Source organism: Dermacentor variabilis, chromosome 6 (assembly GCF_050947875.1).
Source record: "Dermacentor variabilis isolate Ectoservices chromosome 6, ASM5094787v1, whole genome shotgun sequence".
NCBI classification, from domain to species: Eukaryota; Metazoa; Arthropoda; class Arachnida; order Ixodida; family Ixodidae; genus Dermacentor; species Dermacentor variabilis.
In genome coordinates, this window is record NC_134573.1 from 109734587 (window position 1) to 109806675 (window position 72089).

At 45.9% G+C, this 72089-nt stretch overlaps 1 protein-coding gene across 7 annotated transcripts; it reads left to right on the forward strand.

Moving 5' to 3' along the window:
• Positions 1-15776: 15776 nt before the first annotated feature.
• On the forward strand, positions 15777-47333 carry LOC142584315 (uncharacterized). 7 transcript variants are annotated; one of them, XM_075694461.1, is made up of 5 exons: positions 15777-15871; positions 17020-17081; positions 18999-19103; positions 27170-27196; positions 47074-47333. In XM_075694461.1, exons 1-5 carry the CDS (start codon positions 15793-15795, stop codon positions 47236-47238), a joined length of 438 nt encoding a protein of 145 aa, XP_075550576.1. In that variant the 5' UTR covers positions 15777-15792; the 3' UTR covers positions 47239-47333. The 7 variants fall into 7 exon arrangements, with proteins under 7 accessions (XP_075550576.1, XP_075550581.1, XP_075550578.1 ...); XM_075694466.1 differs by lacking the exon at positions 47074-47333 and adding an exon at positions 37767-37975; XM_075694463.1 differs by lacking the exon at positions 47074-47333 and adding an exon at positions 31636-31875.
• The last annotated feature ends 24756 nt before the right edge of the window (positions 47334-72089 follow it).

The following is a 72089-nucleotide window of genomic DNA, read 5'->3' on the forward strand; positions in this document are numbered from 1 at the left end:
GAATTTACAGAAAGCAACAAGTGATGTCTACGTTTCTGAAGGTTTCATCCTTCCCAACAGTGTGTGCAAAGTTCTTGGCCTCGGTCCAAAATTTGCCCAAGCTGCCAGCTGGACTAAACCGGAACTTCCCTGTCCATCATAAGTAAAGTGTCCAGAAGAGCCCCGCAAGAAGATGGTGTGAGGATGAACTCGGAAGGTTTAGATGCCCTGTTACGATGTAAGCCCCAACCTTCTAAGTTACCTGTAAAATGTGTAGTGTTACCTGAAGAATAATTCATTGTGTGTTATACCAGCTGACAAAGAGGGTGGTTTTGCAGTTTTTTCCTTTAAATGTTTCTTGGAAAAAGCCAGTCAAGCAATTTCTGCAGTGTTGAATGAGCGCAAGCATGTATCACTTATGAAAGCAGCAGCGAAACCAAGTGAAATTTACAGAAAGTTTAATCTCGATAAACTAAGGAAAAGTTCAGAGATGTAATTTTTAGTAAGTGCACAAGGAGGATGTTCCTTTTCAGGTCATAATTTTCGAAAGGAGTACCTGGCAGAAGCAAGCTGCCCTGTACCTGGTTTCAAAGCTGAACGTTAGATTGATGACCAGTTTCTTGTAAAAGGTTCTGACAAATCCTTGATTTTGTTAGGTTTCACGGCAACAAGGGCTTCAAGGCCTTCTCAGCTAAGGTCAGAGAATTATATTATTCTATCCTGCTCAATGACCTTATTCAATGTGTCGAGGATTGTATTGACAAATATGGTGCCGTAAGGCTTTCACAGGAAGCAGGTTGTTTCAGTAGAAGGGTATTTAGAATTATGGTGTTTTTACATGTCGTCAACATTTGCACAGTGGAACAATAGGCTGCATCTGCAGAAGAAAGGCATTTGCATAGGGTTGTGTCTGGCTCCCGTCTTTAGCAACCTATATTTAGCACAATTAGATAGGCACATATATGACCACCTCACGGGACTAACAGTTTTTCAGCGAGCTTTTAGATTTGTCAACAATTTTTTAGTGTATCTGGATTTCCCTAGTAATAGTTTTCTAGAAAAATGTCCTGATGTCTAAGATTTTTTGCGAGTGTTTGAGACCTCTTGAAGTGCAATACGTTTCAGTTTCTTGACTTTCAGTTCATCTCTACTGATAGTAGGACTTGCTGGGCTTACAGTCCATGAGCTAAGAAACCCCTTCTCCAATTTCGTTCAGCCCATTTGAATTTGGTGAATAGGGGCATAACTAACTAATAGGGATGGCTTTCTGCCCACTGCTGCGCATGTGGATGTAGGCCGAAATTCAAAACATGTTTTATCGTTGCAAAACACAGAGACCGTGTTACACGTGAGATAATCAAAGCGGGAGAAATTCTACGTTTAAAGAATGGTTGAATCAGCACCCCTCTATTGCTCTCACTGACGAGGAGATCAGACACCTCGGGCTATCACCACGTTGAATTTTGTGTGGCTTTGTCGTGGCGTTCTAAGTATGGTTGGTGGGCTATTGTGTGACTATAAATAGCGATGCTTTCTGAAAAGAAAATAAACAGTTGGAAGTTCAGCACTCCGTTCTCTCTTCTATCCCTTCTGGTGGCTTTGCGCTGTTAACCTGAGTTTGAAGCATAATTTATCAACAAGCCCAATCTTAAACCCTTCGTAACTAACATGTGTTTCAAAAACATCCTGATGAAAACCAGTTTCCAGCAACAGGCTGCAAGTCTTAAGGAGGCTGGTTACCCTAACCATGTGTTGGTGTCAATGGCAGAAAGGCTGCTCAAACAGGAACGTTCGAGACGATGCCTCCGTGCAAATGCAAGAGCTAGCAGCCGTGACCAGGTGAAAACCGCTGTGATTCCGTATATACACCAGATATCACATAGCCTGAAAAAGATAGGAAGCCAAGGTAACGTGCGGGTGTTTTTTCAGCTCCAAATAAGCTAAGCACCTTGTGTAAAACCACTAACCCAATAAGGACAAAAAAGCCGGTTTGCGGTAGAATCGCAAAGATGAGTTCGTCGGATGCGCTGTAGGAGTGGTCTATCATATTCCACTGTCATGCGGTAGATGCTACATAGGCCAAACCGGAAGATGCATTAATGAGCACTTAAGAGAGCACAGAAATATAGTGTATCAGGTGATGATTTTCTTGCTTTGCATTGCAATACATGTCCATGTCGCCCTCTTCTAAATGACACCGCTGTTATATACAGGGATAAGCACAAGTGTGTAAAATTAATAGTAGAAACTGGGCAAATCCTCTCGGCCGCTGACCAATGTATCAGCGAACTATCACTATCATTGTCCGTGAGAAAGTTAGATTATTTGCGCATGCCATGAAAGTTGACTGCATTTGCAATGGATCATTTAGGTTTCTTGGTGTTTTCTTGTTGTACCGGTTTTAGACAGTGGTGGCTCTACTCATGAGCCATATATACAGTCGACTTCCATTAATTTGATCACCTCTCTGGGGTTTTACTTGCCAAAACCAGTTCTGATTATGAGGCATGCCCGTTAATTGATCCTGACGGGACCATTGAGACTGGTTGAATTGAACAAAAGGCATAAAAGAACATTGAAACATGCCATTGCTTCACTTTACAGTATTTGCCTTTAAAATTAACTTTGGCCGCGTTTCAGTTTAGCGCTACACCTGCAACCATCAACAGCTACCAACTCGCCCAGTTTACTATTTTTCTTAATTTTAGCTTCACTGCAATACAGCCATGTTATGCATAGAACCATACCAAGCAGGGAAAGATGCCATTGTTGCAAGACAGCACGTGTTCCCTAGTTTACGTACATGCACATGTGCAGTCTCCAGTCACAGTATGAGCACCAAGACGCCTAATAGGTGTATGGGCAGGCCTTCAGAGTTTGATATATTCACACTCTTTTGTTGGCTTTTAACATCTCCTCGGCTTATCGCAGTTTTTTCAACTTACTGCCTTCCTTTTTGCTAGCTTTCCCAAAACACATGATTGTTTTCCACTTCTCTGTGCACGGCACATTTACTTAAAGAACACATACTAGGCCTCATTAATGGTCTCATATACGAGACATGCATGGAAGGTGAAAAAAGGTCTCAAATCACCACTGAAACGTAAGAAACAGCTCTGAATGGCTGCCAGTATGCTTATTAGGTGGCTAGGTGCTCCTACTGTGACAGGAGACTGCATGCCTGTATAATCAAGGAACACGTGCTATGTCCTGTGACAGTGGCCCTTTTCCATTCTTGGTATGCTTCACCACAGTAAGTTGCATATGCTTCAGCGCTTAACACAGCTGTATTTGGGCGAATCTGACCAGTGAGGTTCGAATTATCTGACGAAGGCCAATTTTGAGATTGAAATAACAGAAGTTTGGGCTAACAGAAACATATTTCATTAAATAAAAAATCAACAAAACTTTACTTAAAAGGGGTGACTGACTACTTCTATATCATTAATATATATTAAAAATGACAAGAGGCCAAGCATGCTGCTTTGAGGAACACTGGAAGTAACTAGCACTTCATGGGAAGGGCAATCGCTTATGCTGACAAATTGTTTGTGCTTAGTTAAGTATGCAGAGATTCAGCCAATTAAGTATGGCAGAAGATTTGTGATTTCGAGCTTCTCAATTAGTTTTGAGTGTCAAACAAGCTCAAATGCTTTTCTGTCTGCAATACAGGAATATAGCATCAATCTGGCCAGGTTTATCAAGAATGCTAGCAAATGCTTGCATGTATAAACCCGTGATCCAACTTCCAATAAATCGTTGAAAGTACCACTTGTGTGTGGTCTCTTCTCTCGTCTGTCTTGTGTATGGTTTCTGCGCTAAGCACTAAAAAAATGGTGTACCATTAAAAGTCCACCCTTGCAATGTAAAGTTTCTTTTTTTTTTTCAAAAATATTCCACACTTCTCTGAAATGTGAACATATTTGTTATTCAATATTCAATAGGTCAGTTTCGTCAAATATCCATATTTAATTCTATCCAGAAATATCAGAATATGAAAACCCCTACTACACATGGGCCTTGAGTGGAGCAGTATGGCCTTAAATGCGTGTAATCAATGCTACTTACAGGGGACACAAGAGGTGAGTCTGGGGTTTTATGTGCAAAAACCACGACATGATTATGAGACACACAATAGTGGGGGACTCCGGATTAATTTTGACCACCTGGAATTCTTCAATGTGCACTCAATGCATGGTAAACAGGTGTTCTTGCATTTCTTCCCCGTGGAAATGCAGCTGCTGCAGTCGGAATTTGATTCCGCGCCCTTGGGATTAGCAGCACACAATGCCAAAGGCATTATGGCGGGTTTTGAAACTCGAGAGGTGGAAAAGAAACCGCGGAAAGCTTTAGAAGAGATGTTTTTTAGATTGTTTGACACATGTAATGCCAGTCACAACCAGGCTTCTGGTCAACTGATAAGTTTGTAAATGAGAGTGACTGAAAGGTAATAGTATCTGCCGCACCAAGAGGACATCAGGAACATGTTCACATTGTCCAAATGATAATTTTTACAGCCTCAATTGAGAAAACAAATCTGTTGGCTGCCTAAAGGCGAGGCATCCCTACTGCGCGACTAGAAATTACTAAGCAAAGCAAAAAAGTACCTGCTCTATATGTCCACTCAGGAACTGCAGTTCCCTTTGAGAATGGTCACCACATGCACCTGACTTTCTCCCTAAAGATTCTAGTGTGTGTAATTATTGACAGAAAGGAAGATTTGATAACTTCTAATTGCGTGTTCTCCAATTGAATACAAGTCCAAATGGTCAACAACTATTTGATTTACATTTGACATTTTGAACATTCGCACAGCACAAGCCATACTCGAGAAGAACACCATCAGTGCAGATTGTGAAACACCTGACGAGTAGGGAAAAGAAAGCTTCGTTTTCAGGGCTCTGAAATTATTTTGAGTTTTGTGCAAGTGCACCGTCAGTAGCGTACCTTCTGGTGATTATCAAGGGTTCAGCATTTAATATATCTGCTCTTACCAACACTAACAATACGAGACATTCCTCTAACAATTCTTTCCTTCCTCAAATAAACACTAATTGTCAATGTTTACTGCTCTTTTATGGTGATTAAACACTAAATTAAATCACCCCCTATTAAAGCCTGCCGCACAACATTAACATTCAAGAGAGATATGAAGAAATATTTACTATCGACACTACTGGCTACAGACTCATTACTACGAACATATATTATATACAAATTTATTTTACCACTTTCAGTGCTTCTTTACTTGCCTAATGTATCGCTTTTATTCTCTATATCCCATTGTCTTTATTTTTTCCTTCCTTATTTTTAGAAATTTTAAGTTTTTTGTCGCACAATATATATTTCACTTGTACTTTGCATATTGTAAGCATATTTTTGTTTCTAATTATCTCGTACATTAACCCTGTGTTCTTTGATATGTGTCATCCCTATGTTTCCATAACGTGCCAATTACTACATTTTTATTTATTCATACACATCATCTATTTCATTTGCTTGCATTTGTAAGCACCTTCCTTGTATTTGATTACTTGCTTCATTAACTTCGTGTATTCTGATGTGTATCACTGCTATGTTGCCATAATGTATTCATTACTATATTAACTACTAATAGGTCCCACTGACAGTTTTTGTAACTCTGGGACCTCCATCTGTACTAATGATGAATGATGAAATAAAATTTAGGTATTCTGCATAAATTGTGTAATTATTAGGTATTAAACATCACCATTGCTAGATGTCACAGAGGTACCACTCCCCAGGTTTTGAGCCACCCCTAGTAGAACGAACAAGTGATCTTTTTTCATGAAGTGTATTGGCTTCCCCACATGACATCATTAAGAATACACAAAGCAAGCCTCCTCATTAAGCTTATTTTTAGTAGGATATGAAGGCACAGTAATTGATGTACCTGTAAAAGTAAACACACTAATGTAAGACATGTAGATGTTTCTTGAGTCCAATGGTAGACATGCCTGAGATAGCAGATTGTCTGCCACTGTTGTCTACACACATACTATTGACTAAGAAAGTTTACGGACCACGGGATCTCAGAAAACGCTAAATATCCGAGCAGCCTTTAAAAGTAGCCAGTAAAACCGTACATCACAATGTTTGCATATACTAGTAGAGGCTGGAAATGGGAATACCAGGCTTCGTTTTGAGGCTGCGGAGATATTCAGCTTTTTGTGAGATCCCTCCATTCGTTAACTTTTTGGGTCGATAGTACATTTGTATGTGTGTGGTAGGGAAGGTATGAATTAGAAAGTTTCCCCAAAAAATCAGGGCTTTACTATAGATGTGCCAGGCTGTAGATGTGCAGGCAAAAAGTGAAAAAGAATGCAATAATGTTTAACAATAGCACAGTGACAACAGCAACCAAAGCAAAGCAGCAGAGGGGTACATGTGGTGGCAGAAACTTGCACTGTATCTATTGCACTTATATTCTTGTACTGCAGGTGAGTGCAGAGAGTAAGTTACCGCGACTGCACACTGTACAAAACATAAGCGCTCTATGTAAACTTCGTTTTGAGGCCTTCATCACCACAATAACAAAAAAAAGCTGCATCTCTAAGTGACACAGGAACACACTAGGTTCAAGTAAACTGCAAGTAGCCAACACTACTGTCATTGTACGATGTTGTGTCCAATGAGGCAGGACATAGCCAAGGCCACATAGAATAAAAGTGACATTGGAGAGGAAAGGCTTTAGAGGAGGGTAATTTTTAACCACTTGCAGCTCTTTATATAGCATGGTGACATGAAGCTTTTTTGAGTAACCATTCGAGGAGAGATACTGTGTACGTGTAGGTAACACACAACTAAAATAGTTTCAGGGACCCTTTGGGTGATGAGGTTAACATTTAGTCTTTTTTTCTTTATGCACCCACAAGGTTCTGTTACACATGTACAGTTTTTCCGTTAACATTTTTTTTCCTTATCAATTTGTGTTGTACTTGTTTTTTCACCAATAAACTTCCAGTTGTGAATAGGTGCTCGTGTGTGTTCCTTACTTTCCTTGTACGATTTTGTTCTGCTTTCTTTAACTTCAGTCTTTCCTCAGTGGCAATGCTGATGTCATTGTTATTGATTTCTAGTGCTTTAAGCTAATATGGCCAGTCCTACACAATAGAGAAAAAGTGAAATAAAGAAATGCGCAAGATATGCATGCTGGGATGTGAAGTGATTGCTTACGATGGGGCAGGGTGGACACCTTAGGGAATGATGGCTGGAACAATGTTATAATTATTTTCTTTTTCACACTTTCTCATTGGTCTCAGCAGCATTCTGCTTACATTATCATCAGCAGGTCTACCAGTAAATGATAAACAAATTCTGACATTATACCAGCTAATAACTGCCTTGCTCAAGATGGACAACTGATCTATTTCATGATAGGAGTGTTTGAAAACTTGCATCAATACTGACTGAACGAAATGCTATTTTGCTTCAGCTACCTAGAAAGAACTAGCATTATTGGGGTTGATCTCTTGATATGTCTTATGGTAAATGAATGGAGGTGCATTTGCCCATTTAGAATGAGAATAGTGGAAATTAATGGGACATTGAAAAGACACTTCAATATTCCGACGGTTGTTACAATTATGAAGGGGATGACAGTTCCCGTAGCATTACTGTTCTGCTTACCATTTAAAAGTTACCAGCTTACTGCTGTGGTTTGGACATTAAACTCTACATTCGACCTCACATTGGGTGTTGTTGTTGCACCTGCCTTGAACCCCACCCTTTCCATGCATATGAGGTGTGTTGAAAAAGAAACCGAACTTTTGCTATAACAGCTTTGCTGCTTATGGTACATCTTCAGTGCTGTCCCCTTCAAAGTAGTCCCCTCTACTGGCAATGCACTCTTCCCATCTTTTCTTCCATTTTTTGGAAAGCCTCCTGGAATGCAATTTCTGGAATGGCATGCAGGTCTCTTCTCGCATTGTCCTGGATCTCCTCTAGGATTTGGAAAGGGTCTAGGTCCGGAGAATATGGTGGGTGGGGCACAAAAGGAGTGTGGTGTTTCGCTAAGTAGCTGCAGACAAGGAGCCACATGTGAGCCAGGGCATTGTCATGATGCAACATTCAAGCCTGATTTTCCCACAATTCAGGCCTCCTACTGCACACACAATCTCTCAAACATGTTAGGGTTCCCTGGCAAACTTCTTTGTTTACCATCTAACCATGTGGCACAAATTCCTGATGGGCAATGCCTTTGCAGTCAAAAAACACAACCAACATCACTTTCATTTTTGACTGACTCATGCGTGCTTTTTTTGGACGAACAGAACCTTTGGCCACCCACTGCGACGACTGCACTTTCGTTTCAACATTGTAGGCATAAACCCATGTCTCATCGCCTGTTATGATGTTCTTAAGAAAGTTTTCATCGTCATTGGCAGCGGCAAGCATTTCCTGGCTTATTTCAACACGGGTCTGCTTCTGTGCACCAGACAACAAACGTGGCACAAATTTTGCACTGACACGACGCATCCCAAGTTTGTCACTCAAAATTTCATGACATGATCCTACGCTGATACCCACGTCATCAGCGGCTTTTCAAACAGTCAAACAACGATTTCCACGAATCATAATTCGAACTCTCTCGATGTGGTCATCATCTGTGGATGTGGAAGGTTGTCCAGGCTTGGGATCGTTACCGACCAACATTCTTCCCTCTTCAAAACGCTTGAACCAATCATAGCACTGCGTGCGACTCATATAGTCCTCCCCGTATGCTTGGCTAAGCAACTGAAATGTCTCTGTGAAAGTTTTCCCAAGTTTATAGCATAACTTCACACACACACACTGTTCTTCCAATTCCTTCATTGTCACTTTGGCACCAATCCGAAGAGCAGCTTGTTCATGTGCTCACTTCAGCGGCTGTAGCTCGCCAAATAACAGCCAGAGCGAAACGCAGCGAATGGCAGTTTGTTGTCTAAACCTGCCGCTACATGCGCTCAGTAGCCGCAGCGCGCTCCCTCTGCTGATTGGCACGCTATTTCAAAAGTTCGGTTTCTTTTTGAACCCACCTTGTATATATTACTGTACACACACAAACACACACACAAAAACCTTGAGTCGTAAGTGAGCACTGTGTCTGTCCCCTTTCCTTTTCCAATCAGTTGACACTGTTTTTGTTCTAAATACCTTCTAGGTAGTAGGCCATCAAGAAACTGTCTTGAAAGTGCCCTATATTATCTGTGTTGTAGAGTCCAGTTTGTCAGTCCACCTAAATTTAGCATTGTTTATAAATTCTGCTTAAGTGCTTCAAGATTGTATGTATTCTGTACACTTCTGCAGGTCAACACGACCACATATTTTATGTAAGTAAAAGTTACTATGCAGAAAATGCTTGTTTTATTTGAAGACTAAGCAGTTTAAGTGATAATGCATGTCCTGACTAGGTAAAGTTAATGGAAAGTGACCAAACATATTTTTCATGAAAGAAAGGCTATGTATATGTACTACAGGTAATACAAACCTCTATTTGCATGCCGCTGCTATAGCTCCCATGACCAGTGTGACTTGCTTTCTGTAAGCAGTACAGGCTGTACAGAGCTGTCAAGTCAGCTAGTCTTTAGCCTATCTAGCTTGCTTTCCTGGTGCTTTCATGTATACAAACCAGAAGGCCGCCTTCTACAGTATTATGCTGAAGATTATAAACGGTTGCCTGACACTTTGCCTTGCAATGTTCACAGGCATTCGGCTTACCAGGAGGCATCATTTGTGTTGGCAACAGTAGGTGAGAGGTAAATAAAAAGTAAAGTACACATTAATTTAAAAGCCTTCATCTTCACTACATTGTGCAACATGATGCCTTTCCAAAGGAATGTAGCCAGTGCCATCTGCAAGCACATTGCTCACCAGCTGCAGTGGCTTCATATCGACACAGGTGACACGCAAAGACATCATTGTGCTTGAAGTGAGGTGCATGTAAAGCACCACAATCCAATAAAACTGCTCATCTTTTATACATGTACTGCGTTTTTGCTCCCACTTTGAGGATGACATGATGAGCCTGAATGCCATCAGCCATCCCATACAAAAACTGTCCCAACTTTCATTCAAATGACTCAACCTAACTGTGATAGGCTAGCAATTTTCTTGTTTGGATATGCTGTTCAGTTTGTGCATGTTATAGTGCAGGCATACCACCAATTGAGTTAAGCATTGTGAAAATCAAGTACACTACATTGCCTGCTTAAGCACATGAACATTAAGCAACAAAATCTTTTTCTGCTCATGCAGTGACCTACAGCTGCAAAGGAAGACACAAAGACAGTGCAGACGTGTAGGTAATATCAAGTTTTGATGCAGACATAGTAAGCTGTGGTGAAGAATGAAGTGTAATCTGTGTTTCCACTTCTGCATGAATTTTGTGGAATAAACCATTGCAAAATGAATGTGTGGCATCAGCAACAGATAGCCAGGCACTATCACAAAAAGAAGCAAAATAATGCTGGGGAGTGGTTGTCGAAAGTTGCAGGTTCTGGAGGAGAGAGACAAAAGGACAAGACTGCATCGATCAATTGGACATGACTGAAGGCATGCACGGTATGTCGAGCAAGAAGCGGATAGAAGGAGTATTAAGGAAACGCATGAAGGAGAAGTCTGACAGTGTGTGAAGGCAAGAGCATCACATAAAAAGAAAAATTTGAAGAAAGTAGCAAATGAATAAGGAGATCGGATGCCAAGGAGCAAGCATTTTCTGCTAGAAATGTTATTGCTCTCCTGTTCGCCACATAAGCATTGCGGATTAAACGAAGTCTCACTGTTTCGTGCAATGCGTTTGTCACTGGCTGACCACAAATGAATCGCTGTGTAATGAGCATTAAAAATTTCTTTTCAGCTCCTACTTTGTGATTGATGAGCCGGCTGTGTTTATATAGGTGCGGATCCACCTCCAGAGGGTCATCACTGAATTGCATTTTTTTTACAGGAGCGTGGACGCCTGCATAAATAGTGTTTTTTGACTGACTGCACATGTTACCAGGCTTTTTATCAATCTTTTAAATCACCCACACAGGCATACCTTATGCTCTTCATTTAGTACAGAGGGTTAAACATCGAAAAAATGATGCAGCTCAAATAGGTTGAACGTGTATGCGTTTTCTATCCGCAGTGACGGACAACATGGCTCGAGCGTTGCATAATACCGTTTGCCTAAAGCCAGCTTCGAAGCCAGCAATGAAGCATGCGCATTGTATTGCGGCAAAGTATACCAAGAGTGAAAGCGGCCACTATGATATACGTGCCCACTTGCCGTCACGTCTCCTGCCGCAGTACAAGCACGGAGACGTCGAACAAGTGTACTGGCAGGCATTCAGAGTATTTCGCATGCGGTTGTAGCGATCTGAACCCTTGTTTCGTCCACACAGAGCGCCCCGTATATGAGCTAGACATCGTAACAGCCGGGATTATTCAACGATCTACGGCTCAGATTGCATGGCGACGCAAGTACACACATACAAATACAGAGTACAAAATTTTTATTCCCACGAATCTCCAAGTGTGTTGTATGCTCAGTTACATTAAGAACTAATGCATCGGCACGGCAGTTAATTCATAAACTGTTTCCGTCCCCGCAATTCACCTGCAGTGTGTGGTATGCTGACCTTGATCAACGACGCTAATGAACAATGCATCGGCACGACGTAATGCTTTGCCACTAAAGTCATCCGAGAAGACAGCTCACTTCCAAACGTATCCCCTTGCGACTACAAAATTTAATATGCTACCGTCGCAACAAAATAGCAACAAACTCACCTCGGACGCGGCTTTTTCGCCTTGCCGGTCACGCATCCTGTCGATTCTCTGCAGCAAGCTCGGCTAGGGACAAACGGAGCAAACGGTTTTCTTCCCCGTAGTACCTAAATGAAGAGAAATTTTGAGCACCTAAAGTCCCCACATTTCTCTCTCGCAACCACTGCTCCTCGCGCGTGCGCAGAAAGAGCGGTGAAATCCAATTTCGATGTGCTCGTGGATGCCCACGGGATATTGGAAGGTCGAATGACGCCACGCTGAAGCATGTCGTCCACGTGCTCACTGATCACCTGACGCTCCTTGGCGGATACGCGGTACGGGCACTGCCGCAATGTCGCGTTGGAGCCAGTGTCGATGTAGTGGCTGACGGTTGACGAGCGACCCAGAGTAGGCTGAGCGACATCAAAAGAAGAGCGGAACTGGGCAAGTAGGTGAAGAAGCTGGGAGCGCTGCTCGGAAGTAAGGTCATCGGCAATGAAAGGTGTGAATAAGTCAGGCGATGGCGGAGCAGAAGTGGAAAGTGCACAGAAGTCGGTGAGCTCTGCATACGAAGCATCCGGCACGTCGGTTATAAACATGTCATCAATAGGCTGAACATGGCCAAGTGCTTCGCCGCGAAGAGCCATCAGGGCTGTAGGAAGCGGATTGCAGACAACGATGGCGCTGAAACCGGCTGAAAGGTCAAGCGCGGCGAAAGGCAGGGGAACGTCTTTGCGGGTCATGAAGAGTTCTGAAAGAGTGAAGAGGACAGCGCCTTCATAGACAGCGCCACAGAAGACGGGAACAACGGCAGACGCGTACGGCGGTATGGCGATGTCATCTCGAAGAACTAGCTTAGCGGAAAGAGAAGTGGCGCCGACGAGGGGCACGTCACACAGAGGCGATAATTCGACTTCAGCACGTGCACAATTGGGGATGGCGTTATTTCGCGAAAGAAAGTCCCACCCAAGTATCACGTCGTCAGAACAGGACTGGAGAACCACAAACTCCACAATATAGAGAACGCCCTGAATAACAACTCGAGCTGTGCACGCTGCTGAAGGGTGAACTGGCTGCGCGCTTGCTGTGCGAAGACAAAACCCAGAAAGTGGCGTCGTAACTTTTCGTAAAGCGCGAGAGAGGCGTTCGTTTAGGACAGACACGGCTGCTCCAGTATCAATTAGCGCAACGGTAGGGACACCGTCAACAGTAAGATTGACAACGTTCGAAGGCGACAATGAAGGACTTGTACAGATCGATGGTGACGCAGTTCTTGCCTCCTGAACTGCGGCGCTTAGTTTCCCTCTGGCGTGGGTGAAGGGCGCCGACGCATGGGGGACAACGAGCGGCGACGCGGGGAAGGTGAACGACGTGTAAAGACCGGGCGCTCGGCTGGTGGCCTGTTCGACTGCCGACTAAAATAAGTGTCGTGGAAAGGCTGCACGTTGGCGTAGGGAGGCGACTGCACAAACTCATCAGAGTGCAGCATGCGGCGGCGGCAGAGTCGTGCAACGTGGCCGGGAATACCGCAGGCATAACATATGGGCCTGTTGTCTTGCGTGCGCCAAGGATTAGTAAAGGCAGGAGCAGTTCGATGAACGGGACTATGAACGGGTGGTGGCGGCCGAGGATGTAGGGCAACGAGTGGTTGACGAGGGGGCTGCGCGGCGACGGATGCGTAAGTAAGTGGCGCGGCGGCAGGGTACTGCTGGTGCTGCATTGGTAGAGCCTCAGCAACTTGGTCTTCAATAACCCGCCGGAGCGTAGGAGCGAGCTGTGTAGGAGGCTGTTGCGGCAGCGGCTGCTGTAGCTCAGCGAAGGGTAGCAAAGAAAGCTGACGTGCAACTTCCTCCCGCACGAAAGCTTGGATTTGTGTGAGCAAGGAGGAACGATCAGAGAAGGCCGTCATGGAAGAGAGGGTCTCGTCAGCCACTGAGGTGCGCCTAGTCAACTCGCGCTGCCGCCTCAACTCGTCGTAGCTTTGGCACAAGTTTATGAGCTCTGCTACGGTGCGCGGGCTCTTGGCGATCAACATTTGGAAAATGTCATCGGCGGTGCCCTTCAAAATGTGCTGCAATTTGTCATTTTCCGGCATAGACGCATCCACACGTTTGCATAGGTCGAGAACCTCTTCAATATAACAGGTGAATGTTTCACCGGGTTGTTGCGCTCGCTCTCGTAACCGCTGCTCGGCGCGCAACTTGTGGACGGCAGGGCGACCGAAAACTGCAGCGAAACTGGTCTTGAACGCGGACCAGGACTGAAAGTCGGCTTCGTGATTCTTAAACCACAGGTGAGCCACTCCCGCTAGGTAGAATATGACGACATTTAACTTGGCGGTATCATCCCATCGATTGCGCAAGCTCACCCGTTCGTACGTAGCCAACCAGTCATTGACGTCCTGTTCGTCCGTACCGCTGAAAACCGCTGGATGGCGTTGCGGGACAGCGCCAGAGCAGGCAACGGGGGGTGGCGGCGGCGTCGGCTGGGGAGAGGCAGGCATGACGGGAGGCACAGTCCGAGACCGGAGTTCCAGGGTGTAGATGTTCTTGAGTACCCCGCAGCTTCCACCAATTGTAATGGGTGCACTGAACAGTTCCGATGGTAACGTCTCTGCGTAACCGAGGAGACAGGTGACGCAGAGCAGGAACAGCTGGTAGCTCGAACGGCTCACACTCGTGCCAAGCACTGGCGATCCGGCTGGCCCACTGGTTGCACAGCAGGCATGGAAGAGACGATCTGGCTGGCCTTGTTCCTGTGCTCTTCTTCTTCATTACACTAGAATTATATGTTAGCTGTCAAAATTGTCTTTTGCATAGGTGTCTTTAATTGCGTTCGTCACCTGCCCATCTTATATTCATTTCAGACACCTCTTTGGCATATGCGAAAGGCGCACATGCCAGCACATAAATAGAAACAAAGGAGGCCGCTCAATGGGTCCGGCGGCTTGCGCAGAGATTGCGATCTTCAAGAATAAATGGAGCTCTGCGAGTCTTTTTTATTATTGCTTGCTTGACTTTAGGTACTGACTTACATTTACTGCTTTTCATTTTCTGCTCCTCTGATGGTCCAAGATAGCCTGTTCATGTTCTTCAAATACATTACAACTGAAAGCTGACCTTCTTGTGTTTTTTTCCAACGAATATCCTGAGTATTCATGTAACCATTACAGAGTACCAATTATTACTGCATGAAAAACATTTGGTGGTGTTACACAGAAAATTAATAAGCTCACAAGAACGTTGCAGCTCCTGATTCGCATACAATAGCCAAGAAGGTGGTTTTATTCATTATTATGGCAAACATGTTTTCTAAGGGACTCTTGTTTGTATGAGTGCCACTTTAATTAGGCTACCTAACACACCTAATACTGGGGAATGTTGCACAACACAGAAGGAAAAGAGACATACGCGAGCACCTGTAGCAGGCGTAGGTGTTGCGATTCCTTTGCTTCCGTGTATTTATGTTGCATTACTTTATGACGTTTTCATTATTCATCAAACCTGCTGTACAGCAAAGCAACCATACAAATTCATTACGGTGTCATTACCGCCACGATATCTCACAGGTGAGCTCCCTCATGCGTCAGTTACGGTTCCAACCCTGAACTTGCATGTTACATTTACAAAACTGTTTACCCATGCTACGGCATCGACATTGTCGGTAGGTAATTACGCTTTAAAAGTTTTCCGTCCTTGACCACTCCAAAACCGTTCACAGACGTGGTATCCGACGTTTTTTTTTTTTTTTGAAATACGTTGGCTGCTCAGCTGGAAAGTAGCGGCTTCCCTATAATAGAGAGAAATCATGCAAACTATTGGCTCTTCATAATGGCCGAGCAAACGATATGTCGCGACGTCTGGAATGGGCTGAAAACTACACTGTCAAGCTTTAAGTATTTGCGCGCGTTGAAGGACACCGAATATTGTACGGCCTCCGAGATGAATCAAACTTGTCCCAGCTGTATAAACACACGTGGTCTAATACTGTAAAATAATGAACGAAATGTCCAATTTCTGGCGACGCATAAAAGTCGGCGTGCAGCTCAAAGAAGCAGCAGAGATGCTAGCGTTAGGAATATTCCTGATGCTTGCCTCAGTCCGCGCAATCTCCTTCGAAGATGCGGTTGGGTCATACTGCTGTGAGTAATAACATTTCTAGGAAATATTTATGTGTGGTTTATCATGTTTCGGAAAGTAACAAGCGCTAAACGGGCAAGTACTTAGGCAAAGGAGAACACGACACGACCGCTCACGCACAACTGAAGTTTACTTCGAGGAATATCACATTTATAAACATTGGCGGACAGGGCAACAACTAAGCGACTCTACATGAGCAGCGGGAGCCATCCTGGTGGCGTGTCTAACTACGTGGGATAAACCAGTGCGTCATAACAAAAAAACAATAACAAACAAACAATAACAAACAAACAAAAACAATAGAAGACTTTCCTTATCAAACTTAACAACGCTCTACCGTGATACACTTTCTTTATAAATATCTCAACTCTTTATTACTAAGAGTGACAGACGGTTTGCTAACACATCTTGCCCCTTCCAGTTCAATATAAAAGGCTTCCATAAGTTCCCTCGTGTTTTCATCCTTCGGCCAGAACAGTCAATCATTTTTCTGCTATCGGTCGGCACCCACATTCTCTAACTACAGTAACTACACAGCCACACGCTGTATAGGAAACAACAGCGACAAAATATGGATGCCAAGTGCACAGCAAAGAGTTCTTTTTTTACGCTTGGTTTTCCACGCGTCATAACGTCACAGCGGAGCTAGATATAAGCATGCAAGCATGTTTCACAGAGATATTTCAACAATGACATAAAACGTGTTGTCCATATTCCATCTTTCATCGCCTCCAACTTGGTCACGGTTAAGTTTTGCACTTTCGAGCAGACTTTCAAGAATAGCTAGGTTAGAGTTGTATTGCTTCCTTTTAAGTTGCTAGGAACGCTACATTAAACATTCACAAACAGGAACTCGCAAACAAGCACAAATAAACATACATACACACACGCACGCACGCGCGTGTTAGATGGGCAAAAGCTAATTGCGCTGTTAAGGACATCATTGTGTAAAGTTTGATATTTAATGGTATTGACAATTAGGAGTCTCTTTTATGATGACTACGCTGTTTTAATGCCAGTGCAATATACAGACGAATTAAGGAGCGGGGATGATACGCTCTATAACAAGCACTAATAACGTGAGCTTGACATCCTAATGTTAAAGCACACTCACAGCCACGTTTCATAACTGCTACACATTGCTCTTTAGATGCGGATGAAGTTTCCATGCATGAATTCGTCGTCTGCGTCATAAACAATTTCCCTCCGAAGGTACGTAATAAATTCGTATTTTCCGTCATACCGTGCTTGATTATTCCCTAGCTCATGCACGACGTTATTGGCCCAGTGTCGAGACGTGTCCAGCAGCTCAAACCACTTTGTCTTGGCTTGCGTAATACGTCCCGAATGGTGACCTTTGTGTGATTTATTCCGTCCGTGCTTGCCTCGGCACATGGTACGTGTCTCCCAGAGGTCATTTCACGAACGCTTTTTACACAACGACAGGATTGCAGGGAACTGCATTCGCTCAGCTACGGAAGCGAATGCCTCTGGAAGCGAATCGGTTGACATCCGGCAGCTAATGGTTGTCACTTATTCGGTCGCTTGCAACGCCTGTGTGTGCGCATTTGCGTGTCATAGGCTACCGCCATAAGCGAAAAGATATAGGGAAACCGAGGGGCTCGATCTTCTATTAGTCGAAACCATACCAAATGACAGCATATAAAACTATAAAGGGTATCAAGGAAGTTAATATAAAATTTAAATATAATTATGGGGTTTTACGTGCCAAAACCCACGATCTGATTATGAGGTTCGCCGCAGTGGGAGATTCCAGATTAATTTCGACCACCTGGAGCTCTTTAACGCGCACCTAGCTATAAGTACATGGGTGTCCTTTTTTTTTCGTGGCGGGATTTGGTCCCGCAACCTTGTGCTTAGCAGCGCTACACCAAGGCCTCTAAGCAACCACGGCGAGTTGAAGCTAATTGCTCTGTTTAATCGAAATATAGAAATAATCAGGTAAAGAAAATGAAAGGAAGAGATCACTTCCGGCAGATGGCCAGCGAACCCAGATTCCCGGCATTACGCGAGCGTCGCTTTACCAAACAAGCTATCGCGGCGTCATCTCACCCGCCACTTTCTTGGTAATTTTTTTCTGTACTAGATGGTGCTAGGAGCGTTAGCCAGAGTCGCTCACGTCCAATGCGATAGACACTGAAAGCCCGTTCTGTCGCCGCAAGAAAATGACCAGATAGGTGGCGCCGCGGTGTCTGAATTGGTAAAGTGTAATTCCGAAAATGTGGATTTTGTCTCCACCAGCGATTAGTTATCTTGTCGACAATTTTCATTTCCATTTACATTTTTGTTTCTACATTTTAATAAGACATAACAATTAACATTCCTTAAGCTTTCTGTGGCTTCATATTCTGTCACTTGGTACGGCTATGTTATAACTAACCCTTCCTCCACGTCTTTCCCGTGCACTTGCGTTAATCACTTAATCACTTAATCACTTGCGTGCACGTGCACTAATCACCGCCTCACGTTGCTCGGGACCGCAGCACATCTGCTTTTTCTTACGCCGTTTGTCTTGCTATCTCGCCCTCTATCAAAACTATAGTATTACGCTCTGCATAACAAATATAATTTCAGGTGCGATATATGTAATATATGCGCATGTATTACTCTTAACGAAACGTCGTTGAAAAAGTATGGGCACCGAGACTGAATATACGTAACTGTTCCGGCCAGCAAAATTTACGCGTAGCTTGACCCTCCATGACGCCCAGAGAAAAGCTCGTGACCTATTTGGGGGTCATGACCCGCAGTTTGAGAAACACCGATGTGGATCGTAATCGGCGCATAGACACGTAGCTCCCCACATCAAATGCTCATTTTGCGTGCGTTCTTCAGATAGACGTTACTTGCTCTTGTGATAAAATATTGCAAGGTGGACGCACGCGCTCAAAAGAGCCAGCACTGTACTAAGATTTAGCTTCGATGTCTTCACTGTAGTGGGCTTGAAATCGCGGGCCCGCAAACATTTTCACTACGCGATTGCAACAAATCTCCGTCAGAGGGAACTGCAATATTCTACGGCAGCCTACACAAAACACACGGGCAATCGGTCACGGAGTGTCTGATACGATAAGATTGAGAAGTGTGGGGGCGCCGCTTCTGTTTCAGATAGGTCAGAAAGTCCAGGAACTCATGGATTTGTTCTCGGGAATGACATTTTTCGAAGCTGTACAGATTATGTGCAAGGCATCGATGGATTCTTCTGCGGCAATGGTAAGCGAAGTGCCATGGGAATTATTGATTGAAAGTTGTGCTCATTTCAATGTGACAGGAGGATGACTTGAACTCTCATTGAAACTACATCTCCCCACCAGTTTTACCAAGGTCATGTAGCGAAGGCCATCGAGCTTATCCTTAAAGTGGTTCTGCAACTTTATCAGCGATTTTATTTCTTTGTTTGTCATTGTGATAGTGTTCAGTTTTGTTTTTCAGGAAGTCGCTAGTGGCTACGTACCAAAGACTTTAAGTCCTTTAACACGGACGACTGTAGGTAAAGGCATTCGCGCCCAAAGAACGTTTTCGAACGTTACCAAGAGTCAGGCTTTCTCGCGAAGAAACTTGCGCAGTTCAACGCAGAATTTAGCATCGATTGACTTGAGGCCATGCTTAATAAAAAGAATCACTTTTAAAGAGTGTTGCCACTTATCCAGGCCACATTTTAAGGCCTAGATTAACGCTCCGCAACATCAAAGCAGTGCGTCCTCATTATTTTGGATGAAGGACAATCTCAACATATTATTTTGTGTGGTAATGAGTTCAACAGAGTGAGCGACCACCACCAACTGCGCGGCATCCGCACGCTGAAGAACGCACTGGGCCGCGTCCAGCGCTAAACGCTATAAGTATCCCGTGTTCGTCACCTCCGCCGTCCGGAAGTCTATGCGCAAACAGTGTCGCTGTCTGAGTTAAGTGAGTCCTTGCAAATTGGCAGTTGAAAACATAAAAAAAAAACGCGGAAGTTGATATACTATAGAGATAGCAAATTATTAGACAATTACATCAAATAAGTTTGGTGGTTTTACAGGCCTTATAAGCTTACTAACTAAACAAGCTGGCGTCACGCGCGCACAGGTGTATGTTCGTTTATTTATTTTGTTTATTTATTTTTAATACCCTAAAGGCCCCGAAAGGCACATAGGGGGGATGCAATTCACACATGACATGTCAACGCAATAAAAAAGACTGAAGACAATCAAGCACAGATTTCGGTAAAAGATACCGTTTGTAAAAAAAGGAGAAAAAGAACGAAAATAAATTAGGGTGAGGGTACAGAGTTCATATCATATTTACCATATACATGGCACGCATCAACCAACAAGGCACACGCAGCAGGTGGGCGTTCGAAAAATGCACATTTAGAATATATATATATATATATATATATATATATATATATATATATAACATAGGCCAGGCAAGGAGTGGCAGCTGAGCATTTCCTGCATTTAAAAATGTGCGCAGGGCAGATTGGAAGGCAGACGGGTCAGTGCTTGTTACAATATTGTTACGTGTAGCTGACGTACGAGTCTACAATATATTTACACGTAGACAAGCGGTGGCAATGATGGCGACGCTATATCAAGCGGTGGCCACGTCGTCTTCCTTCTCCTCAGTGCAGCCACACTGTGGCGGCTGTTCCGTAGCATCACCCCCGGCAGTAGAAGCGCCGTCCCGGTGCTTAATCTACACATCCGCGGCGAAAGGTGCGTGATATGGCTTTAGTCTCGCCACGTGAACGATGTCACTTGCAGCCGACGATGACGCTGAGAGGCTGGCGGGGATGACTTCATACGTGACATCGGTCACTTGTCGCCCCACACGGTATGGGCCAGTGTAGCGGGACAGCAGCTTTTCGGAAAGGCCCACACGTCGAATGGGAGACCAGAGAAGCACCAGAGAACCCGGAGTAAATTGTACGTCGCGATGGTGGCAATCATAGAGGCGTCTCTGATGCTCCTGCGAGGCCTCGAGACGGGTGCGGGCGAGCTGGCGCGCGTGGTCGGCGTGTGCGATCGCGTCGCGGGCGTATTCAGTGGTTGAACGTGTGGCCGAGGGCAACAATGTGTCCAAGGGCAACGCGGGTTCTCGGCCATATAGGAGATAGAATGGTGAATAGCCGGCGGTGTTGTGACGCGATGAATTATACGCGAACGTCACATATGGTAAGTGAAGATCCCAGTCGTGGTGGTCGGTCGCGACGTACTTGGATAGCATGTCGGTGATGGTCCGGTTGAGGCGCTCCGTGAGGCCGTTGGTCTGTGGGTGGTAGGACGTGCTGAACTTGTGCTTAGTCGAGCAGGAGCGGAGGATGTCCTCGACGACTGCCGACAGAAAGCTGCGGCCACGGTCAGTGAGTAATTGGCGCGGGGCACCGTGCACTAAAATGATGTCATAGAGCAGAAAGTCAGCAACGTCAGTAGCACAACTTGTCGGGAGGGCTCTGGTGATCGCGTACCGCGTAGCATAATCAGTAGCGACGGCGACCCATTTATTTCCGGAGCCCGAGAGAGGGTACGGTCCAAGAAGGTCTAGACCAACACGGAAAAAGGGTTCCGGTGGGATGTCGATCGGCTGAAGACATCCAGCTGGAGGTGTGGAGGGCTTCTTCCGGCGCTGACAGGGCTCACAAGCGGCAACGTAGCGCCGCACGGAGCGAGCGAGACCCGGCCATAAGAAGCGACGGCGTACACGGTCGTATGTGCGCGAGACGCCCAAGTGTCCAGCCACGGGAGCGTCGTGAAGTTGTTGGAGGACAGACGACCGCAAGTGGGATGGAATTACGAGCAGAAGGTCACGGCCGTGTGGATCGAGATTGCGGCGGTATAGTGTCCCTTCCTTAAGGAGAAGTACGACGGTTCGCCATTCGGAGGGGTTGCGCTGTCCATAAGAGTAAGAAGGGCGCGGTGGGGCCGTGCGTGGAGAGAGAGGTTCCGAGCATGCGGAACGAATGGAGTGCAGGCCGACGTTGGATAACTCTTGACGGACGATGGCCTGGATCAAGGAGATTGTCACCGGAGAATGATCAGGTGACGGAAATGAAGGGGCCGCCGGTTGTGCCGCTTCGACCTCACGACGAATAATGCGGGTCAAGTTGTCACATCGCGACGGCTGGTGGAAGAGGTCGTCACAGGATGACGTAGCAGCTGTGTTGGGAAGTCGCGTGATGTGCTGGGATAACCGGCGGCTTTTAGCATGCTCAAGACGGCGGCACTCCTTGAGGATCGTATCGACGCTGGTGACGTTGGTAAACACCATTAAATTGAAGGCGTCGTCAGCAATCCCTTTGAGGACGTGATTTACCTTATCGTCCTCAGACATGGTCGGGTCAGCCTTGGCACAAAGGGCCAAGACGTCGAGAATGTAGGACACGTAGGACTCGGTCGACGTCTGTACATGTGTGGCTAGGGCTTTCTTGGCATTGACTTGACGACCGAAGGGATTGCCAAAAAGGTCGCGGAGCTTCTCTTTGAAGAGATCCCAGCTCGAGATCTCCTCTTCGTGAGTCTGGAACCATGCAAGTGGAGCTCCGTCGAGGTAGAAAACAACGTTCGCGAGCATAATAGTCGAATCCCACCTGTGACTGGTGCTGACACGTTCGTATAAGCGGAGCCAGTCGTCAACATCAGGACTGCCGACTCCGTTGAAAACACCAGGATCCCGAGGTGGGGAAATGGCGACGTAGGTCGGGGCTGCAGGCGGAGACGGTTGCGTAGAGGAAGAGCCGCCAGCAGGAGCCGAAGTTGCACTGTCGCCGTTGCGACCGCTGCGAAGCTCCATGACGGGTACGGGGAACGTCCACCTCCACCAAATTAATGTTACGTGTAGCTGACGTACGAGTCTACAATATATTTACACGTAGACAAGCGGTGGCAATGATGGCGACGCTATATCAAGCGGTGGCCACGTCGTCTTCCTTCTCCTCAGTGCAGCCACACTGTGGCGGCTGTTCCGTAGCAATATCTTGGGGTAGGGCGTTCCATTCATTTACTGATAACACCAAAGGAGAATTTTGGAATTTTTTCGTCCTTGCAAATATGGGAGACACTTTGCATACATGGTCATTGGTTTGGACAGATAATGGGCGGGCAAGATGGGAGCAGATGAAAAATATCAACCGCTATGGTAAAGGGAGTGAAAAAAAGACAGACGGAAATATTTCCGTCGTGTGCCAAAATCCGGAAGATTAAAGGTCTGCTTTAACGCCGACACACTATGGTACGGATCGTAGGAGCGCAAAATAAAGCAGGCAGCCTTATTTTGAATTGATTCGATGCAATCAGAAAGGTTAGCTGTGTGAGGGTTCCAAATAATTGAGACGTAATCAAGGGTTGCTCTTATAAGGGAAATGTATGCACGAAGTCTTGCGTCACTGTTTGCAAGGTACAGACGGCGCTTTAATAAGCCAAGTTTCATTAGTGCCTTGTTAGTAATATGCTCAACATGCATGGTCCAGCATAAATCAGATGTAAGAATAACGCCCAGGTATTTGAAAGAAGAGGTTCGTTCGAGTATGCAATTGCGTAGGGTGTATACGTTTGACGGAAAGCTTAGCTTGGAAGAAAATGTCATGACCTTGGTTTTATCCGAATTAATTTCCATCTTCCATACGCGACACCACTCAGCTAATGAGGCTAAATCTTTTTGCAATATGGCAACGTCAAATATGAACAGATCGCACTCAATGACTGCGCGCACTCGTTACAAAGCTGGCTTGATGGGGACCCCTGACGTGCTTGTCACAGATGGGGAGCTTGATGCATGCCGCTGGCTTCACCACTTCAACTGTGCCACGCCTTCGAAACACACATTACGAGACCTCGAAAAATAGGCATGCGGCAAAAACACAATTGAAGCCACCAGCAAGCTTGGCTCGCCATTAATCCTCGGATCACCTCTAGCATACAGCACGCGGATGCGTATGCGTTAAGCAGCGCTAACAGCCACGACAGCCATGCGGAGTCACGGACACGAGACGTTCATTTGAGGGATCGCCAGTCGTTTGTGCGCAGGCGCGAGTAAGAGCGGGGCGAGAGAGAAAATTCGGGGGGCTTTTGCGGGCACGGACACCCCATTTGGTGATCACTGTGTCTGGAAGGGCAAGGTTCTGACTGGTGTTGTGAAGTCGCGGGTCGCTTTTTTCGTCGCGGCGATAAATGGGATTTCTTACGAGCACTGCTCCAGGAGGGCGCATGCAACCAACAAACGGAGGCCTCAGGAGAGCATTATAATAAAGCAGGCGGTGCAGGATCTCCAGGGCACCCGAGGGGTAGCGGGAGGATCAAAGCTGGAAGCAGGGCGGCCCGTGGGTTGGGGCCGCGGAGGCCAAAGCATGCCAGGGGTTGTTCGCATGAAAAACTGGCTGTCCGCGATAGTGGACATCCGATCTTATACCCCCCTGGCACGTGCAGGGCTCGGCGAGCCCCAACCCACGGACCAGCTCGGGTTCTAGCCTTGGCGTCCCTGTTGCCGCTTTGGTGTCCTGGAGGCGCCACCAATAATGCGAAATAATGACGCGTTGTTACAATTAGTAAGAAAAAACACGAGTGAATAACTATAATTACGTCCAGCTGCCAACTTGTGACGCTAAGTTCAGCAGTACCGCGCCTCGCGACTTCTGGAACACCAGTCAGAACTTTGCCTCTGAAGGTATGTCGGACAGACTTTCTCGCGCTTGCGGCGCTGGTGCCGAGTCAGTCATCGTCACCGGCGGCCTTTCAGCCACGTGCGTTCAACCGCAATTGCTAAGGCGCTCTGCCTTCTAGCTTTTCAATCTATGCGGCCCGGGCTCTACTACGGCCGCTACTGCTCTCACAGAAACATGTTATTTACAAGGTACATCGCCGTAAGGCGCGAGAAAGCTATGATCTGCCACGACTGTCTTAGCACGAGCGCAGCAGGTACGAGACAGTCGGTCCGACACAGCGGTCGCCAAATCGGGCGTCAGTGCCTGCTGCTTCACCATTTTGCCACGCCGGCAGCCCGCGTCGGAGCGTAAACTACTCGATCCCACTCCGCAATGCCGGAACGCCTAGGGACAACCGCCTACAACACGCGGTAAGAAACCTCCTCCGTTGTACCTAGGCAGAGAATTCAAGGAGCAAAAGCCCCCAGATTTTCTCTCTCGCACCCACTCTTACTCGCGCCATCGCACAAACGACCGGCGATCCCTCACATGAACGTCGCGCGTCACTGACGGCCTTGAGGACATTCTTCATGTACTCCCAGAAGAGTTTCTACGTGAAATTTTTTCCCAGAAACAGCAGAACTATAGAATAATTTAATGATGCTTTGAAGCAGCTTCCAAAGATTTAACCATTTAACCCATTAGGTTTGTGTTTATTTGGAAGCTACGTGGATTACATTAGTTAGCGTCCTCTTTTACTCTATACGTGTAATGTGTTTTCTGTGTTTGATTCTAACCTAAATATCTTATTTTTACATCATGTTCTATTACCTGTGTATTCCTTTTGTATCTACTTCTGCAATGTCTCGCAATGAGACGGCAGTACGTGTAAATAAAAATAAAATAAAATTAGAAAAGGCAAGCCTTTCTTTAATATACCAGGTATCCTATTTAGTCTGTGCAGTCCGAAATAGTCTTGAGAAATGAACCTACGCAATATGTTGCGAAGAGCAGTGCCATTCTCGACCTAGTTGCGCTGTTGCGGTGTGGACCTTAATGCGCATAACAAGCACCAGGGCGCGTGTTCACACAACGCCCGTATGCTAGAATTGTTTGTTCGTAAAAGAAAATTCCAGCCATGCTGGCTGGCGAATGGCAAAGATTACTTACGATGAAGACGCTTTGTGAATTCGACACCAGAACAATCTGCGGTCGTTCTTGCCCTCACGTATGATGCTGCTTTATGCTTCTTTCATAAAACTTCGTCAGCTCATAAGACTTTCAACGAAGCACCCTTAGACGACTGTCCACATTTAAGCTAAACACGTTCCACAGCGAAGTTGATTCAAGGGGAGTTCCACGATGATTCTCCTGCCGAGGCGTGTGGCTGCGGGATTGGCATCAAACGTCAGATAGTGAACAGGCAGCAATGGACTTCGGAAACCTGGATCTACCGTATGAGCACAGCGTCAGTGAAAACGCGCAGCCGGCGGGGGTGGTGCACCATTACTAAGGACAGCCCGCGACTCAGCTTCACCAGGTCGTCGGAAAGCCAGGCCAACATAATGACCGAGCCGGGCGCCGCTGTCGTTACAGAAGCCACAGAATATAGAGACATGTGTCGGAGGTGACGAAGAGTATAAATAAAGTCATCAGCGTGGATATAGAGAACCAGATGAAGAAGTACGGCTAAACAGAAGAAATTGGATTCTCTACAGCGATAGCTTTTTTTGGAGTCTTGGACAGACATTGAGCAGTGGCAAATTAGAACCCCAGGACTTCCGAGCAGTGTGAGAGCCCCCCTTTTACAGTTTTGCTGTCATCGATATATCATTTGTTCGTAGTGGTGTACATCTGCGATCTGTTTCTTCTTTTTTTTTTACTTTTTGACCGATCACTGTTTCTTTAAATGATGCTAAATATCTCGCAACTTAATTTTGCAAGGATAATGAGGCGTCGAATCGAGTATTTTTACAACGCAAGTCGGAAATGTCGAAATTATAGGGAATTGAATATTCATGAAAGATTTCTCCTCAGTCCGGCCGATTCTGCGCAGTTGCGCAGTTATTATACCTTTCCCATATGACTTCAGGATATTATAGCTTGCCCCATCAAATCTAAAGAGGGTGTAGCACAATATGTAAAAGCTTACTGTGGCAGTGCACGTTGAATGAGCATGCACGACAGGTTGTTCAACTGATATTTGCTCAGATGGTCGCTCGGATATACAGGTTCTGTGCATGTGACGAAATACGCTAAAGCGCAATATTATTATGTCGATACGCGTTAGATTGAGTACACTCGAATAAAATGTAATACTTATAAGAAATGACCGCGAATACATAACATTATAAAGCTACACTCAGAGACAGGCAGTGGCGTTATTACTACCTACGTAAACTTCTAGTCCAGATATTGTACGCGTAGGCATCTACAACTAAACTAGTGACTAGTTCAGTATTACTATTAGCTGATTGAAATTTAATGTAACTGAGTGAATAATCATGTATAGCAGCTAGATGACACGTGTTTTTAGAGCCAAGGCAGAAACTCGGGCGTGCTCTAATTTTATTGGATTGACTGGAGTGGTTGCCCTTAAGTACATGTTCTACCAGAAACTGAAATATGACTCGCTCACTTCTTTCTTCTATTACAGTTTGATGACTTTATCACCATGAATGTAGTAAGTACGGTATTGTTTCTACGTAGAAACGTATATACTGTTGAATTATTTGCCAGCGTTGGGATATATTCGTTATAGGTTGAATAAGACAGCATAAGTATTGAGGACAGCTGCACACAGTGCTGCAACTTGTAATTTTTGCCGCTTTGCTGCCTGAGCCTCAGACGAACGAATGAATAAAACATTATACACTTACTGTAAAGACTTGAATACCCCACATTCACAATCTCATATTATGATATTTGAAGTTGTTCAGTAACCCACGTGCAACCATAAGGAGTCATGTGATAGGGAGGGGGAGGGGTGCTGTTGGTGCGAATTACGTGGGTATTTTTTAATGCGGTCTTTACCGTATGCTGTAAGTTGTGTGGCGAAAGTTGTGTGCATGAAAATTATCTTTGGAATATTTTTTTTTCGCTATGTGCGTGGAGCGGCTATCGAGTACACATGTTGCAGACACCTAATTGTTGCATGTTGCACATGTACACATGTTGCAGACACTGAACACAGTGATTTGGAGGGATAGATTCAAAGTCAAAGCCAATGCTTATTTGACAGCACGCGAGAGTATACATGATGCAAATGTCAGAGACAAAGCCAAAAAAAAAAGAAAGACTCCAAGAAGGCATAAAAAAGAAATTAGCAGCTACAGAGATAATAAGTAAATATAGATACACAAATTTCTTTCTTCAGCGCAGAGGCGTTGTGCAATTTGTAACAGTATAAATTGGGACGTGGTGCTCCTTCGTATGGGCTGACTACTTGTTCCGCAGTACACCGCGTCGCAATGAAATGAGGCCCATTTAAGAAATGCGTGACTGTACTCACTTGATCCCACATTAAGTCTTCGAGCGCCATCATAGCTTCGCCATCGAGTCGCCACGCTTTTATATCGACTGTGGTTGGGCGTTGCCTTTACCAAAGCCTATGCATTCCGCATAGGGATGACCGACACTGCAACCTGTGACCACTGCGGCCATGAAGAATCGATTGACCATATTTTGTGTGCCTGCCCGCAGTAAAGTTCACAAAGGGAATGCCTTCGCCGCGAACTTGACCATCTAGACGACCAACCGCTATCGGAAAAAAGAATTTTACACCATCGAAAGGACTTACCGTCATAAAACAAGGCCGTGCAAGCACTATTGCGCTTTTTGCGATCTACCGGCCTTTGTGAACGTATTTAACTGGAACGCCTCTTGTGTGTGTGTGCCTCCTTGTATGCGTGTTTTTCTTTAACGTTTTCCTCTCTGTCCTCTTTCTAACTCCTATCTCCATCCCCAGTGCAGGGTAGCAAACCGGAGACTGATGTCTGGTTAACCTCCCTGCGTTTCCTCTTTATCTCTCTCTCTCTCTAACAGTATAAAAATACATTCACAATAGCGCTAATATATTAGAAAAGAAAATGCAGAACGAATAAAATAATTGTGCAGTATACATACACTATAATGAATCACAGTACTTGTTGACAAGAAACAAATATATAAAATTAGAGAATGCTAAGAAGTAATTTGTACATTTTAAGGACAGATTGATTTCAGAAGCAATGTCAGTATCTATCGTAACATTTGAGTACCGTAGTTCGTTCGTATGTGGAGAATGTGCCATGTCTAATGCTGACACGTTATGTAGTTGTTTGTGGTTTTTGCTAAGCTTGACAGCTGCTCAAATAAAGGGTTATTCTTGGGCACTTTCCCAACTCTTAGCGTTTCGATAAAGTATGAATGTACAGCGAATCAATTTTCTACAAGTGAAGTTTAGTAAATAGTGGTTCTGTATAAGCATCACATGGTGTGTTTGTAATAGCGTGCACGCCTGTTTTCTAAAGTACTTGAAGTTTCTGAATATTCAACGCAGCTGCTTTATCTCGACTCAAGAAGAAAAAGTTAATAGAGGAAAGAAAAAGTGTTATAAATCAATAATTTTATGCGCGTTGGCATCAGTGAAGCAAACTTGTTAGCACTTGAGCGCATGAGAAAGCTTTTTTTGGTAGCCATCTGTGCATATTGATTTCAAGCTATGTGCTCTTGAAAAATAACTCCTAAGCTTGTGATGGAGGGCACAAGTTTAATAATTGTATTGACTATCTTAAGGTCACCACTAACGATATCACGGTGATTCTTTGGTTTAAACACCGTATATTTAGTTTTGTTAGTGTTTATAAGGAGTAAGTTTGGTGCATTCCCACTCGTGCAATTTCTACAATACATCGTTGGCGTGATCAACCAGTTTGCCGATATCGGTGAAAGTTAATAACAAGGCGCTGTCAGCTGTGTAATTTACAAATTACGCAGTCTTATCCACGTTAAAAAATGCCATTGATGTAAATATTGAAAAGCGAAGGACCACAGACGCTTCCTTGAGAAAGTCAGATTTTTATCGCATTAAGACTGGACATTTCGTCGTGTATATCAATTGCCTGCTTGCGAAATTCAAGGTATGATTTTATTATTGACAAAGATGCACCTCTGAAGCCACATATCTCCAGCTTATTAATAACATTACATGATTAATTCGATCCAACACTATACGAAAAATCGACAAATATGCAACGTTTATTTATTTGCCTGTAAAATGCCTTCTTTTTTCATTTGGAGTGTGGTCTCACTTGAGCAATTCTTTCTAAAACCAGACTTACAGGCCGTGACTATACTATGTCTCGCGTAATATTTTCCCATTCTACTATGAATTAATTTTTCTGGGACCTTAAAAAATGTTCAGGGCAAAAATAGGCCTGTAGTTGGATATAATGCTTGCGACGCGACTTTTAAAGATAACGGTTAGTTTTGCTATGGGCATGCCTTTCGGAAACTGAGGATACTCGAAAGAAAGATTATATAGGCGTTTAAAGACAGGGTGGAGAACATCTAAAACGCACTTGATAGGCCGTATCTACATGTAGCCTGCATCACCACATTTGTTCTTTCGAAGTGACAAAAACGTGCTGTAAATCTGTTATGTATTTGTTGTTGTTGTTGCGGTATGTTGCTGGAATGCACTTTCATAACGCGTCGGTTAAACGTGACGTGAGCTGTGTGGATTATGACTCGCATTATGATTGTGACTCGGATTATGAAACGCCGACATGCGACGTTATAGCTGAATTTGCGACAGAGTGTGAAATGTGACCGAAGGAAACGCAGGTAGCTGTATACGGGGCCGTACTTATAAGTCCGCATTAAAGGGGGCCCTTCAGCTGGTTTCTGTACCCCAAACACACAATGAAGCTGCTTAGATAACGTGGCAACAATCGTGTGTGGAAAATGTAACACCCATGTAAGCCGCAAGAACGGCTGAACATTCAAACAATAGCCTGAGCGTTTTTATCCTCTCAAGAGGCACTGCAGCCGCGAGTCAGAGTACGTCGAACGCGTAGTTTGCTTCCTCACCATGTGCAGGCTCAACGAGATCCTGCAGCAACGGGAACAGCTTGGGGAAAACGGCATCACAATGCGCGCAACGCCTTTTTCGTTTGCTCTATACACCATCATCTGTTGTCGCCTTCGAAGTACACGCGCGGAGACTTTCACACTAGAAGGCTACGTGACTTGCCACGTAAGCACCAAACGAAGTGCCGAGCTTCGAAGATACCTGGTGGCGCAGCTACTGGCGCATGCAGTTGCTAACTTTCACTCTGCCACAAAAGCAGTTCGAGGCCCACATTACACCAGCGCAACCGCAATTTCTTGAGAAAGTAATATAAACGAATCGTCTCGCGACGTGCTGAAAAGTTGTGCAATAGCGTTATGTGTCAAGCCGGAGTACTGTGACAATGCAAGTTGTGCATTTTAAATATTGAAAAGTGAGTCAATTATAGTACTCACATGAAAGTCTTGTTCCGCGTCTATGAGATCCCCAGGCTGCAATATTTTTTCCCATAGCAAGGTCATGCAGTGCAACTTGAGAGATTCTGTATGGTTGAATTCGACGCAACAGAAATGTCTTATGAGTGAAATTATATGTTTTGATGGGTTGAAATACGCAATCAAGAAACGTGCATTTTAAAACTGGCTTACTGTTCACCGAGGATGTGGGGAGTTTAATTAATTAATTATGGGGTTTTACGTGCCAAAACCACTTTCTGATTATGAGGCACGCCGTGTAGTGGGAGACTGTGGAAATTTCGACCACCTGGGGTTATTTAACGCTCAGCTTAATCTATAGGTACACGGGTGTTTTCGCATTTCGCCACCATCGAAATGCAGCCGCCGTGGCCGGGATTCGATCCCGCGACCTCGTGCTTAGCAGCTCAACACCATAGCCACTAAGCAACCACGGCGGGTCGTGGAAAATTTTTTGTGTAACGCTCTCATATCTTTGATTGAGGCATTGTTTCTCAAAAATATTTGTGCCGATAGGAGAGAGCTGCGAACGAGCGATCGTAGCAAACTCCTTGGTGTGGCCGTTGAAGGAAGTGTGTGCTTTCCTCTTTCTTACAGGAAGACCAGAAGGAACTTGACAAGACTAAAGACAAATTATTGGAGTGTCATGCGAGAGTTTTTAAAGAATAGATGGTGTGTGGTGCTGCCTACGTGTGCGGTAACCATCACTGCGACAAGCACTGTTGTGATGTGCATTTCAGTACAAGAAATATGAAACGTGAAAGAGATAGCGCACTCCTCGCTACAGAAAAGTATGTTCCACGTGTCATGTCATTGGGAAATAAACAGACACTGCAATATGCTTATTACTATTCACATGTGCACGTGTGCATGGTAACCGTGTAACGTGAAAACAGCCTGGATGGGATAACATAAATGTGTACCGTTTTCGGGATGGGTGAAATACAATTGAGATCATTTTGTAGAGGCCGATAGTAGCGAAAAGAAATGGGTCGTGGAGACACGGACCAGCGGCTGCCGCAGTACCGATATATGTGTGTCCAGTACGACCACAGGAGAAGCGCATAGGTCGGAAGTTGTTACTGCTACATTCACTCGGATTGCTCCGATACCAGCGGGCAGTTCGTGGTTCGCGAAGGGGTAGAAGCAGCGAGCGAATTCGCCTTCGTACATCCTAGCCTCAACACGAACGAAACGTCGAAAGCACAGCACTTATGAAGCTACCGGCACTACGCGCCCTCTGCAAGCATCGCAGATCGCTTTTAAGATGAGGTCCGCGCGGCCGCGCACGTCGACCACCTCGCAAGTCATTTTCAAGATACGGCGCTGCCACGGTCGCGCAGTACGCTGCAGCCGCCAGAGTGACGCACTGGGTGCAGCCGCCTCTGTGTGACGCACCATTGCACGAAGGTCGTGATCGCCCTTCAAAACTTGCCGTGCGCGATGACACAGATATTCTGCCTGGCTCCTTCGCTCTCGCACCCGTATCCTGCGGTGACATCAATGATGCAACAGTCCCCTTACGCCGTCCGACTTCTTCATGAGCCGTAAAGCTCGCTTGACATTCGCAACGCTTGACATCGCCGGCAGCTGCAGCTATATATACTTCTACATTCACCTCTGTGGCCTGTTACATTGCTCGTTCGTTAATGCCCTGGCTTCGTGGAACACCTCGACTCTTCGTCTTAAATTGACGTCCCCGGACATTCTTTTGATGTCGACATAGGCCAACCATCTGCGATTTCGGGGCTTGAGGATACGTCCAAGGATACGTTCTCTAGTACGATCGCCGATACTCTCACACCTGCCGAACGCGCCCACCTTAGTGATCTCCTGCACCGCTTTAGAAGTTTGTTCGACGTTTCACAACCTCAACTAGGCCGCACGTCGGAAGTGCAGCACTACATTGACACTGGTTCGCATCAGCCGTTACGTCAAAGACCATACCGCGTCTCTGCCGAAGAGCGTCGTGTCATTACCCCCCACGTCGAAGATTTGCTGCGCCCTGACGTTATTCAACCTTCGCACAGTCCTTGGGCATCTCCTCCGGACTGAGATGTTCGCGGAGCAAATCGGAGCTTCTCATACTCCCACCTACCAACAACGGCAGAGCCAAGACCAGACAACGCGAATACGAAAAAAATGGCAGTGGCTTAGCTCGGCTATGCCAAGATATACGTAGCGAAAGCTAGGGCATAGCATGGTTAACCTTGGTTAATCTTGATTGCAAGTCCAGGTTAGTCTGGTTGTCTAGCTATGTTGCGGCGTTTAGCCAGTCGTTCGGCGGGCTGTTCGTCTGTTGTTTCCTGTGCGATTCGTTTCCTCTTCATCTCGTTCCGATGTTGATTCCAGGCCTCCTCCTGCTTATCAGCATTATCGCCATCCATACCGCCACCTCAACTCTGGTTGCAGCGTACGCGAGCTATCCTTTTCAATCTTCCGACATGTTATCAGGCATACGACGCAGCTGGCGAAGCGAGCGGAGGCGAGCGCAACGACGAGGAACGCGACGTGACGAGGAACGCGGTGTGACGTCATGTGCCTCCTCGGAGCACGGCCACAGCGAAATCGCAAGTTCGCGGCCAGTAAAGCTTTCGCCTTAAAAATCCGAATCGTAATCAAATACGGCAACGTGATCCCCGAGGTCAGCAAAATCAGGATCCTGGGCATGGTCATCGAAAAGCACGGAAGAAACGGCGAAACCATCGCCCGTCTCACGGCAAAAGCGGCCAACGCGATTTGACTCCTCAAACGAGTCACTTCCCCGAAGGTTGGCATGAGAGAGGAGAGCTTAATCAGGCTCGTCCAATCCTTCATCATAAGCCACGTCGCGTACGTTGCAGCCTACCACAGATGGCTGCAACACGAATGCTTCAAAATCATCGTAATCATCAGAAGAGCGTACAAGATGACACTGGGCGTGTTCGAGTCCACGAGCACGACCCGCTTCTTACAACTTGGGATACACAACACGCTCGAAGAAATAGCCGAAGCGCAACGGACCTCTCAAGTGGAGCGGCTGTCTACGACCGAAGCCGAGATGAAGATACTGGACGACCTGGGAACAGGACGCTCGAACGAGGCGGAGATGAAGCTCCCTGTCCCCGAAGAGGTCCGACGCCAGTCGAAAATCGACCCCATACCCAAGAACATGAATCCCTAGTTCAACAAGGGAAGAAGAGCGGTGAGGGCCTAGGCTATCATCGACCTGCATACTAACGAAGCTGGATAGCTCTGGGCTGTCGAGCAGGTCCTCGGGGCGCTCAAAAGGCAGGGACCCAGCGAGCCGGCAACGGCGAGCGGAGACCCGCGCCGAGTAACGGCAACCTCGTAGATGATGTAGGCCCTCGTCGGGGCGCGCGAGCGCCCAACTGCAGGCACAAATAAAGTTTGCTCCAATCCAATCCAATTGGGCATCTCCTGTCGTTCTCGTTAGCAAGAAGGACGGGTCTATTCGCTTTTGCGTCGGCTACCGTTGGTTAAATAAGGTAACGCACAGAGACGTCTATCCTTTGCCGCACATCGACGACGCTCGACAGTCTTCAGGTGGCAGAATTCTTCTCGTCCCTCGACTTGCGTTCAGGGTACTGGCAAGTCCTGATGGCTGCGGGCGATCATCAGAAAACCGTATTCATTACGCCTGACGGCTTACATGAACTTAACGGTATGCTTTTCGGGCCTTGTAACGCCCCCGTCACGTTCGAACGACTCATGGAGAGCACGATAAGTGGCCTCAAGTGGTCTATGTGTTTATGTTGCCTCGACGATGTCGAGGTTTTCTCGCCTGATTTTCCGACTCACCTGCTCTGCCTCGGACGTGTTTTGACGATTAACCTAAAAAATTGCCGCTTCGCCGCGTGGGAGCTCACCATCTTAGGCCATGTTGGGTTCAAGCACGGCGTTCTACCCGGTCCTGCAAAACTTCGAGCCGTCGCTGAGTTTCCGAAGCCTAAGACCATCAAAGAACTTTGAAGCTTTGTGGGCCTACGATCATATTTCCGGCGCTTTGTTCGTAATTTCGCGTCGACCATGGCGCCATTGACTCAGCTTCTACGCGGTGACGCCGACCTCTCCTCCTTCTCCCCTGCATGTGGTTCCCAATTTGCTAGGCCGCGTCGTCTTCTCACCTCCCCACAAATTCTTCGCCATTTCGACCCGTCAACTGCAACTGAGGTAGATTTAGACGTCTGGGCGCTGTCCTCGCTCAACGAAAGCCCAGCTACTCCGAATACGTAGTCAGTGTAGACGAAGTATGGAGTACGTAGACGTAGCCTGAGTCCAATTACGGAGTGATCTAAAAAAGTGCTTGGCTTTAGTATGTGCACTTGGGAATTTCCGACCTAAATACTTATACTGGTTCCCATTCGACTTGGTCACAAATGACCATGCGCTTTGTTGGCTCGCCAACATGAAAAATCCCACTAGCCGCCTAGACCGTTGGGTATTACGCATCCAGGAGTACGATATTCGCGTCTTATACCACAGCGGGTGCACGCACTCACACGCCGACGCCCTGTCCCGTTCACGTTTATCTCCAGACTCTGCCTGCGAAACAACTTGCGCACAGTCCGTGTCATCTCTCGGCATAGACTCATTTGCCACCACATAACATCGTCACCCGTAGATCGCTTTTTTTGACTATGTATCTTGATCATCGACCATACCTCAATCCCGAATCCTCCGACGCCCAGCCTTTCATTTCGCCATTCGTGACCAGCTGCTCCACCGGCGCAATTACGCCACTGAAGGCCGTAGGTGGCTTCTGGTGATTCTCCGCAGCTTAAGACACAAATATGTGCCTCATTCCACAACGATCCGCAGTGTGGCCACGCCGGAGTTTTCAAGACGCACGATAGAATTCGCCGCCACTACTACTAGCGCGGCATGTACAACTTTGTACAAAAGTTTGGTCGGTTTTATCGTGACTGTCAACGCCGCCAGTCGCCACCTTTGCGCCAGTCTGGTGCTTTGCAGCTGCTCCCGTGCCCTGCCAAACCCTTCCATCGCGTCGGCATCGACCTATACGGCCCACTTCCTATGGCACCAGACGGGGATCGGTGGGTTGTAGTTGCGGTAAACCATTTGACACACTAGGCCGAAATTGTTGCTTTACCACGTGCTACAGCGCGGGATGTAGCCTCTTTCGTCCTTCATCACTTCGTCCTTCGACATGGCGCACCTCGAGAACCCCTCAGCAACAAGGGTCACACCTTCCCCTCCCTAAGTCGTCGAAGGTTTGCTTTAATAATAATAATATTTGGGGTTTTACGTGCCAAAACCACTTTCTGATTATGAGGCGCGCCGTAGTGGAGGACTCCGGAAATTTTGACCACCTGGGGTTCTTTAACGTGCACCTAAATCTAAGCACACGGGTGTTTTCGCATTTCGCCCCCATCGAAATGCGGCCGCCGTGGCCGGGATTCGATCCCGCGACCTCGTGCTCAGCAGCCCAACACCATAGCCACTGAGCAACCACGGCGGGTAAGGTTTGCTTTAGGAATCCTCGGCAATATCCTTATGGATGTGGCCAAATATGTTCACTTCTACATATCTTTGTGCACTTTCGGGAGAGAGATATCTTGACTTTAGGAGCTGTGCTTTTCTGTTGACGTCTGAGCTCGGGATGTGAGTTACTTTTGTGCTGATCGTCCACCACTATTCCAGAATAGGTCGCGCAGCCTATACTTACCTATGTCCCAACTGATCATGTCCTCCTCACGAGTTCCATACCATACGCGCACTGTGCCTCGTAAGTAAATGATGACATTGGCGAGCACAAGCGTTGCGTCGAGTTGGCGTGGTTGTTGACAAGCTCGTACATTGCCAGCCAGTCTTCGACAACCGCGCCAATGGGGCCGGTGAACGCCCCCTAGTCGCGGATGAGATAGCACAAATACTGATGGCCCGGTAATAGGCCCAAATGATGAACCAGGAATGGACTGGTCGTCACTGTAGGAGATGGTGACGGAACCAATGTGGCGTCTGCTGCAAAAATAAAGTACCTTGTACTTGCGAGTCTACCTAGCACGTTTGGCAAATGTTATGAAGACATTACATGATCCAAAACGTCAAGACAATGGAAGGTTGACACACGGCCGTAGCTGAGGCTAAGTCCTGTATATAAGAGCTCAGAGCTGTAGTCACGTAGTCAAGTAACTTTAGAGTCTATACGGCACTTCAATAGCGCGGTTGAGAGTAAAAAGTGCGAATAGTGCAATACATCCTCAGGGTGGGGGTTTGGACGAGTTTGTATTCCGTAAAGTTAGTTTGAATTAGCCTAACTAAAAAGATTCATGGAAACAAGATACAAAAAGAAACGTATGAGAAAGAACAGGAGACAGGCCAGTGCTAAACTTCCAGCTATATTAAAGTGTGATCCCTTACATTGACACCGTTTCCCACATGTTAAATAAAGTCGTTCAGCGCGCACATGTTCACGTAGTTTCTTCTACTCCCAATAGGTTACTAAAGCTTTGCAAGCTCACTAATCCTAAGAAAGTGGCAAGCCGCACCTTCAAAAAAAGCCATAAAGTTCGATTTCTTGTATGTGCACGAAATGCGGTGTGCTAATTTCCTTTGCCTATAGAGGCAAACATTACGTTGGTTAGACCGGGCAATGTCTTAATGACAGATTGGATGGGCAAAGCAACATTGTTAAAAATAAATCTCAGCTGGTGGATTTCTTACTTCTGAATGTAATACTGGTGGCTCTGCCCCGATTTCTACAGATGTGTTGTTGTCGAACGTCACCATAATCAGCAGGCTGGCACGTGAAATGAGATAAGCTGAAACCATCGCAAAATCTTGGAGAGATGTGCGTAAGAAGACCTACTATGCCGTCGACTAGTAGAAGATTGCTTCTTCGTCGAGTCAGCTGACACATTTGAAATGAGCTGTGTCATGGTTTGTTGCTTTTTACATCAAGTGTAAAAGCTTTGACAGGTATTATGAAGTAAACCAGTTGAAAGTTTAGCGCCCTCTGTCTTTTGCTTCTTTTTATGCGTTTTGTTTCCTTCACTGTGAGTTGCACTAATTCAAGAAAGCAACATTTTCAAGACTAAGTCGGAGCTTTTTTTTTATATGATTAATTGCCGATCCGGAAAGCTGAGTGTGGCTGGTAAAGGTGAGTGTCCTGCAATGAACTTGTAGTCTTTCGGAATTAAGAAAGGAAACCGCGGAAGGACAGAAATGAACTTTTGCATTTAGCCTACATTCTATAGACTTTATATGTTAAAAAGCCAGTGCAACACATGTTATCTCGGTGATGACGCAGCGGCTTATTAAATATAGTGTCATACGACAATTTGTACCAGGGTTGCTCAATATTTATCTCCTGTGAAGAATTCGTGTAAGCAAGTGCAACTGCGAATGTAAACTAAATGCAAGCCTATCAGATACCAAATTGCTTTCAAAGAGCAAAGGTATTTTTGGTGACATATCTTGAAAAGTAAATCTTCAAAGTACTCACACAGCTCTGACACCCGACATTTTAAAGCTCTGCACTTTAGTAACCGTCCTTATATGAGAGTATAGTGGGAAATATGCATGGGACATGGAAATGAAACTCTGTTGGGGCAAAAAAAAAATTAAGAAGCTTCCACCGTTTATACTAGACGATAAATGTTTCTAGATAGAAGGAAACTATAGCGATTTCAATACTAAAAATTCAAGCGTCTCTTTTTCTTCCCAATGAACATGAGCGTTTTTTTTTATTATCATGGGTAACGCCGTACGCAGAGGAAGCAATGTTCTGCTGATTACGTCGGCGTACCACTGTCACTATTTTGAGAAGCTGTAGTCACTCATAGAGAGAAAAAAAGAGACAGGCCGGGTAAGCCAGGGGGTAATGTATGGCTTGCTACACTACGGGAGAAAAGGGTAACAGTGATGTGAAGAGGTAAAGAAACAAGGAAAATTGGTAGTTACTGCCCGGTGTGCAGTCGCGTTATTTCACGTCCAAAAATTTGGTAGGCTGTATCGGGGAGGCGATCTCAATGCGGTATACGTAAAACGCCTTGTGCGGGCTGCTGAGCGTGTACCGGAAGTAGGATATATAAATGACGTCGCCAAATATGCAAGCGACATTTACTCACACATTACCAAGCTGACATGCTCATCTTATGATAGAGAAAAGGGGGTGGGGGGTTTACAGTCTAGTGTTTCAATTGTCCTCCCTCCCTATTCGCAGTTGGTCCTCCTTGGTCGAAGGTGGTGGGCGCCGCATTGGCATCCCTCTGTCTTGCTGGCCGAGTCTGTTCACGTCATTCTAGACCCTATGTGTCGAACGCGGGGACGCCATAGCCGATTAACCATCAAATTTCTGCAACAACGTGCAAACTAGTAAGCCTTTCAAATCCTTATTAGCACGGGTTTCAGTTTAGTCGATTATACAAACTGCGACAGAGTGACGAGCTCCTTCAAACGCGGCTACTCCCGCTTGGGTCGACAAACGTACTACTGAGCGATGCTTTTCTGAAGGTGGTGCGTAAGGCTAAATTTATCGCCAATTGCGTCCTGTTTGACGCAGCAACGGCGCTGTCTGTATATGCGATAGATGCATGATCGTGTAATGGATTCCCTTCTGTACACAACGGTGCCGAAGCAAGGCGCGTGGCTAATATGGTTACAAAGGTATGAGCAATAATATTAATACCCGTTTTCGTAACGCGCAAAGCAAGACAGGCCCTAGGCTGGCTGAACTGAAAGACGCTTCGCATCAAGAAACACACCATAATATCCTGACAGTAAGAAATAATGGCCGCAGTTATAAATGCTACTGTCAGAATTTTCGAGCAGCTTAAGGAATGTCACTGTCGAGGTTTTAAGACGGCGTAGTCTGTGGAGCCCACTGCACACTTTTTGGACAACTGCGTCTAGCAGTGCCTCTATGGTTCTGCGCATTCCTTGCGCAGATTTTCAAAATGAAGGAGCTATTATACAGGACGTTGTACAAGATGCTACTGTCAGAATTTTCGAGCAGCTTAAGGAATGTCACTGTCGAGGTTTTAAGACGGCGTAGTCTGTGGAGCCCACTGCACACTTTTTGGACAACTGCGTCTAGCAGTGCCTCTATGGTTCTGCGCATTCCTTGCGCAGATTTTCAAAATGAAGGAGCTATTATACAGGACGTTGTACAAGAGCGCTCGCGCGATCGCATGTCGAAATGTAACGCAAGAACGCCTCACAAAAGACGGGCGTAGTTTCTGCACATTTATACACATAAAACATTCTGAAATCGCATCAAAACGCTGCAGAAATTGGTTGTACGGACTCTCCTCGAACGAGGGGTATTGTTTAAAGACACAATGCTTGCTTTGCGCTACAATCGGAAAATAGGCGGCTTTCGTTTGCCTTCTTGTTAAGCAGTGCGAAACCACACCGAAAAGACGAAAGGGAGCCGAAGACAGGAACTAGTTTTTTCCGAACGACCCATACTTCTATGACTGAACACGTGCTTAGTCACAAAGATTCGAAATGACAAGCCATTGATCGCAATAAAGCAAAAAAAAAATATTACGTTTAACTGCGCGCACCACTTCGCACGCATGCCAACAAATGTAGCCCTTCATGTGACAGAGCTATGTAAGGGTTGCCAACAGCTCTTGCTTTTTCTATAAATCGTGGCTTCTATTACAGTTCATGTTGGTCACTTGCAAGTTTTGCGATCTACCCGCCGTGGTTGCTCAGTGGCTATGTTGTTGGGCTGCTGAGCACGAAGTCGCGGGATCGAATCCCGGCCACGGCGGCCGCATTTCGATGGGGGCGAAATGCGAAAACACCCGTGTGCTTAGATTTAGGTGCACGTTAAAGAACCCCAGGTGGTCAAAATTTACGGAGTCCTCCACTACGGCGTGCCTCATAATCAGAAAGTGGTTTTGGCACGTAAAACCCCATAATTAAAAAGAAGTTTTGCGATCAACGTGATGTCATACTAAAGGGGAGAGCAAGCACATTCAAAATAATGCAGTGCCAGAAAGCCATCCCTGCTGCCCTTTTCGTCATGTATGGCATGTAAGGACTGGGCGGCATAGACGTAACATCGAACGAACGTTTGTTCATGCTGCTTGGCAGGCAGCAAGCAGGTTACATGCTGATCGCGGTGGGCCCGTGCAAGCGTTCTTTTCAAGCCAATACGGGCTGTCAAATAAGGGATAGCCGAAGAGTGCGCATGCGCATAGAGTACGCGCTAACGACACGTGTACGTGCTTTCGAGTGCATACAACACTTTTGAACTTTTTGATTGCGATATTGATGGCGCACGTTGAGACACCTACCAGTTTCTCCAACATAAAGTCCAGTGAGAAGGTGTTTGTGTTGTGCTTTCCGCCTTAAAATAAGTTGTCAGGGTTGTACAAGTTCGCATGCACAGTGCAAAGAAAAAAAGAGTACAATGTCAAGCATAGGAAGCCGTCCGTAGACTGCATCAAGAATGTGGTGTGCAATTTCTCTCTCTCACGTGGTCAAAAATATGTGAGATAAAAAGTGTGAGACCACATAGATTGAGACCAAAAGAGTTTTTTTTTTATTCGCCATCCGCAAGCTAGGGAATAAAACCTTTCAAATGTCACCTTTCTTCTGCGCTACGGGAGAATGGTGACAAAAGTAAAGAAACGTGCGGCCTACTTTCGATCTCCGTCGCTCCAGATATTTTTTACTCTTTCAAAAGACGGTTCAGTTACCTTTCTCGTGCCACATTTAAACTTACGAACTTCGACAGGGTAGCTACCTCCTTATTTGCCTCTGTATGGATACTTTGATATTTTAAGAAAATGTCATAAATATCTCCTGTGCTCTTTCCGGAAGCTACACACGGTTAGTCATGACAAATTTTCCCTATAATACCACGCTCTGAGAATCAGGTCGCCTTATACGGGTTCAAAGAGCAATGCTCAGCACTTTGAAGTCCGATGACTTCTCTCTTTTTGATTTCATTCTTTGCTGTTCAGTATAGTACCGCAGCTCGCTTCTTCTCCATCACCCCTGTTCCCTGGGTCTTCTCACTCCCCTCCCCCTTCGTTTACCGCATTTCCTCTGCCGCTGTTCACACGTCCGGGAACGTAATATTTACTGGGCTAATTCCGTGAGCCATTTGCACATTTTCTCCAGTGTGAGCAAACGTTTTCCGTAAGTTGGCAACATTAGGCCCATGTCTGTCGGTACCTTTTATGAAAATGCGAAAGACGAGTGCGTTGTCAAATGTGAGCGACCGACTCAATCTCTCGCGCCGTTTACTAGCGTATTAATGTGATTATCTGTCTGTCTGTCTGTCTGTCTGTCTGTCTGTCTGTCTGTCTGTCTGTCTGTCTGTCTGTCTGTCTGTCTGTCTGTCTGTCTGTCTGTCTGTCTGTCTGTTCTGTCTGTCTGTTCTGTCTGTTCTGTCTGTTCTGTCTGTTCTGTCTGTCTGTCTGTCTGTCTGTCTGTCTGTCTGTCTGTCTGTCTGTCTGTCTGTCTGTCTGTCTGTCCCCTTTCGCCAACCCAGTGACCAAAGTTCTCTACCAGCTTGGGCTACTAAGTACCTGCTCGTGGTCGTGATGCCATCGGGGTCGTTGTGATACCGTCGACTCTCCATGCCGTTGTCGTCATGCCTTCTTTCCAACCCAGTTGACCAAGTTGTCGAACAGCTTGGACCACTATGTATGTTCTTGTTCTCGTGATACCATCGCGGTCGCTACATCCTCGTAATTGTAGTTTTGTCAGTCGACTCTCGTCACGCCGTCGTCCTCACCCCATCGTCGTTACGCCATGGTCGTTATGCCCGATTTTCTGATTGACTCGTCTGAAGCTGTGTGTACGGACTATTACAAACATGTACAAACTTACAAAAAGCACTCAACAAAATAACAAGCTAACCCGCTGTATGACAGGACTATAAAGTACCGAGTGTACACGCGGCATGAAAAAATCACTGATTGCTCAAGTTATACTGGTGTTTATCTGATGCTTGCTGAGTTGCCATATTAGAACGTTGCAAAAATTCTTACATGTTAATAGAGGGAACTTGAAAGGAACAAGGCATGTGGGTGGTATCGAGATAACAAATTTGCAATTAAACAGCTGCAAACTTGCAGCTGTCCCAATAGTGGACCAGAAATAAGGATTCATTTGCTTTATCGAAGTGTTTTAGGACACAAATGGCAACTATCGTATTAAATAATTTATTTTGCTAGTATATTGCGCCCGGCGTTTTGTTACACAACATGGAAGACTTGGCCGCACAGACTAACAGCCGTAGGTCTGGGCCGAACAGCGTTCCAACCCCAGTTACGCTTACGCTGCGAGCAGCTATCCCCGACTTCGTCGAAGGATACTCCCTCAGGAACTCCGGATCCGTCACAATTACCAACGACCGAACTAGAGGTTGGCACTGCACCTGATTGCGCTAGTGCGGAGAAAAAACCGAACACCACTGTGGCGTCACGACCTCAAGTGCAAACGATGGCCGCCGGGTCGCTACGGCGACTCTATCTGAGAAGGGAGGAAAATGTTGTGTACAAGCGACGCACTACCCTTTTGCGGCTGGAGGAAGCACCACCGCGGCAGTAAGGGAAAGTGACGTACCCCCGTGTCGAGTTCCGAGACTCCCGCAGCCCGGAACATCCGGTCCACTGCAGAGGGCCCAAGGTTCGCTGCGTGCATGCGGGGCTGGCCAGCGTCTTTCGTAGAAAATAAGCTGAGACCGTCTTCTGGCACCGACCGACGCGTGTAGCTATTACGGACTGTGCCCGACCCTGTACGCAACGTCGTGTATCTGCGATCGGTGTACTTATCGGATCAGTATCTTGCATTTGCATCATGATATATTTGCAAGGTATGTTAGCGCCACCCTAGCGCTGCGCTTCTATTTTAGAGCGCAGCTCTTTGGCGCCCGTTCCTGGTTTTCGCGTCACCATCGCCGTTGTGCCTCGCCGTTGTCCTTCGCCGTAACCAGCTCCGTAGCCGGGGCCAGCGCACTGCTCTAGCTGCGCGCACTCCTGGCGCCATCTCTCTCGCAAGGCGCCAGCCTTGCTCTCTTCGCTCCTCCTCCAATGCCACCCCTGTGCGGCGGCAATCAGAGCGCCGGCTCGGTGGCGGCTGATTCGATGATGCGCTGCTGCCCAAGCCGAAAAGCGTAGCCGCCGCCGTTCGCCACTGCGTGTACCCCCCCCCCCCCATCCCACGCCTTTTTGGTGTCGACCGCGCGCGGTGTTCTCCGGTTGCCGAAGCGCCGGCTCGGTATCAGCCTTTCATGGTGCGCGCTTTCCAAGCCGAAACACAGAGCCACCTTCAGTTGACTCGCTAGCAGCGTCAGCGGCGTCAGTCAGTCGCTGCCATCTCTTCGCCGCGCAAAGTTCATATGTGCCTACGCGCTGCCTCCCGCGACCTCCTAATAAGCGAGGCAGCTGCGCAAAGCTATGCTCTGTTTGCGGCGGCTGGTGCGAAATGTTCCGCACGAGACGGATTTCCGAGCCTCACAGACGGTTTGTATTTTAATATAATCTGTCTGCCTACATAAATAGTTTATTCTCAGCCAGTTCTTTCTCAGCCATGAGCGAGGCAACCGGTGGAAGTCCTTAGTCAACCGCTGCTGCTAAACGAGCTGCCCGAGCAGAGGCCCAGCGCCGTCGCAGACAGAATCCAGAGGTGCGCTACGCCGAACCAGACATTGGTGCAGCAAGTCAGGCATATATCCACATATTTCTCCGACCACAAAGCTTCCTTCATGACAATAAAGAACTGGGAATGGAGTGTTTATTAAAGAAAGAATGTGTGAGAAGAATAAAAAGCTGTCTGTGACTGTGCATGTCTTGCTCGAATTGTTTGGCTCAATATATCGAAAAGCTAAAACAGCTGAAGAGCTGCATTGAAATTTCGCATTAGGAAGTAACGTCATCGGTAATCGTTGGCAATTTTTTCTTGTCACCATTTCTTGTGGTTAGTGGGCCTTCCTAGCAGACATTGCAGATTGCATCGTGTGTGCCACAGGCAGCACTTCAAGGTCCTTTCTGTTCAACCGGTTCAACAATATGACTAATGATAACTGAGATGCATTTTTATCGATTGTTACGGCTGGTACCGTTTGTTATGGGGACGTGGTTTCGACGAACTTCAACAGCGTCTGCTTGGAGCTTGAACCAGGTCGATCATCGGAGAGGGTTCTGCAGAGAAGGCGATTCTGCAGGGAAGACAATTCTGTTATTGTAAAAACAATAACATAAATTTAACACATCATTACGAATGAGCATTGCGTTCCAAGACAAAAATAATAGGGAAACGTTCGGCGTTAGTGCTCCTGCACGCAAGGGCAGAGGTGATGACCACGTGGCGTCTCGCTGATCTCTTTATACTGTGCACAATTCGGGCAACCTCATTCTCGCTTGCTCTCTGGTAGAGGGCCTTGTCAGCACACTGGTCCACCCACCAACAGCAGTTCGGAGAGAAACCACTCAACGGTATAGAGGTGGGGAGCTAAGGTCACGTCGCGTCAACACACTGGTCAACACACAGCAATTCGGAGAGAAACCACTCCCTGGCGTGGAGGGGGTGAGCATAGGAGAAATGGGAGTAGTATAATCCGTCGCACACACCCGACGGACAAGTATTTTCTTGTTGACGAGCGTGACGATTAGGCACGTCGAGTCTCAGACTCTTTGCATCCATTCCATACATCGCCGCACAAAGCGAACCGTAACACTACGCAGACGACCCTTCGTTTGAGTGCTAGCGACACCGTAGAAGTAAAGGACAGAGACCACCAAATTATTTCATGACCATGAGTTGGGTGCACATGGAAATCATTGGAGCAAAAACAAAGCTGCTGGTTTTTCGTACAAAAGGTTAAAGTGTATAGGCCACTTCCTCTTTATTTTACGTTTATTGCACTGTGGCTATCATACTGTTGAAGTAGTAACTGCTTTTAAAACTCTCGGTATATTGCTTAAGGAGATGTTGTGGTATATACATTTTAGTAATGTATGTATAAAGGCTTCACGTATTGCCGCCTAATATATCGCAATCATCACACTTTGACTACTAAAATGAAACTCTTCCTTTCAAAATCATTATTAATGTCCCATTTGGCGTCGTGCCAGCTCTTATGGGGTATACAGAAGGCAGATAAGTCTGGAGCTCATTTATTTGCTTCAGAAAGAGTTGTTAGGGCTAACATGGGAAATGTGGACGGAATGCGGACGAAAAGTAAATCTTTATCACCGTAGGTTACATCGTAAACCAGGCGTTCATACATCCAGATTGAGTTCCAGATTACCATATTCTGCGCCACAGCTGTTCTACCTTAATTTAAGCGTAATAAAAACGCTCACTAGTGCATTGAATGAATTCTGGGGTTTTACGTGCCTAACCATAATTTGATTAAGAGGTACGCCGTAGAGAGTGTCTCCAGAATAGTTTTGACCACCCGGGATCTTTCACCGGCTGTCAATGCACGGTACACGAGTATTTTTGCAGTTCGCCCCCATCGAAATGCTGTCGTCGCGGCCGGTATTCGGTCCCGCGACCTCGTGCTTAGCAGTGTAGTACCGAAGCAGCTAAGTCACAAGGGTGGGGCTCACTAGTGCATTAGACAGAAAACTAAAAGACGCAGGTAACCAAAATTAAAGTTGGTTGTCTGTTACAGCGTCCCTCTTTGCTTATTGTAAATCTTTTGCACATAAGTTGCTGCGAATTAGGCATAATATTTATTCATGTAAATAGTTCTTCCTTTGCAAACTCAAGTATATTCTTATAAGAGCGTGCTAGTATAGGAATCTGGCTCATGTTCTTAATTGGGTGGGTTAATCATGGCGCGCTGTCACATATGGAACACACAAGAAGTCTTTCTGATGATATTAATGTGGAAGCTGAGACCTTCCTCAACAAAATCCTTCCTTTATTCTCTCTCCGTAATTATTCACATAAACTTTGAGTAGTAAGCCAGCTTCTCTACATACATTTCTCAACTAGGCTCTTATGTATAGGTCAGCAAATGTGGTTTCAACGTCAGCAAATGTTTTTACTCACGTATATTAGCGCCTGCTTTTTTACTTCTTTTTCTGACAGGCCATGCGGTGCGTCAATTTCGCCTGTGCCCTTTCACTGGCTGCAGGAAATCATGCCGGCAGATGCAGCCTTAAAGACTTAGTCGACGTAAGCACTAAGTTCTACGAATTTGACTCATCGCTGCGCGAAATAGAATTCCCTTTATTTCTTGTTTGCTCGAATTGAGCGATATCCTTGCTCTAATGTCCATGCTGAGAAGTAGCGCGAGTGATTCGAACGAATATGGTGGGCTAGAGTGCCATGGTGGCGAGACTGAACTGGCCAATAAAACATTAATCCTTTGATCGACTAAATCTCGAGCTTACTGCCCAACGTATCCCTGCATACGCATAGCTGCCTGCATACGCGTAAGCTCCTACAAGTATGCAGGCAGTGAAAGTCTATTCGGGTATTTTTTGTTATGGACACTGCCGACGAGGTCGTTCATATTTCAGCACCGTCGGAATAGAACGTGCAGCAAGCAAGTACACACAATGTACATAGTCGCAAAAGCTTGTAGCGACTGTCCGACACTTCGCCTTGCCTCACCGTGGGGGTCATTGCCCCTGCTCCTGGAACCGAGCTGGTTGCCCGACTTAGGCGCCACCACTGCCACTCGGCAAACCTGTTTTTACTTTAGGATAAAGCCAGTCGACTCTCCGTTCTCAACCTGAAAAGACATGTATTCCTTGCCTCCGTGAAACTGACCTCCCAAAAAGCAAATTCTTCAGTTTTTGTCTTGAACTCGTTTACGCTGCAACAACTGAGCTACTACCAGATCTCCCAATGTGGCAAGTTCACCACAGCTCCACTCGCAATCGCTGTGGCGTTAATAGCTCCTTTCTTGGCTAAACAAAGCGCTGGTACGCGGAGCTCAGTGTTGACAGGCTTTCAGCTCACAGCTGTGTTTAGCTCATCTGATTTACCTAATGTTCTGTTCTACAGTCGAATTGCTCGTGCGGTATAGCGGCCTTTCGCAACAAGAACTGTAGGCACTGCAGATGGTCTTCGAATGCTCTTCGTGATCTTAGCGGGACTTGGGGCGCTATGACGCAAAGTTATTCCAAACTTTTCTATTTAATTTCTGCAATTAGCCCTCTACGACTGGTCAAACATTTTTCGGGCCAATCCGAATTCTCTCGCCTGCCACCCGGCCTCAGAGAAACCGCGAAATCTTCTCAATTTGTCTAATGTGCACAGACTGATTATGCACTAAACCGAACCAAAGAAATATTATTAGTTACGATTTTTCGCCTTTTTTCGCCATCAGCCCTCCGCTATTCGCAAAAATATTTCGGGCTGCACCCACTTCACCTGTCTATCACGCGACGTCACAAACAGCGAAACTTACCACGGCAGTGTCACGTGCACGCATTGAATATGCATTAAAATACCAAACAAATTGAGTTGTTTTTTGTTTTTCGAAATAGCCGGAGACTAGACCCCTCACAAATGAATAAAACATGCCTGGTCGTCGATCCTACGGCACTGGCTGCTCAGAGCTGCCAGGCAGAATGGATTTATCTGCGTATAATGAAAAGTTTTGCGTGGCAGTATAACGGACGTTGTAGAGTTCTTTCGGTACTTACACGACATCATTTTGCCAACTTTTCTTGGCTGGGAATCCGTTTTAGCGGCATTTAACCTTTCCGTTGCACGCCGCCGCGATCCTGTAGCAGCCACCGAAAGAAAGCTAAACACGGAGACGCGCGTCATCCGCCGACACCACCGCTACGTTTCTCATTGGATTATGCACGTTCATTGCGCTATCCTGGCCCGACCGAAACCCTCTCCACTTCTGCGTACTCCTTGGCACCTGTGAGCCTATTACATGAGAAAAAGCTGTCAAGGTAGGCAATGCTATCCGCTTTGAAACAAACAAAAGCCACCTCCCATAAACGAGGCGAGTGTTTCATTGGCTTGTTCAAACAACACTGCGAGTCTAGTGCCCGATGCTTCTGTCGGCAGTTAGGCAAATTTGACGGCAGTACATTGGAATATAAACACATTCTAACAGTTTTTTTGTAATAGGGTCGCCAATCGGGCGGTGACCTGCAGCGTTGTCTGAACAGTCCAATGAAACGCTGTCCTCGTTCATAGGAGATGAATTTCGTTTGCTTCAAAGCGAATAGCATTGCCTACGTGGACAGGCTTTTCTTATCTAATTGGCTAACAAAAGGCGAGGAGCACATCAAGAGGACAGGGTTGCGATGAGGCCGAGCCAGCGCAGTTAAACTAGATAAACGGAGGAGGATGGTGGCGCCGGCGTCTGCTATTGGTCCGATTCCCCTTATTTAGTTTGCGATGGCTGGCCGAAAATCGGGCGGTGTATCATCAGCAAAGAAAAGTTTGCATAGTGATCTTGTATGCTTACCGAAATGGCTCGATAACGATGCGCTGTCACACAAAAAAATGTTTATTATACGCAAATAAATCCGTGTTCTCCGGCAGGTGCGAGAAGCCAGTGCCTGAGTGATCGGCGGGCAGCCATCTTCTATTCGTTTCGGAGCGGGGCAGTCTCTGACTGCTCGAAAAAAAAAGAATAGTTTTGCATGGCATATTAATGCATCTTTGAGGGGTACATGTCACATTGATGAGGTGAGTTATGGCGGTTTTGTGGCGCCGCTTGACAGACAGGGGATGTGGAAGTGACCCGAAGATTTTTTGACCGATCGAAGACGGCTGATTGCAGAATTCGAATAGAAAACTTTGGAATTGTTTTATGTTATAGCGCCCCTCGTTTCGTACGCTGACGCACAGTCCTTGTGGTACCAAATTCGCTACTGCTGTCAAAGGCAGTTTCGGTTTTGTTTCAAAAACCAGGTGCCATTTATCTCGCAAGTGTTTTATTAAAGAAGCACAGCGTTCAGTCGTTTGTGAAAGACTGGGCAAATAGAAGTCTTATAAGTCTGGAGCTGATTTATTTGCTTCAAAATGAGTTTTTGGGGCTAACGTCGTCAATCCGGACGGAAAGCGGACGAAAAATAAATCTGAATCAGCGTGGATTACATCATAAACCAGACGTTCCTATATCCGGATTGAGTACCAGATTACCAGATTCTGCGCCGCAGCAGGTCTACTATAATTTAAGCGCAATAAAACTTTCACTAGTGCATTGAATAAAGTCTGGGGTTTTACGTACCCAAGCACGATCTGATTATGATGCATGCCGTAGAGAAGGACTCCAGAATAATTTTGACCACCTGGGATCCTCAACCTGCCCCCAATGCATGGTACAGGCGTGTTTTTGGATTTCGCCCCCATCTAAATGGTGTCGTCGTGGCCGGACTTCGATCCCGCGACCTCGTGCTTAGCAGCGTAGCACCGAAGCCACTAAGCCACAAGGGCGGCCTCACTAGTGCATTAGATAAAGAGCTAAAAGACGCAGGTGACCAAAAATAGAGTTGGCTGTCAGTTACAGCGTCCCTCTTTGCTTATTGTACACATTTCGCACATGAGTTGCTATGAATTAGTTATAGTATTTATTCAGATAAACATTTCTTCCTTTGCAAACTCATATATTATTATAAGAGCATGTCAGTACAGGAATCAGGCTTTTGTTTTCGGATGAGTGGGTTAATGATGGCGCCCTGTGACATATGCAACACACGAACAGTCTTTTTGACGATATTAATGCGGAAGCTGAAACCTTTTTGAACGACTTCTTTACACTCTCTCGTTATGTACATACACTTTGAGTAGGAAGGTCGCGTCTCTAGATACGTTCTTCAATGAGGCTCTTATGTATAGGTCAGCAAATATGGTTGGAACGTCAGCAAATGTATTTATTCAAGTATATTAGCATTTGCTCCCTTAATTCTTTTCTGACAGACCATGAAGTACGTTATTCTCGCTTGTGTTCTTTCACTGGCTGCAGGAAATAATGCTAGCGGAAGCAGCCTTAAGGACTTAGTCGACGTAAGCACTCAATTCTATGCATTTGACTTGTCACTACGCGAAATAGAATTCAATTTACTTCTTCTTTGCTTGAATTCGGCGATATGCTTCCTCCAATATCTATGCTCTGAAGTGGCGCGAATGATTCAAACGAATATGGTGGGCTAGGCTGCCTTGTGGCTAGACGGAATTGACTTGGCTGAATTAATCGTTTAAGCATCGTAATCTCGAGCTTACTGCCCAACGTACCCCTGCTACGCATACCTGCCTGTACACGCGCAAGGTCCTACAGGTATGCAGTCAGCGAAAGTCTGTTCAGCTATTTTTCGTTATGGAGACTGCCGATGAGGTCTTTCATAGTTCAGCACCATAGGATTAGAACGTGCAGCAAGCAAGTACACACAATGTACATAGTCAGAAAAGCTTGCAGCGACTGTCCGTCACTTCGCCTTGCCTCGCCGTGGAGGACATTGCCCTTGCTCCGGATATTCAGTTTGCCTCGCCGTGGAGGTCATTGAACTCTGGTCTTAGAACCGAGGTGGCTGCCTAACTGGAACTCAACCACTGCCAATAGGCAAACCTCTTTTTACTTTAGAATAAAACCAGTCGACTTTCCGTTCTCAACCTGCCAAGGCATGTATTCCTTGCCACCGCTAAACTGATCTCCCAACAAGCTCATTTTTCAATTTTTGTCTCTAACTCGTTTACGCAGCATTAACTGAGGTACCACGAGATCCTCCAATGTGGCAACTTCACCACTGCTCCACTCGCAATCGCTGTTGTGTTAAGAGGAAGCTTTAGCTCGAGTGCTCCTGCCTAAATGCATGTAAAAGGAAAATTCGTTTTTCTCAGCTGTCACTGCACCAAATTTGACAAGGTTTGCTGTATTTAAAAGAAAAACTTAAAATCTAGTGTCCATTGGTTTCGAATTTTTTATTTACTTTGTCAATATTTTATTAAAGATTGGCAAAAATCGATAATTAAAGAAAACGGAACTATTAGGTTTACAACTTTGTAACTCAGGAATCAAAATCGATACCACAATTCTGTGCACTGCATATAATTTTATATCTAAAGCGAACAAAATTGATATGTTAGGCATGAATATAAAAAAATGGTAATATGGAAATATAGCTTTTGCAGAACCTTTGTACACAACGTAACGAGTTTACGAAATATATAAAGTAACATATTGAATTTATCCGATTTGAATGGTCTAATGGATACCGTTTACAGAACCACGATATCTGTTTTTGTCGCAGAGTTATTAATTTGTAAACTTCGCGCTTTTGTCTTTATCAAACATTTCAGTTTTTGAAAATACTTGTAACAAAATTCACGCCCCAAATCGAAATTCCGCTTCCAACAGTCACCAGAATTTATCTTTTTTTCTCAAATGCAACAAAGTTCATTAAAATCGGTCCATGGGTTATCTCAGAAAAACGTTTTTGCGTTTTACACGTACTTCAACAGGCCGCGTCGCAGTTGGGCCCGAGCTAAAGTCTTCTTAAGAACTCCTTTCTTGGATAGGGCAAGTGCTGGTACGTGGAGTTCAGTATTGACACGCTTTCATCTCACAGCTGTGTTTAGCTCTTCTGAATTAACTAATGTTCTGTTCGACAGTAGAATTTCTCTTGGGGTAAAGCAGCCTTTCGCAACAAGAACTGTAGGCACTGCAGAAGGTCTTCGAATGTTCTTAGTGATTTTAGTGGGACTTGGGGCGCTATGACGCAAAGTTATTCCAAACTTTTCTATTCCATTTCGGCAATTAGCCCTCTATGACTGGTGAAACATTTTTGGAGCCACTCCCGATTCTCTTGTCAGTCCCGCGACCTCAGGGAAACTGCGTAAGCTCGTGAAGTGATCTAACCTGCACAGGCTGATTATGCACTGGACTGAACCAAAGAAATATTATTAGTTACGATTTTACGCCTTTTTTCGCCATCAGCCCACCGCTATTCGCAGAAATATTTCGGGCTGCGCCCACTTCGCCTGTCTATCACGCGACGTCACAATACGGCGAAACATACCACGTTTGATACCAATATCAAACAAAATTGAGTTATTTTGTTTTTCGAAATAGCCGGAGACTAGCCCCCTCACAAATGAATAAAACATGCCTAGTCGTCGATCCTACAGCACTGGCTCCTCGGTGCTGCCAGGGAGAATGTATTTATATCCGTATAATAAATTTTTTTGCGTGGCCGCTTAACAAATGTCCTAGAGCTCTTTCGGTACGTACATGACATGATTTTGCCAACTTTCGTGGCTGGGAATTTCGTAGCGGCATTTTCCCTCGGCGTTGCACGCCACCGCGATCTTGTAGCAGCCACCGAAACCTAAACAAGAAGACGCGGGTCATCCGCCGTCTCCGCCGCTATACCTTTCTCATTCGATTATGTACTTTAATTGCGCTATCCTGGCCCGACAGGAGGCCTCTCCACTTCTGCGTACTACTTGGCAATTGTGAGCCTATTACATGAGAAAAATCTGTCAAGGTAGGCAATGCTATTCGCTTTGAAACAAAAAGAAATTGACCTCCTATAAGCGAGGAGAGGGTTTCATTGGCCTGTTCAAGCGACACTGCGGGTCTAGTGCCCGATTCTTGTGTCGGCATTTATGTAAATTTGACGGCAGAAAATTGGAATAGAAACACATTCGAATAGTTTTTCGTTATAGGGCCGCCAATCGGGCGGTGACCTGCAGCGTTGTCTGAACAGTCCAATGAAACGCTGTCCTCGTTTATAGGAGCTGAATTTTGTTTACTTCAAAGCGAATAGCATTGCCTACGTTGACAGGCTTTTCTTATCTAATTGGCTGACAGAGGCGAGGAGCACACTCAAGAGGACACGGTTTCGATGGCGCCGAGCCGGCGCAGTTAAACTAGATAACCGGAGGAGGATGGTGGTGCCGACGTATCCGATTGATCCGTTTGCCCTTATGCAGCTTGCGATGGCTGGCCGAAAATCGCGGCGGCGGATCCGCAGCAAAGAAAAGTTGGCATAGCGATGTCTTAAACATACCTAAATGGCTCGATAACTTGATACTGCCACGCGAAAAGGTTTATTATGCGCAAATAAATCAGTGTTCTCAGGCAGGTGCGAGAAGCCAGTGCCTGAGCTATCGGCGGGAAGCCATCTTCCATTCGTTTCAGAGCGGGGCAGTTTCCGACTACTCAGCCAAAAACTTTAGTTTTGCTTGACATATTTACGCATCTTTAAGGTCTACATGTCGCATTGATGCGGTGAGTTATCGCGGTTTGGTGACGTCGCTTGACAGACAGGCGATGTGGGAGTGGCCCGAGGATTGTTTTGACCAATCGTGCAGGGCTGATGGCAGAATTGGAATGGAAAAATTTGGAATTATTTTACGTTATAGCGCCCCTAGTTTCGTACACCGACGCACGCCTCTTGTGGTACCAAAGTCGTTACTGCCGCAAATGGCAATTTCGGTTTGGTTTCACAAAACAGATGCCGTTTGTCTAGCAAGTGTTTTAGTAAAGAAACACAACTTTCAATAGCTCACTCAATATGTACGCGTCTTGCTATAGTTTAGCAATGGCACTGAGACAGCAATGCATGTTCAAAATATTCTGATCATCTGAGAGCCACTTGTTCTTCTAACATGTATGTTCCTAAAGCAAACGCGAAACAGAGTAATTAAGACCCAGCGGGCTTTTATTCAAAAACATCTACTTCTACAAGGTTCTTGTTCTAGGCTAAGTAACCTGATCATAGTTGTGATATGCCTACACTGGTGCGTCATCTGTCTTTGTTGTTCATGGTCTCTCAAGGTGAGCATTTGCTCGGACAACGTTTCTTGCGTAATGATGCGGCGGCTGCCTTTATACGAAGGCTCCAGAACAGGTACACATGTACCCATAGCTGAAAGTTTACTCTGGTGGATCGTATGTGCAGAACTTCGAAATTCTTCAAAGTGCCATCCAGCTTCATTTTGAGGAGGTCGGCTATTGTGACCTCAGGAGCAAGGTTCTTCGCTCGCTCACTTTGCACATGGTAACCTGCGTATAATCAATGAAGAATGTAACCCACATCATATAGTTTACGACTGCACCGGAGAGAGAGAGAGAGAAACAACTTTATTGAGCCGAGCTCGACATCTTCTTAGACGCCGTCGGTGGAAGTGGTTCCCTCTTCACGGGACCCATATGCTTCCCTAGCCGCCTGGCCCCTGGAGATCAGGACGAGCTGGTCTTCCAGGGCGGTGCTGGTTAGCAAGGTCTCCCATCGCTCGGTAAGGGTGGATGAGGGATGGGGTAGGGTAGCGGGGCAGGTAAGAGGTGGGGGGATCGCCTTGATGAAATTGCATACTCCAATGACGTGTTGGAGCGTGCCTAACTGAGTTTTGCAGAAGTTACAATCCTCCTCGTACCTTTCCAGGTACATCTTGTTTTGAAGGTAAGGGTGCGGGAAGGATCCTGCCTGTATTTGCCTGTAGATCGCTTGCTGTTCTCTGCTAAGCGATTTGTGAGGATCGGGGTAACGGCGCCTCTCCGTCTTATAATGGTTCGTAATGTCTCTGTAACTAAATATGGACTGTGGCTCACCTTCCTCAACCCGGTGTTCCATCTCTCGGGCGAACTGGTGGGCAAGTTCGTTGCCCTCCAGCCCAGAGTGAGCCGGTGTCCATATTAACTCAACTTTCCTTTCAGGTACGTCGCGTTTACTTTGGAGAATGTAGCCCTGCTTCGGTTATTCACGTGTACGTACACAGACGGGTGTCGCCCGTCTTCTAATGTCATATTTTTGAGACCGCTTCCTCTTCCCATCGTCGGGTACATCAGGTGCAGGCCATTTTAATTTTAAAGCTGTTCAAATAGTAAATACGCCTGGATGTTTTGGGAAACAACTATAAGTGATTATTTAGTTAATAAACAGTCACAATAAGTGCTTATAATAAATATTCTGATTGTCCTTATACCCTCGTTTTTTTTCCGTGTCATTGTGTCTAATATGCCAGTATATGAAACCTTGGGAAAATAATCGCCTTAAAGTTCATTTCAACCAAACGTGTGTTTGACGGACTGTCCCCCCCTCCCCCCCACCCCAATGTTCATAAGTCGTTGCGCGTCTTCGTGGTGTTAACGTGGGTTTGTTTTTAATTACATTGCTACTTAACCGGCGAAAAACGTGGTGGCTATGAAAATAAATCCAGTCGTATGCATTGCCTTTAACTGCATGGCATTTACTACCCCCTTCACGTTACACTGCAACATGTTGCCCATCAACACACTGCAACAGACTGCTCATCCTGCGTGACAGCGCTCCAAGTGTTGTTATAAGTGATCGTAGGCGACAACTCACCGCTGACGTTGTTGAACAACAGCTGCAACTTTGCGGTTCTACCTATCGCCATTCGATAACATACCACGTGCAATCGAATAGCCTCACCGAACGCACAGATCCTACGTCTACCAGCATGTCACTGTACGCCTCAGCTGACCACAACAGATGGGATGCCGTACTGCCGTTTGTCACATACGCATACAATACAGCCAAGGACGAAGTGACCGGGTATGTATCTTTTATATGTTGTATACATGCAGACCCCAAACGTTCTTGGGCGCAATTTTGCCATTCCCACTGCACGTAGACATTTCTATTGCACAGACGTTGTGTCTTGCCAAAGGAGCGCGTCGACTTGCTCGCCTCTTCGCAAGTTTCAACCAAGGCACGCTACCTTTCTCTTTTACTCCAGGTGTCCATGTTTTAATGCCGTCTCCGCTACGGAAGAAGGGCTTGTATTGCCAGTTTATTTCAACGTAATGCGGTCCATTCGTGATTCCCAACCGATCAAGTGATTCCAACTACGTCACAGCGAAATTGACCTCTCCAATGATCGCTGGTAGCGGAAGACACAACTGGTTCATGTAGACCGCCAAAAGCACCATCATAGAGGTTTTAATAGAGCACTATAATAATAATGTGGTTCCTTAATCCACTCGGCGATCTTCTCCTGCGCCGGAGGAAGATGCTACGCTGCACGGCGGAGCCGAATAAGAGGAGATTAAAGAACTGCGCACGGAGTAGCAAATATCTGACTACCTGATATCTCGTCTCTATGGCCCTTCGTTCATCGTCTGAGTAAAATTATCTTATCCTCAACAATACTTATACAGAAAACACATTCACATTTCGGATGGAAGGTTCACCAACAGATCCCCAACACAGAATCACGATGCTCAAACCATTAGGCCACAAATGAATAGATATAAAAAATGAAAATGAAAGAAAAAAAAACAACGCAGAAACTCCTTTGGTGGTCATCTAAAACATGCGGAAACATTCGCTACTGAACGCCTGCTTTTCGTCGTCGTCGTCGTATACTGCTGGTGTGTTTGGTTTAATGGCAAGGAACACTGCGAAGTCGTATACAGAAACAGAAACGCTTTTGCAACGGCGTGGTGTTCATTAGACAAGCGTGAGACGACGGCGTCATGCTCATCGCTATAAGGCAGCACGAGCTTCTTTCTTCTTCTTCTGTTGCTGTACCTCTTCTTCGCCATCACGGTCCATTAAGTCTTGCTGCTGTTGTTCTCCGCTCGTCTCAAGTGCCACCTCGGGTGGTTTCTGTCGTAAACCTGTACTGCCGTTGACGCTCTGCATGTTTGCCACGGTTGCGAAATTACGTCACCTGCGCCACCGCAATGCTACGGTTGCGAAACACGATAGACACGTGCTTTTTCGCCGCCTTGCGGTAACAGATGGACAAGTGAATACGGTCTTTGAATCAAGAAGTCACCGGTTCGAAAGTCACTGTCGATGATTTATGTTTGTAACCATCTGATTTCTTTCTGTTTCGTTGATTTATTTTTTTGAAATACAACATTTTCTTTATGTAGTGGAAGTGTCACGTGTCAGCAACGGTTTTCCTCAGTGAGTTGACATAGAGATGCTTGGGCATTAAAAAAAAGCACCTATATGAATTTCCCTCGTGCAGTCTAGTTCCTTGAGGCGCTTGAGTTGTTGGGGGCATCGCATAGCGATAATTTACTTAGGAGAAATGAGTGCACGCGCCTTCTAGCTGACGATGAAGATACTTGAAGATGTTATAGGAAGAGTTCTTCGACCTCCTCAACCCGATTCTTGGCCTATCGCCATTATTTGGCACGGGCTATATAATCTGTCTACCATCACCACTACCACCACCACCACCACCACCAGCACCACCACCACCACCACCACCACCATCATCATCATCATCATCATCATCATCATCATGATCACAATCATCATCGTCACCTAAATTGACTGCGGTCTTTCATGTTACTGTGGCACTGTAGTGAGTTTCTACAAGGTCAAGTACGTAAAGTCTTGCCACTCAACTCGTTTTAATGTTACATAGAAGTTCCGCGTTCTCTTCAAGGTCCACCATGGTGGCTTAGGAACGCGTTCGTCATTGATACCTGCAGCTTGTGCTTTGTAATGCGCAAGGCTATCGTTTACAAAGATATCAACCCAAAGTTGGTTCGCCGGATTTCAGTCGTAAAACAACAAAGATTAATTAATGTCGCTTTTAGAGAGCTTTATGCAAAGCACTTGCTGCGAAGCAGAATTATCTGTAGCTGTGCACATTTCATTTAAGCTTCATAAAGTGGGTGCCGTCGTTTTCACGCTACTACCAGTGAGGCTAACTGACAACCTCTCTGTTACAGTCTGTTAACACCTCGATGAAGATATGGCTGTATGATAGAAGTCATTTCGAGTATACTGGAATGTACTTGCACGACTGCCTATATCATGAGAAAATCTACTTGAGTGACAAATTTTATGTATTTCTTGAAGGTTATGGAGAAACACTAAGGTGAGACTTTATTTTTGAATATAATCTCTAATCTGCGAACACGTTTATTTTGTCATGGAAGGGTGCACAGGTTCAAAGACGCATTACGCGAACAATTCGATCTGTTTGCGGAAGCAACGAGACAATACTTCTGGCAACATTCTAGCGGGCCGAAATAGCTTACTATAAGTTACTTACAACCGGAGAATGATAGTTTTTCTAGTTTGTTTATTCAGGGATGATAAAAAGGTACGACGTAACTCCCAATTTGAAACACACATTTGCTATATGGTAAGGAAAGCCTGCGATAGACTCCCAATGAATATAATTGCATTTCAAGGCTTCACACTTTGAACAACAACGCCCACAAACTTGCCCCAGTAAGAAAGCTTCGAATTTGACTCATAGTAAAATTCACTCAACTGAAAATGTTCTCGTAAACGTATATTTGTAAATATGTAATTTCACAAGCTAACACTTTCACGCAGGAATCAGCGAAGTACTCCCGGGCAAAGCATTGGCGGTGTTTTAAAGTGTAGGATAGCTATGTAACGTTTTTGATGTCTGAAAATTCCTTCCCATGGCGAATCTCCAACAGAACCATTGTTCTCGGCAAGGCATTCCACTTCTATCCTTGAAAAAACAAAAACAGAAAGAAAACAGAACTGGAACGTCAGTTCACCTTGCTGCCAGAAATCTTACGCGCTCGTAAATTAATATTCGTGCTGCTATTAATCAGCTTCTGCTTTTCCCGAAAGTGCTTATGTTCAAGGGAGGAATATTGGCTTGCTGTGGATCCAATTGCTGAAGTGACAAAGCAACCGTGGAGTGGACTCGCTGTGGACGTTCTCGGGTGTTTGCGACGGTGTTTGGAGTTAGTTGGGAGTCAGTTCACGCGCTTATGGCTGCAAAATAGCGGCGTGCTCCGTGGCAATCGTTTTTAAAGCGAAGTATTATTTTTTTAAAGAGAGTAGTTTTGGGCATGTTGGTATTCCATACCTTTTAGGTTTTTAGCGCACAAAAAGGGACGAGAGACAGAGGTACGCTAAAAACCTAAAAGGTATGGAATACCAACATGCCCAAACCTACGCTCTTTCAAGCGCTGTGTCCGCGTCGTACCTCTCTCTCTCGTCCCTTTTTGTGCGCTAAAGACTTAAAAGGTTTTGTTTTGCTTTCCTTCATACTTTTGCGGGTTCGGTCTGCATGGAATAGGACCTGAGCGGGCGGGAACTAAGAGCACTGAGCTACACAGAATTGAACAAGTATGTTACAAAAAGTTCGAAATTTTCTTGTTGAACCCAATCGATTGCCCTGCTAAATTAATCTCCAACATTTAAATTCGGCGTTTGGTGTTCTACTTCTTCTCCCACTCTGCACTTTTTATCTGCAGGGTGCTCTCTTCTTTAGTTGTGCCATTTTTTTAATTGGCTGGTGTTGAAAGCACAATTCTAACCCATGATTTATATTACTTTGTGAGGTGGCCATTACTTCTACGAGTGATCATTACGCCGAACTGAATATTAATATAATAACGCTAATTAGATTTTAAAAGGTTACCTTACGGCACATATTAAAATATACGAATTGTAGCTAGTGAGTATGCTAGGCATATCGACTTGAAAGGAATTCTCAGTATATTACCCATTTCGAGATGTGCACCGTCAAACTTGGAATAGAAATGCACTGTTGTTCCACATATTTAAAGAGACGCTTGTTTTATGCATTGAAGCACAAAAGTATCTGAAATGCGAATGCATTTCGCCGGACACTGAAAACTAATATCTGCAAACTGGCGTAGGCCTGGCAATTTATTCCGAACATATGTACGCCTTGCGAACTCACCATTCGTAAATTGAAATATGCGCCACATAAGATAATTAATTAGGGAGTTAATTTCCGTACTTATGCTAAATGATCAATTTTGATTTCTCGTAGAAGTAATGGCCCCCCACATCGAGCAATCTTGATCAAGGATTAGAATTAAGCTATCTGCCGTGGACAGTTTCTTATCAGTTTGGTGCCGATAAAAAAAGAACACTGTGTATAATAGGAAATTTCAATTTCCTTTTTGTTCCCCTGTTCTTGTCCGTTTCTCTTAACCACCTTATTTATGGCGCATGCCCCCCCCCCCCCCTCTATGGGTATTCGCCAGAATTATTCCGCCTAACAACAACAACAACAACAACAAAAATTGAAGAAAGCGGAGGAAGTGGTTTGCCTTCGAATCCTTCAGGATGGGGTGGTCCTGACAACTGCTGTCACCTGAGCCCGGGTGTCTGCAAGCGACAACCATGCAACGTGTTGTATGTGCCAGACACCTGTGCCTACGGCACACCTGCGCACCTGTGTGGACATTAATCGCGTTTTGCGGCTGTGTCATAGTCGACAGTATATTAGGCACGAGGTGCTCAGGGAGGCCGAACAAAAGCTGAATGTTGCAGATGACTTCACCCGTTTGCTAACTCAAAGCAAATGCGTTAACTCATTTGCTGCAGCGCCTGCGTCACGCAAGGCTGCATGACGTTATTTGATGCCATTTTGTTCATTTTCTTTTACTATATCTGACTTGCGGCAAATACCATAAATATAAAAATTAAAAAGTAACCAGCCGAGTGCGGAGAACGAAGTTCTTGTTCTTGTTCCCTGGTGAAACGGCGCAACCCATTCTGGGGGATCGGCCATGAATCAGGCAATGTAGGTATTGATAATTTTTTTTAATAAATTATGGTTAAATGTAATAAGTATATTACAGATGGGATTTAAAGTGTCTACTGCTACAGGTATGAATAATCAATTATCTAGATATCTTGTGAATTTTGTGAACATTATAAGTATTTTGAAGAATTCTAACATGCACTTCGCTTTGTCTCACGCAGAAAGATACACTGTAAAAAAAGATGGGATGAGATGATACTTTGAGTGAGGATGTAGAGAGAGAGAGAGCAAATGATAAATGAAAGGTAGAGAGGTTAACCAGGACTGAGCCAGGTTGGCTACCCTACACTGAGGAATGGGGAAAGGGGACGTAAAGATTAAAGGAAGAGAAAGTCCACTGCGGATGTCGTTCGGTCACTCAGTCCGGGTCACAGACGCTGACTCAATCCGGTAGCTTTCAAATATCGCAGCAGCGCTTTCGTGACCTTTTATAGCGGCGATATGCGAGGCCATAGTCCCAAGACCTTGTTCAAGGTGAACGGCTTTCTATCTAGCTGATTGAGAGCTGTGCAGAGGTCATGTCCTTCACTTTCAAAAGATGGGCAGTAGCACAGTAGATGTTCTATAGTTTCCTCGACACCGCAGGCATTGCACTCGGCGAGGATGTAGATGTAGCTGCAAAGCCTAGGTGTTACAGACACATACCCACTCTGGGAAATTGGCCAGCATTGGCCAACGTATAAATGAAAAAGTGAAATGAAGACATTTTAGTATTTCCATTTGAGTGCATTTACACGTCTCGTTTACTTACTTCAGTTCATTTCTCGCTTGTGTGTCCAATCCTCCTCGTGGTTGCCATGTCCAAAAGTGCTCAACATAAACATTTCAGTAACGATCAAAGAAAGCTTCGTCTGTCAGCGATTCCCAGATATCCGCTGGATCTGCCGAATTATTTTTAAAAAAGTTGACCCAGCTCTGAGCTTACCGTGTACAATTGCATAAATAATTACAATACAACACTTACATAAGTACGATATTTGCGCATTCTCGAAGCAATGTGTTGCTCCTTTTGAATGGAAAGCTGAACGCGTCCTTGCATTGTTGGTCCCTATTAGCCATTTACCGATTGCCCAACATAAGTTTAGCCAAATATTTAAAATATGCACATGTCACGCAGCTGGACAGAAGCAAGGTAATGGTGCTTGCCGTCGCTCGGAGATATTCAGAGTACTTCTTGCATTACGCCTAATTACACAGTTAGTCTTAATTATAAATCAACATCTCAAATGTTATAAATAAATGAAAGGTCTCAATAAGGAAATTGTAGAGCAACAACAAAAACCTCCTATCCTGATTTGTATTGCTCAATGCGTGGTATACAAAAGTATTTTTCCAAGCATGAGAGAAGGCCGCGTGCAGACGATAAGTGCAGCACAAAGAAGATTAGATTTTATGCAGGGTTTGGGAAGAAGACGGAGTCTTCCCGTAGTTTTTCTGCTATCAACGTACGCCGAAACATGGCAAAATGAAGCACTTAACGAAAAGCCGCGCCTCGTATTCGCGCAAACGTTGTTGCGCAAGAACAGTGTGCGAAAGGTGACGTCAGCCAATGGTGAAGTTCGGCATTATGGCATCGAAGGCGGTGGCTGAACAGCAAAGAGCACTTACAGATAAAATTGTCGATGCCACCAGAAACGAATAACGCTCCGTTTTATAAACATACTACGTACGCACCTGTAGAGAATGTCCGTGCATTGTCTGATATTTTCTTTTTTGCGCTATAATATAGAGCGCCAGTGGTATCTAGTAATGCTAGAATATTACAATTGAGAATGGTTACGTTGATTTGCTCGAGCTTTTAGAGCGTCGCCTCCCTCCCTTCCTTACGCTTGACTAACACGTTCTCGGAAACCATTCTTCCAGCGAGTCTGTTTTATACGCTACCCTCTGCCAGGATCGCACTAGCAAAAAAGGAGTGATGAAGGTCGGGAAGAGTTTTGGTGAGCAACCACAATTTGTCTCTTCTTGTACATTGGGACCATCAGAACGTATGGAGGTGCTTTCACGTTCACGTTTATTGAGACAGCTTATATTCAGGCAATCTAAATGAACCCTAACCCAAACCGAAAAGCGCATCCGAACCAGTATTATTGCAACGCGCTCGAACACGAACAGAACCTGAACCTAAAAATGCAGCAGACCACAACGAGCTGGTATCTATATACAGGTAAGCTTTATGTGACTTTATGTGAATACATAAAGAGTCGAAGCATGAGTACACGCATGCGCACACACACAAACACACACGCACACTAGTGCAGGTGCACATAAATTATTCCACGCTTTTTATTAAGCGGCGCTGCTAACTACTAGCGAGCACGACGGGCGCCTTGAACGCATCATGGTTTCTGAGTCAGCACGCGTACCTACCTCAATTCGATTCTATTCTATGCACAAGAAGCCTTTACTCCCTCATGCCCATGCAGCTGCGGATGCGCGGAGGCTAGCGCCATCTGCTGCAAGGAAGCCAGCGGCGCGCATGGCGCGTGTGCTGCGCTGAGGTTGGTTGGCCGATTCGACAAGGGAGCAGCCAGGTCGCAGGGGCAACGGTCACGAAAGCCGCCGAGGTTCGCAAAGGAAAGCTTCGCTTTAAAACAGGAAAGAAATGTGGTTAGCGGTTTGGCGTGAAGCGGCTCAAGCATACATGGCAAAAAACGAGCGCTCATCATACTGGAGTTTTGGACCACTTGGACAAGGGGGGAGGGGGTCGGTCATGAAAGTCCGTACCCACGTTACCAACGTTCGCATTGGTGCGTTTCCTGTACGACAAGAGGAAGTCACTGAAAGAATTATCGCCTACGCAAGTCGCACACTATCGCGTGCAGAGACAAAGTACACCACCACGGAGAAGGAGTGTGTTGCCGACGTGTGTGCGCTGGCGAAATTTTAACTTTACTTCCACGGCCGCCCATTAAAGGTTGTGTCAAATCATCACTCGCTCTGCTGGCTTGCAAACCTGTAGGACCGTTCTGGACGACTGGCTCGATAAAGTCTACGTCTGCAGGAGCAGGACGTGACCATCGTGTACAGGTCGTGTCGCGTACACGAAGGCGCTAGCGCACTTTCGCGCATTCCTATCTGCACTGTGGACACATCAGTATCGAGCCCCTATCGGTCAAGGCATTGAGGATGGCAGCGCTTTACTTGGGGCCGTAAGCGTGACCGATTTGTCCAGATGGCAGATAGAAAGAGAGAGAGAAAACTTTCTGAAATGTCCTTGCTGGGGCCGAGGGGAGCGGGGGCCGGGAGGCTAGCCCCACCAGAGCTCCCCTTCTACACGGCTGCGCACAACCGGCACACTACGACCTACCTATGTTGGGACATCTAGAAGGAAGAAACCCATCGACACTCCGGCATATCAGGGTCTCGGGTTGGACATCCTACTTTACTCCGGATTTACTTCGAACGGTTCCGAATGAGTTCGGCTTCTCTCAAGATTCCTGGTTTTGTCCGTGTTCATGACTCCCGGGGGAGGGGAGATGTAGGGCATCGCGCACGCGGCTCGCCATTGTTATCAGTGTCGGCACATACCACTGGCGTGTGAGCATATAAGTAGGAGGCCTGTCCTGCTAGTCTCGGTGGGTTGTTGTATGGCTGGTTGTGTGGCCTTCTGTGAGCGGTAATAAAATGTGTTATGCTAATCATGCATGTAGCCCGTCCTGATTTACTCTGCACACGGGAAACAGCAAGCTATACCCTCTGAGGCCTGGATGCGAAATCTAGAGGCGTAGGCTGGGCATGGTGAACCAGCGGACGCAGATTAGGAACATTACATCAAAATGGAGCTTAAGCGCGTGGCGGCACCGATAGCCACTGTTATATACGGGACCGTTTCCTGAGCCTACTTCGAGTTCATCAGACGACATCGAATCGCACCACAGCTAATTAAGGAGCGCAGAAGCACGGATACCACATTCCTGAGGCGCGGTACGTGCAAACAAGTTGGCGGCCCCCACTTCGTGTGCCGCAGGTGGAGCTATTCACTGCTTGACTCTTCCCGAAAGTGAAGCGAGACCCTGGCACTGTTGCAGGTAAAGTGGGTCCTGAAGCAAGACGGCTGTAATGCACCGTGAAAACCTGGCAGCGTCGCCCCCATCCGCCTATTGTGACGGCGCATTGCAAGACAGCAAGGCAAGACCGCAGGGAGAAGTAAGCCCTCGGGCAATTGGGGACCAAGCAGCGACCCTCTCCGTTGGGTGTGACACCATCGCACGGGCGCCTACCATTGGCCGAAAATGACGACACCCGAGCGCGCTCGCCGATTGGCCGAAAATGGCGTCACCTGAGCGGGCTCTCCCATTGGCTGAACGTGACGTGTCTTCGAGACACCGAAGGGCTTAAAAGACGCAGACCGGGAGCATTCCTAGAGCATTCCTTGATTCATCTCTTTCGAGCTTCTTGCCACGGGCCGCAGCGTCCGAGTTGCTGCCGGCCCGTAATGACTCTACGACTGTTAATTGACTCTCACTGTAAATAATGTAAATAAACCTTCCAAGTGTTTCATCCCGAAGTCCTCCTCAACTCCTACACCACCGAATAGAAGAGGACGAAGTGCCCCGGGCTTCGCTTGGGCCTGGCGCTGTCCGGCCATTGAAGGGAAGCTGAGGTGGCGAAATCTATGTACTATACCAGGCTCTCACATTCCACCCCTGTGTTTTTCAGCAAGTCCAGTGCTAAATTAAAATGTCACACACACTTCTCTCTAGCACAGTCTTGTCATGGCTTCTCGGAAGCAATACAGTTTGGTGTCGTTACAGAGGTCGCGTTTTGGCTAGGGCCGTGTTATTTTTAACATTCGAGTCAATAAGGTCCTTTGCGTAAAATATTTCTAACTGACGAGTCGTTAGGGGTACGTGGATCTTTAGCTGGGACATGTACACTGTTCAACGTCGTTTTAACAGGAAATGCCAAACACGAAATAGGGAAAGCATTAAAGGTTGCCGACGTTATTTGGTAAACGAGGCGGTAGATAGAATTGAAGCAGGATACAACCTTCTGGTGGGTAACTGGTCAGAATAACGTATAAAGACTACTAATGTAATTGCCGAGCTCTTTGGTCACACCCTGGGCTGCTTCAGGAATGGATGGTTACATCTGGGGGGCACTGTCTTAACAAGAATGCGCTCGCTAAGGGTCAAATGAACGCGTGGGCGTTGCTGTTGCTTGTAAGTAAAAATGATCGAGATTGTCACCATGGTAAGCGATGGCAAAGTTATGCTTGATAAATATGTTTTGAATGAGTGACCAATGCTTAGGAGAATGCTAGCTGCCGATGTTAGCAACGCCGCAAAGCCACAAGGGCTTGTGGCGTTGTGCAGAGGATTCATGGGGACTAAGTATGGGTCGCTAAATCTTACCATGGTGGCTGCTCTGGTGGCTGCAGGGGTTATTTTTTTCTGAGCGTTCTTCTTTAATTAGGTCCTTGTTGCGGACAGAAAGCTTGAAGGAGCAAGAATCACAGCGTTTGTCATTATTGGGGCAGGTTCCTGACTGCCTGTAACCGCAGAAGAATGATGCAGCTGGTTGGTTTCTGAGGGTCGGAAGATGAAACGTGCTTGTGCCGCCGACAACCATTGCGAACCAAGGATAAAAGAAAGTACAATATCTTCAAGAACGGCTGCCTCAACAACTCCACTAATGGCATCAATAGTCATTTTTAGAAGGGCAGCGCCGGCAGGTATCACTGTACATCCTCTGACAACAGCAAGCGGCGGCTCAGTCGAGGGAACCGCCATGCTGCCTGGGACGCTGTTCTTGGACACTATAGTCACCTTAGATCCCGATTCGAGGAATGCTTCGCCTTTGCCGACACCGACAATAACAGCGTTGAAAACGCGACACCCGTTCGGCGAGCCATCCTTGGAAACGCGAGCACAGTGCAAACCTGCTGGACGCTGCGCATTGAGTGAGGTTGGCAAACCTGTCAATAGAGGCTGTAGTGAACGGTTAGACCGCATAGGGAATTTGGTTGCCAATAGGAGGCTCTAGGCTATGACTCGCGGCGCTGCTGAATGTCGGCTTCCGATTGCTGAATCAGTTTGTTCTTTAGAACCAGTGTTGTCCAGCTCACGGCGTTCAAATTCGTCTCTTGTGAGGTCTCCTCCATGGTACGACATAGTCAAAAAGGGTCAAATTGCTCCCGCAGAATTCCCGACGTTGTGGTATCCGAAGTACTCCAAGCCCTGTGCAACACACGCGAGTGTTGCGCGTGTTATCTCTACTAGGTTAAAATAAACGTCGATCGGTTTCACCAGAGAATGTTCGTTTTGCCTTTGGTAGCAGGACGCTCCAAGTGCGAGCGCCAGCTGATGAGCGGGTGGCAGGAACTGCTTCTGACGGGGAAGAAGCAATGGCCGACGGAGTTGCCAAGGATTGATTTGTTGGCCGGCTGGTGTAACTGAGTGGGTTAGCGATGACTCAGACGTCGAATACGCCAGATGTGGATAGCTGGATGGGATGGCTAGAGGCGTGTATGCTGGGCATTGCAGAGCAAGCGGACGCAGATCAGAAACATCAAATTTACTACACGAATACATGAAGTCAGAACGCAGCTTAAGTACGTGTCTGCGCCGATGGCAACCGAAATGAAAGTGCACAAATAGCCTCGTGCGTCGTTTGCGCCTGACGTTGTCGGGTCGTGAAAGAGAATCATAGGTGGCACTGGTAATGCACTGGAGCAGACTCTCACAGCCAACACGAAATTAAATAAAATTTTCTTCTATAATAGCTGCTTGCGCGCATCTGGCTATGTCTACTTCGTGCGACCGACACCAGAGGATGCAGCACAAGACTTATGGAGTATGTTACCTCAGCTGCCTCGTCACTGCTTTGCATGAAGTGAAACTGACAGTTGGGGGATTTGGTAAGAATTGTAACAATTTGCAGCATAGGCGAAATATAGTTATTTGTAATTTGTCGGAGAGCCTATTATTTTACATGCATATTTTGAACAAAATGACATTCGCGTTTTGTTATGTCGATCTGGTAATTGATGGCATTGATCGAGAATGCCATTACGCATTAAGTAAACTGTCACAAATGGAAGTACTGATAGCATGGATCGGAATAGCACCTGACTTGCACGCCAGAAGGCTATAAAACAGCGTCTTTCCAAAGCACGAGCTTTGCTTCAACGTTACAAGTACCTGCTTATACCTGCTTCAACGCTTACAAGTTCTCCCTGCTGCTGCTGCTACTTCGTGCTGCAATTTGTAATGGACGTTTTCCCAGCGCATTAGACACAGACAACAGAATAGACACACAATGCTAAATTCATACGTGTACGATACCTGTCTTCTTCGCAGTGTAAGCAGTGATATTTGCTTTGCTTTTTAGCTTACGCAGACACTGAATATACGCTTGAGTACTGGGACCCTAAAAATCTGTGCAGTGTCTTCACCTTTCAAGAAGGCGGTAAGTTTCTTTTCACTGCAGGTTTCCAGCATAATATGACTTGATGCCGTGACAAGTAGTCGCTATGGTAGTTGTAAACGGTCATTTTGTTTTTGCGTAGTCACGTCACGCTATCCTACACAGCCTCACAGAGAATTTAGAAGAATCGCTTATAAGCGGAAATCCCAAAAGACGGAACAACTGCGATGCCCTCAGTTCTAACATTTTTGATTCGTGGAATATACGCCCCTTTTTTGTCGGTACGACTTGCATTCCCACTACATCAGTGCGATAAGGGTGCTTTTGGAGTCGTGTATATACGAACATATAAATTGCAATACTGAGTACATTTTGACTGATATGTGTTCCTTTATAAGCTAGAGCTGGAATAATTCTGGATAAACACTTAACTTTTTTGAAAACAAATAGAAACCTTTAGCTGACCGCGTCTTGGGACCCGCTACCACGAAGCACCAATCTGTAGGAAGTCGTTATTAATCGGCCCTCTTGTGTGATTACTTAGGAAAGCACGCGGAAGCTGTCATTTTTGGTGGCGGGCTTCTATCTCGCTGATCATTGCTGTAGGTGCGAACGCTCTCCGGGATCCGCCGCGGTAGCTTAGTGGCTATACGGCGTTGCGCTGCGGAGTTTGAGGTTACTGGTTCAATCCCAGCCGCGGCGGCCCCATCTCTGTGGTGGGGAAATGTAAGAGCGCTCGTATACTTAGATCTAGGTGCGCGTTGACGAACGACAGGTGGTCAAAATTATTCCGGAGTCCCTCGTTACGGCGCGCCTCGCCGCCATATCGTTTCTTTCTTTTTTTCGGGTGAGGCTGCAGAATTGGATGTTAATTTTTTAACGCATTCGGCGTTTTAACTGCGCACTTATTTTCAGACTCTTTAGGCGGATGGATAGGAATATATTTGAGACGTTGAGCACCCCAAACGCAGTCAACAATCGCGTAATCACAGAGAAAATATACTGGGCATCCTGAAACCGTTCATGGTCAGCCTGGCTCTTACGATTAACAATATGTAAGCATGTTAAAAGACGTCTATGCGGTGTGGGTTGCGCATAAATGGTGCATTGTATAACTGACACTTTGGTGCTGCTAGGACGGCTTGCATGCGCGAGTCTGCTATAACAAGCAATGCCTGTAAGGAATATTCTGATTTGTAAATATGGAATAAATCGTTTGCTGCAAGGTTGCTAACGATTGCAAAGCTCGGCATTTAAAAAATGTTTTGCGTAACCGGGGGCAGCTTGCATGCACGAATGTTTAATACGAAAAAAATGCAGATTCAGCGCACATAAAGACATTGATGTCAAGCGGAGCTAATGAAGCGAATAAATGAATGCACTACAAATGATTGGTTTGTAGTAACGGAGATGCGTACAATTTTGTTTACTTTCACCTTGATCGTCACATGTTTACAAGGCATACGAGGTATACAAGGGTCCCTTTGATAAATCAGAAAGTGCAGTGTCATCGGTGAGGCACACGCGCGCAACGCTCGAGACAACAAATCTAAATATGCTTCACATCATTACACAGCTAGCGGGATAAGTTCAAGTCTAGTTGATATCTTGTTATCAGCTACTCATGAACATGAATTATTTGCTTTCATACCCAAAATACAAAATAATAGTAACACACTATAGCCTTGCATAACGCTCCCGTATAGCGTTAAACTTTCTGTTCAGGAAGTCAGTGCTTTAGGTTTTCTTAACCGGGCGATTTCGCTGTTGTCTGTAAGCAGCCAGAGGTAGACCCAAGTAATGAAAACATTTTTCTTTTTAGGCACTCAAAAATGCGAAATGTACGTCTGGGAGGAGGCGTTTGGAACAAAGGATCTAGGTGCCTGCAACACCGTTTACCGGAAGCACTGTAAGACACATTATATTGTCTACTCTCATGAGTGCCAAACATTCTACGCTTCCGCAAAGTCACGAAGGTATGATCACTCTTGCGGCTAATAAATGTACTCTCACAGTGGAATTTGTCACTTATTATATTGCTTGCTGCATGAAAATCTGTCACATCAATGAGTTTGTCAGTCCAAGTCAGAATTTGTGAATCTAGCTCATGGTTACTAAGAACATTAAAAACGGAGGACTAGAAGAGAGAAAGGCATGCTTAACTTGCTTGTTAATTATAAATTGGACCTAGGTCCCACGGTATATTTGCCTTCTCAGTATACAAGACACTCACATAATCGCCAATGATGCTCAGGTTCCATACTTAACTAAAACTAATATTGTACGTATTCCTTTTCACTACGTACACAGTGTGAGACACTGTAAGCGTTACTTACCATGCTATTAAGAGAACAATAATACCCTGTCATGCGTAGTATTTTTCTATTCTCGGAGCTTTCTTAGCAGGCCCTCCCGGACCGTGGCTGCTACTGCTGCGAGTGCCTTGCCGAAGAATTAAGACAGCTCTCATCTAGCAAATCGGCTTGTATATAAGCCCATCTATAATGCGCCCCCTGTGACGTCTCCGTTGCCTGAGAAATTACACAATGAAACAGCGAACTTTACCTGTATGTCATATCTGCATGCAACAAATACACGGCTTGAAGCGCCTAATTTCCTTATTAGCTCATACGTTACCGGGTCCAAAGAAATCAATTAATTTGATCAACACCTTTTTCACACGTTGTTAAACATTGTCATCGGAATTCTTCCATGAGCAACGCCATGCACCGCATGACGTGATGACAGCCCTTTAACCACTGTTCAGATTTAACAATTTTCGGCGCAGTCGGGAGCCTGAAAAAATAAGACTTTCAGACGAGGTCTCGTAGAAACTAGTCTCCAGAGGTCCTAGTACGTCCGCATGAAAGCGCGTCAAATTTGAGCTTTGCTCGACTCGACTACATCATTTTTAAATGACAGCAGCAATGATGACACAGAAGCTTTTGTCGGGTTGCCTAATTTTCCGATGGGACTTTTACACTGTATTCGCGATGTCTCAAACCTCGGTACATGCCCAGCCGTGCGTGTTGATCTGATCATTGCGTTCGACCTAATATCAAATTGGAACTTTGTTTCTTACCACCACGGAGTGCTTTTATCCATCAGCGTCTCGACAAATCACGTAAAGGCTCCAGCGCCAGTTCAAGGCACACAATTACACCGGCTTTCTTGTACCGAAAAGCTGATCGAACATAATAATCAAATATGAGGAGGCTTGTAGATGTTTCTGTACTTGACAACCACTCCTC

Coding starts and splice junctions, on each gene's coding strand:
- LOC142584315 (XM_075694461.1), top strand. CDS start 15,793: ATGCTAGCGTTAGGAATATTCCTGATGCTTGCCTCAGTCCGCGCAATC. Junction 15,872..17,019: donor TGCGGTTGGGTCATACTGCT/GTGAGTAATAAC, acceptor ATTGCTCTTTAG/ATGCGGATGAAGTTTCCATG. Junction 17,082..18,998: donor TAAACAATTTCCCTCCGAAG/GTACGTAATAAA, acceptor CTTCTGTTTCAG/ATAGGTCAGAAAGTCCAGGA.